The following is a 72,089-nucleotide window of genomic DNA, read 5'->3' as shown; positions in this document are numbered from 1 at the left end:
CAGATACACCAGTCGGAGGGGCTCCAGGAAGTGACAGTAGGATGGAATCAGGCATAAAGAAGATGCTTAATTAATGGAAGTTTTTATCATCTAATGAAAATTCTATCCTTTTTTTTATTTAACGAAAATTCTATCCATTTTCTAGACTTTCTAGTTTTTCACTCACCTTTGTTGTTGAACTCATAGAAATGGAATTTTACTGTGATCTTGTTTGCTTTTTCTGTCTTTTCCTCAGTGATCGCTATATAGAAACATGCATATATGTGTGTGCATATGCCCCCACACACATGTGAATACACATATATACCTGTGTGTATTTAGGGTATAAATATTTACCGTATAGGTAGGATAGTTAAAATTCTGCTTATACCACTTTCCTTTTTATGAAATGAAATAAAAGTACACATGTATTTACTTTAAGGATGTTTGGTATCAATCTACATAATTAACCTCTTGGAATACCATAAAAACACTTTTTAAAATGTAAACTCCAGAAACTCAATTACGTAAAGATGGGATAAACTTTTTTTAACTTTACTTAGCAATTTTGAAACCATCGATCTTTGAATTTTTCCAGGGTCACCACTTTTATTTCCAGTGACTAAAGATTTATGGGATCTGTGGGATGATCCCTTCTTCACAACCTGATTACAGAATGAGGCCAAAGGCAAAAAATAAAAAAATAATAATAATAATAATAAAAAAAAAACCCAGAGAAGACTGTCATTTCTCAGGAAACTAAACAGAAATCTTCAGATTCAAGGAAACATTTCAGATTGCTGGGTGGTTGGGTCAGTCTGGTAAGTCCTGCAAAGTTGATGACTTCATATTTTGCAGCATGAAAAGGGAAAGAAATCCTGGGCTCCTCACCCATGTGGCTGCACCCACCGCCCTGGGCACCACTCCTGAGGCCGGGCGACTGAGGTCCCCCGTTTGTTGTCTTCTCCTCATCTCACTTTTAAAATGTTCCCCTTGCTCTGTATTTCTTTCCTCATCCTGGTAAAATGACCCCCTCCAGGGGCTCCAATGACCAGGATTCCTACCCAAGCCCTTAGGAGGTTCCTGGGCTCCCAGAAGACTCTGCCCTTCTCAGCAGTTTCAAATGTATCATTCACTGTGGTTCTGCATTTCTTTTTAAAAATTGTTTTAGTTTTAACTTTATTTTTTGTTAGTTTGCATGCTTTTTTAAAAGTTTTTTATAGATTTATTCTGTTTTTATTTTATTTATTTTTTGAAGGGGGAGGTCACTAGTTTATTTATTTACTTATTTATTTAATGGAGGTATTGGGGACTGAGCCCTGGACCTCATGCATGCTAGGCACACAGTCTACCAGTGAGCTATACCCTCCCCACCCATTTCCTCTTTTGCTCCAATGTTTTCTCTTAGATTTCTCACCCTGTGACAGAAGGGGCAGAATAGCTTTTTTCCCCCTTAATTTCTTTGGTTTTCTTTTTTTATTGAAATATAGTTGATTTACAGGGATATATTAATTTCCAGCATACAGCATAGTGATTCATTTATACATATACATGTATTCCTTTTCATATTCTTTTTCATTATGGGTTATTACAGATATTGAATGTAGTTCCCTTTGCTATACAGTATAAACTTGTTTACCTATTTTACTTACAGTAGTGTGTATCTGCAAATCCCAAACTCCCAATTTATCCCTCCACTCACCCCGACTTCCATGCATATATTCAGAGATTTTTATCTACCTACTTATTCCAGTAAGCCTCAGTTTCCTCTCTGAAAATGTCAAGAATCAATCATGCATTTCACTTCTTAATTGTATTCATCTTAAAGAAGAAAATCATATAAATTAGGTAAGGACCAGATCCTGTGCTAGTGTGAAAAACCTCCTATTCATATGACTTTGGAAATTTAATAGAACCAAATAGAATAGTTTCAGATAGTTCAGAAACTTATCTGAAAAGCTGTGGTAATCACCCCACATATAGGCAAAACTGATGTCTGACAAGTAGGTACTTAGAGCAATTTATGTTCCCTGGTTTCAATGACAGCTGTTGATATTTTCATTTATTTAGAATTTTAAATATAAAGAAATATGAGAATTTAAAATATAAAGAAATTACCCATGAAATGTCTTTGTAATACTGTATTAGCATAAGACGCGAGCTTAGAACATAAGCTCTTGGAAGGCAGGGGCTGCATTTCTATTCTTTTTTCCTTTTTTTTTTTTTTCAGTCTCCAAGTCCCTGGCCTCTGGTATGTGACACTAAGGCAGGAACACTGACCCATTCATTCCATTGGGTTGACATGAGAACTGAAGTCCTTCAAACTACACGAGAAAGTGAGAGTTGAAGGCAATGTGCAACCTCTCCCTGCCCCCACCCTCTGCAAACTGTAGGGATATCATGACATGGACAACTTTCCAGTCCGCCTGTGGGCCTTTGGGCACCTGAGTAATTGTGGGCTACTCAGGGCTTAAGTCATCTGTGGACCTAACCCGGGAGAGACTGCACATTTCACCAGATAGCGAATATGGTCACCTCTTTAAGAGCAGCAATCCAGCAATAATATTCCTGTCATAGGCCAAGAATGCATTTTATATCTCCAAGTTATGACTAACGGGTTCCAAGCACATGTGGTGGAACGTTTCACTGGATACACTTAAAACCTGCCTAATGACTCCTCTAAAACAATGGGTCCTGCGCTCAGTGATTTAAAAGTTGATTGATGCCGCCTCCATGTTGCCAGAAGTATTTGCTCCACCACTTCACTTGGCACAATTCCACGTATCCTCCAGATTCCAGCTGAATAGGATCTTCTCAGACTGTCTGTGAGTCCCACAGGCAAAAAGGCGCAAGCTTTTCCAGCATGTCTGCACCACACCCATTACAATTTTCAGTTATATCTTTTGCATGCCTACACCCTTACTATTCAGTGCTTTATGGAGGCCAGGGCTCCATCTAATAATCTTTTTATTCCCACTATTTCCCATGGCATTTAGTTCATGCATAGTAAGGACTAAATGACTGTTGAGTGATGGATGGCTGAATGGGTGGGCGGGTGGATGGATGATGGGTGGATGGGTAAGTGGGTGGACGGATGGGTGGGTGGATGGATGGATGGATGGGTAGGTGGGTGGGTGGATAACTGGGTGAGTGAGTTTACAGATACATATATGCTAACATACATATTTCTATACAAATATATGCAGAGTAAGTAACCAAATAGTCATGATTCTACATGTGGTCTTGCAATAATCCTATATAACTAATATTTATACTCTTGAAAGTTTTTTCCTCTTCTTTCTCTGATTCTGGCTATTCACATTACTACAAGCATGACTGACTTTCTCAAAAATAACTGCGAGTGGCTTTTAAAAAATGAGGACACTGGACTTTGAATTCTTCAGAGTAATAAATTAGACACTATTTTTTTTAGAAATTCATTATGATGTGAATCATCCTTCATTTTCTCACATGCTAACCATTACCACAGTGAGCACTCTGATCTGCCGTAGACACTTGGCACACTAGCTTAATACTGGTTATGCAACTCGCTGTGTTTGAATTCTGTGGTTAAGGAATCTCACTATTTCATTTTGAAATCTGTCTCCAAGTTAGGAGACATACTTATATATCTCAGCCTCAGGAGTGGTCACTGGACTGAATAAAGGACTGTAAAGCAGTATTCGCATATTCTCCAGTAAATCTCCAGCCTTATTTTTACTATCAATCATTCTCTTTGACTAAACATTTTACCTCTCTCAAGGAAGTAACGAGCAGAACTGTAGCTAAGGCTTTCTAGCTCTCCCCACCTGCTTTGTTAAACAGGAGATTAATGAGTTATGAAGTGGTCTCTGACTAGTCCTCCCTTATCACACCCAGCCTGGCCCATAAGTTGTGAGTGCAAATACTGTTGTTCATTTCCAAAGATGTCAGTCTATTTCCTCTCTTCATACTGAAACCCCATGATTTCAGGCCCTCATTAACATAACCCAGAGGATTCCAGCCGCCACCGGGACTCCACAATCTTTCTCCGCCTCCTGCGACGCCTCACTTCTCTACACGTTGTGAGACTAGCCTTCATTTATCAGCCACTTTGTGATGACGCACTGGTCCCCACATCACATACACCACATACAAAACCGCCAATTGTTATTTATTTGCCTCTTTGTCAGATCAGAACCTTGGACAATTACATTTTTCATTTAAGTTTAACACATTTCATTCTGGTTTACAGGTTGGTATTTGGAGAGTTCTGCTCACATAATACCTGTCATCCAGAAACTGTTCACTATTCAATGTCTAATTCACACCAGATTTGGGATCATCAGCTAAAGGCCACCTTCCAGTGGTGAGTTCGTGAAGGGAAATACCAACTTTTGGCGTCTCCTGGACTTGTGACCCTCCACCAGGCAGTTCATTTCTGTTCAGACTCCTACACTTTGCAAATCTAGCCTATTCTTCACAATTCAGCAGTTAATTTCTTATTGTCTTGTTTCTTTCAAGCGCCCCTGGGTCCAGCTACCATGGATGTTCCCTGAAGGCAGGGATGATGTCGATGCTTCTGCCCTGTCCCTGAGGCCTCCTTACGCTTAGTGGCCTTCCCTCAGCTCATACTTAATCTCCGATCCAAGGAGGGGAAACGCACATCGCCCACTGCAGCACAGTAAGCCAGAGCCCAAGTAAGTAAACTAGAACCTTGCACTGACCGTAAAGACTTGATGGCAATAAATTCCTATCGTTAGCCAAAGGTTTGGGGAGGGATGATGTGTTATAAGCCAGTTACTCCCTAGTCATCAAAATCATCAGAGAGGCAGTAAATTGGTCACGTGATCATGGCCACGCTACGAGGTGTTGTTTTTATTCAGTTTTATGATGAACAGGAAAGACAGATAATGATGTTTTTCTTGCTGAGAAAATAACATAACAGCCAGTAGAGTCAGGGGTAACTCTGCTCTTATATCATGCTTCACCTCTGAGCCAAGGTAGGAGGACCATCTCTACCCTTTACCAGCTCTGTCTGTTTGGACAATTTTCACGTCCTCTTTCAGCCTGTGTCCTCTTTTGTAAAATAGGGACAATCTCTACCGAGAAGAGTGGCTGAAAGAGCTCATGTGACTGACTAACCCAGGTCAGGGCTTCCCAAACAGACACTCAGTAGGTGGTAGCAGCGGTCACATGGCTGCTACCTGCCAGGGTTCTCTGCCCTAGCCCCGTGACATGGACATTGGGAGAGGAGTGCCCTTTGCAGACAGCCCGCAGCATCCAGACCATCTTGCTCCCACCCTCTTTCTTCTCTCTTCCTTTCTCTTTTTCCTTCTTTCCTTTCTTTGCAGGCTGCATGGAAAACTCTGAATAAGTTTTCAAATCTTCTTTCTTGGCTCTTAAGGAACTCCCCCTTTTCAAGCTCTTGAGAGAAATAAACAAGCCTCCAAATTTTGCTGAGCCTAAAAGAAGAGCAGCACCACGTGGGGACTGAGGTACCACTCTTAGAGTCCTGTGTTTGGAAGTTCTTAATCTAAGTGGTGGGTAAACTGTGATTAGAGAGTTTGGGGCCAGCATTCCCTAGCATCACATACAGGCCAGGTCTCATTGCCACCGAGATTAACCCCGACACCTCAGCACAAACAGCCTACCACAATCCCATGAAACACTGTTAGAAGCAGTAAATTAGGACTGGTTCCATTTACACAAATATTTTGATATCATGAACCAGCTTGCTTATTCAAACAGACAGGCTGAGATGGGGTGCCGCAGAAAGAAAAGTCAAGAACTGCATGATGTCTTTGAGGTTAAAGCGTGGGGTTTCTCCTGAGAAAGGAGGAGGGGTAAGTCAGAGGCCATCTGGGGAACAACCTGCAGCTCTTGGCAGACTGGGAGTACAGGGTCCTTGAGCTTTGAAAATTTGCTTATTTTCCCACATGCTTGAAGGAGCTCTGAGGAATAACTCGGGAGGGGGATTGGATCTTTGAGCAATGAAGCGTCAAAGTGTCCTGTGTGTAATGGGGAAGTTCTGTACTATGACCTCTCCACAGCACATTCAACCAAAGCTGTTGGTTCAGTCACATTTAGGGATCTGTCCTGGGCTTAAGTCATACAGTTAAGGGCTTGAGAATGACAAAAGATGTAACTAAGCACCTGATAGATTCCTAAGCAGTGACATTTCTGTCCCATTAAACTTAATTTAAAGGAAGGTGATTTTTTTTTTTTGATTGAAGTACAGTCAGTTACAATGTGTCAATTTCTGGAGTACAGCACAATGTCCCGGTCTTGCAATATATATACATACATTCTTTCATATTCTTTTTCATGAAAGGTTATTACAAGATATTGAATATAGGAAGGCAGTTCTTAAAGCTCAAAAATGGGAAGGAAGGAGGCCAAGTGATGTGCGAGGTGTGGGAGGTGGGAGAGCGGACAGGACAGGAGTGGTAGTGGCATTTCCAGAAAATGTGTTTACTGACAACACTGTGAACTGACTGTACTCCAATTTAAAAAATCTTTAAAAAAAGAAATGATACACAATAAAATTATAATAACGATAAATGTTAGGATCCCAGAAACCAGGTTTATAGTCATCCAGGAAAAAAAAAAATCTTTCACCATTCTGAATACATAGAACTACTTCGTAGTTTTATAAGAAGCTAATTTTCCTATATCACTTTTTCTCTCTGCTAAACAAAACAATTAGAGAGTGAAATACAAGATTTTAAGGGGGGAGGGCATAGCTCAAGTGGTAGACTGCATGCTTAGCTTGCACAAGGTCATGGGTTCAATCCCTGGTACTCCCTCTAAACATCAACAGATAAACCTACTTACCTTCTCCTCCTAAATAAAAATAAATAAAATCTTTTAAAAAACCAAATACAAGATTTTACAGCAAAGTTATTGGGGTATATTTTTTAAATATGGTAAAATGTGAGCGAAAAAGTAAAAAAAAAAAAAAGCAGATTTAATTGACAAAAAAGAAAAAGAAACCATTTACTGATGACAATACGGAGTATATCACTACTTCTGACATTTGCCACTTAGAAGTAATGTCAAATGAAAATTCAATTTTAATACAAAGGATCATGTGTAAAATGACAGTTTAGGAAACATAAAGTGCTTTTTTCCCATAGAAACAGAAGAGTTATGATATTATCTTGTACTTTAACATTTTCAGAGAACTTTTATAAAGCACTACCTGTTTGGATAAAGGGAAAACAGACGTTACTGTGACCCTATGTGTGTGGACAGCCCGAGCAAACCAATCTTTCCGTGTTGGAAATGACTTGAATCTTCATCTGGAACCCAGTCCCCTTATTTTATTTAAAGAATACAATGATAAAACAGGCTAAGGAACTGAACCGAGGCCACAAAGCCAACTGCAAATGACACAACTGGATCTGAATTGTGGTTGGCGCTCCAAGCCAGTGTTCCTCCTCGTCAGTGAGATTCTCTCAAGCGCAGGAGTTGCCAATTCATCCCACTAAACCACCGAAGTCATCAGTGTGGGACCCACAGCAATGTGAAAATGGAATTTCTTTATTTTCCAACCGAGTAGCCCCAGTACTGTGTGTACAGAAAAATACATCCAGAAATTTACCTTGCTGCGTGAGGAAGAATCCATTCGCCTCATGGTGTCCCCTGGGGTTTTAATACCAGCGTAGGAACATACAGCTCTGTGTACCATAACCTGAATGTTTCTATTGTCAAAAATTAAAGAAGATATACATTACTCTGGGCAAGGGCATATTTCCCGATCCAAAAAGAAGCATCTTCCCACATTGCTAACCTTCGTTGAGCTCTGAATTGGAGGTCACAGAGGCAAAGTTCACTCCCTGGGGACCAGACTTCTGCCCTCCTTCCACACCACCCACCCTTGGGTGCATATCTCAGAACACACAGAGGTCTTGCCAACTGTTTTTAAGCCAAGTGGTAGCTTAGACAAGCACCCATCATGACCTATATTGAATTTCATCTCATCTGTAGGCAAGTCATGACCATCATAAACCCTTGGGTTAGAACACTGTCTTAAATTAAGGTGAGGTTCCCTTGATTTGACTCAATGAGATGTTAAAATAAGGTCTTTTCCATAGCATAATCATTAACTATTTTCATCCAATAAAAGAACTTTTTCTCTGATTTCTGAGATCCTCTGTCTAACAACAGAAAACCCCTTTTTTCTATTCTTTCTGTTAGTTTCAGTGAATGCCCATAGTTGCTTCTGCCTTCACAGAATCAGTCCACTGGGGCACACAGGGGCACTGCCTTACCTGTGGTGAACACGGGCAAGGAAAAAATACTCACGGCAGCCCTTCTGCTGAAAACAGGTGTATGGATGGCCGACACGGCCAAGGAGGCGGGAAGGCGGCCCTTAACGCCCATCTCCACCTTCACATGTGAATCAGGTGCACTGACATCATTCAAGCTTAACTTAGAGGGTCTTGTTAAATATTTCAACCTCTGTCAATTAAATGGCAAAATAATCATCTTTTTGTGAAACTTCTGTCTTCTGATTCATTCTGGCAAAAGCATTAGATGGGAAATCAAATCACAATTAGAAACAAGTCCATCAATCAGTTAGAAGTGAATCCTAAGTCAGCAGCTCCCTGTCCTATAAAAGCCAGAGGAGGTAGCCTACTTAAAGGTGAACTTCTTCAGAAGTTAGGCTGTACCCTAAAGAGAGCTGGCATCTGAACACAGCCCATGTCATGACCAGGTGAACTGAAGAGAGCTTGTCATTTGAAAGCTATATAGCAAAAACGTATTAATAGCTTAGTACTGGAGATACAGGGTTTTTTTTTTTCCAGTATTCTTTAAGGCAGGCACTGAGTGACTTTTAATATGCAAATCAATGTCAATAAGACACAAGTCAGACAAGTGCAAACATGTTTTAAACCAAAATTAATAGGAAAGCAAACAATAGACAAATTTTATTTTGTTTTGTTTTGCAACATCTGTTAGCCAGTATTGTTAGTCAAGTGGTTAATCACAGATAAAATACACTTTGCGGAATGCTTGGCATAGTCAGAAGTCATCCTCGCAATTCAAGCAGCCGTGTACTATACCACCAGGATGAGTTTACATCCAGAAATACTGAAGAGAAAGCAGGCAAAATGTTTCAAAACAAACCAACAACACAAGTACAACCACACTTGGGTGTAAGGGGGCAATGTCTTTTAAAACATAGTCAGGGAAGGGCAAAATCAGGAAAAATTACAAAACCAGTAAAAATTATACTATGTTAACACAGCATTCCAAAGAGGGCGGAAGGTGCATTTCTCCAACGCACTAGATTCAAAGTTTGAAGGAAAAGAAAGCAAATACCTGCTTTTTGCCTTTTTTTAACTGCATAAGACACTGAGTAAGTTGAGAAGCAAGAAGCCAGCGCAGAAGCATAGCCACGTGTGTAAGACGCGCGCACGCAGAGGTCCTCTGTGATGCTGACGGGCCCTGAGCTGCTCTTGGTCGGTTTTCCTTTGCGGGTAAAAAGACACAGGCAGATAGCTAGCTAGCTGCCCAGCGATACAGGTATTTCTTTGGACCTAAAAGTTGTCCATGTGTATCAGCATGCCAGTGGGAAAGTCGAACAGGAGATTCCACCATCACTCCAAGGGAAGACATGGGGGCAACTCCAAGTACAGACGTAGCACTAGGTGGTACCCAAAGATTCCCCAAATCCTCACAGACTGCAAACCATCAAACTCCTTCTGAATCACTGCGGGAAAAGTGGTACCAGGGCAATAAACAGGGAAGGCGGGGAAGGAAGGCAAAAAGAGAGGGCGGTATTGGGAGTAGGAGAGGCGGGGACAAGACCCAGGACAAAGGTAGAGAGTCCAAGAGAGACAGCGCTGGGTGAGTCAGACGTGCGTGCTGGGGGCTACACGACTCATTCTTTGTCTGCTGGAATGTTGATTTTGAATATTTCAAAACATAAAACCAAAACATCTTATTAGCCAAGGGCAGAGTCCCTTGATCTCAGACTTGGCCAGATCCCGATCCTTCGTTTTAAGCCCTCTCGGGAAATGATTTTTTTTTTTTTAAGTTACAAAAGTAATTGCTACAGAGGTCAAAGGATAACAAAACTATACATTACGCCATTGAGCTAATTGTACTCAAAAGAGGTGCTGGAAAGGGCAACATCTTCACTCTAAAGAGAACTTGATTTTGTGGCCACAGGGCTGTGCCAGCAGGAAAAACAGTAGGTGTACGTTTCAAAGCTGCACTTAACTCCTTTTGGGTCTTAACAGCAATCATGGGGATGGTTATTTTTACACCACCACCAATTCCTCCTTCTGATGGAAAAAGAAAGTTTTGCTTTCAGGAACCATTTATCCCCCAATACAGTCCTTCACTTCATTTCAGGATAGGCAGGTGACCCCAATCTTGCCAGGTACCCTAACACCTACCCCCAGCTCCCCCTGGAACTGATCCAATGATGGCTACTTGGCTCAAACCAGGCCAATCAAAACTCTTTTGAGAATTTTGGCAGGAAAAGTTCCTGGCTCCCTCAGAGATTTCATGTGCTAAAATCTGGGCACTTCTCTGGCTTTGTCTGCCATTTTACGAAGACAAAGATGGACTGATGGAGGAGAAAGTCAACCATGGGAGGAAGCAAGTCTATGGTGGCAGAAAAAGAGACAGCGTGGATGGCATCATTCAAACATGGATGAAGCCCATCCCTGAGGTGTTCTGAAACGTCCAAACATTTCCTTTTTATGTCAGTTACTGGCTAATTTTGTGTGGTTATTTGAAACTCAAAGACTCCTAAAGTGACACTTTCTTGTGTAAATCCCACTTTCAACTTATGCCGTCCCCTAGTGGGGGGATTTGATCTACTACAGCACACCTGTAGCAGAGCTGCAGTAGCAGTGTTCCTGGGAGCTACGAACATCGGTTTGTGCCATCTGCTCCTCTCAGAGTCCACGGGAACCTGCCCTAACCCTTGGAGGAATGAGAAAGGCGTCTCTTCTCTGTAACTGTGTGGTCACTTATCACACTAAATTATTCCTTGGTCTGTCTTTAATATAAATATTTTGATTGTCAACAATATTGAAGTTGGTCATTTTGTTCTTCCCAAAACTTGTGCCCTGGGACCAAGAGGATGGAGCTCTGAAATAGAACGCATCCATCCCGATGGAGAGTTTCTGCAAATGCAGGTCCCTGGGCGCCCCTCCTGCCCCCACCCTCACAGGGAGCTTTAACAAAGAAGGGGCGATGGCCAGAGAGGGGGGTGCTTTCTGTCATTAGATCAAGCGGAAAACAATCAGGGCAAGTGCAGGGCTGAGGAATGATCTACCTGTAAAGTTTGTGTCTGAGAAATAAAATTCCTTCAACTCTTCTAAGTGCCTTTAAACTCTCCTCCCATCTATTTTGCACAGCTTCTGTCAGCATTGTCGCCTAAAATAGAAACCAGAAGATGCTCTATCTGCCACTAAGCCCTTAACTTAGCTTCCAAGAGGAAAGAAGGAAATGCAAAGCCATGGCCAAGAACCCCAAGCCCTCAGACCCAGCCCCCCCAACCACGCTCCACAGCGTCACCTGCTCCTAGGAGCCAGCCTGACTCTGTCTGGAGGGCTCAGTCCTTTGTAACCCACCTATTATTTTATCTTAACTAACTTTTACTGAGGATCTAGTCGGTGCCTGTCTGCTGCTGAACTCTGACCTACTTGTCAAGGTCTACTCCCCCTTGTATCCCCATCCTTCTGGATGGTCAGGAATCTTTCTGTGCTTAAAGACGCACAACCCTTCTTACTACAACAGGCACTGCAGAAGACACAACGTTTGCCCTCACAGGTTCCTCCAAAGCACCCTCCCCTTCAGCCCTGAAAGGGCAGTGGTCTGTTTAGGTAACCCACCTGCACTTGCTGCCACTAAGACAGGCCCTTTCAGAAAGTCTTGAGAATGAATAATCAATGCTCCAAGCCAACTGGGTTCCCCTACCCCTCGCCAGGGATGCAGGGAGGCGAACCACGTGGCCATGTGGAACACCAAACAAAACTCATCAGGTCTTACAGCAAGGTTCCCATGGCACACCTTCCAAAGGCACTGCTGCTTTTGTTCCACCTGAGCTTTTCTCGCCATCAGAACAGGACTGGGCTTCCCAGGCAGAGGATAACTCATTCCAACCCAGCTGCACACTGAGAGCCCTGGCTCTGGAGACCACAGAGGTCGAGGGCTTCCTGGGACACCTTTGGACCTCTCGGGGCTGAAATGCAAGATCAGTCATGCCAAATCATGACTAGTGCTGCCCCCCCATCAATGTAAGGGGCTCGTGCAAATGTTTGGCTTGAAAAATAAACTCTTATGACGCACTGATGGGTCTGTAAGGTCATTACTGGCTAAATAATATTGTCCTCCTTTATTTCCATTGTATAGCAATGGAACTAAGATATATTTTTATTCCTTTTCATAAAATAATTGCTTCCTTAAAATGTTATCTTCTATAGCTTGCAACTGTCCTTGAGAAATTGATACAAGAAATCTATGCTATGCTCGAAAGTTCTGCCCACCAGAGGGAAACACAGAAAATGAGCATTTGAGTGCTTGAGGTCTGCGTGGGGTGGGGGTGGGGGGTTAACGTCTGCACCCAATTTCTCCATAATAAATGAGTAACAATTACTTAGAGACTGTTGCTGGTAAGCCTCAATTAGAAAATGATCAAGAAAGCAACCTAGACACCGTCAGTTACGGTAATGACTGTGCTCCATGTTACTGAACATATTCTGGGACTGGAGGCATTTATTTTAACTGCATGTTTACTTGTCTGCCTCTTTCCCCAGACTGGGAGCTACTTGAGGGCGCAGCCTCCTCCTCTTCACCGCTGCCGCCTTCACCCTCCTACCTCACTCGGTGATCAGGACACGCTCCTTGAATTCAACAGTAATGAGCACATGAACAAATGACAATGCCATGTGAATTCCATTACAAACAGCAGGAAGTGAGGAGAGGGTCCAAGAGACTTGTTTTTAATTTTAAAGAAAAACTAACAATTTTGATCATCTCAAATTCTAAATATTAAATAGGTGTTTATCTCATTTAGTGTCTTTTAGCATTTCTATTATTAAATTCTTCCCCCATGGCACTGATGATAATTTTCCTCCAAAAGAGAGCCCGTTGTTTTGGTGAAAAAGAGGCCCTATTTTAAACTGGACCAACTGATTGCAAACACTGTTTCTTACGGTATTTCTCTTTGTAAAATATAATACATAATTGAGTATAAATTATTTAAGTCAGAAGAACAAACACAAATATTTTTAGAGAAGTTTTCCACTAAAAATATCACCTCTTGAGACAACATATGTCACTTACATAAGAGCCACTCAGGCACAGACAATATTGAAAAACAAGACATATTTCAGTAATTTTTACTGATGTTTTTATACATGTGCATGCGTGCGTGCACACACACACACACACTCCTGTCTCTCTGCTCCAGCCCCACACCAACACCTCCACCATGCTGCCTGCACTGCTTCTCGGGCTATAACACGACAGAACCTAACTTGCCTCTGACTTGCTTTGCTCTTTATAATAATATCCATCTTCAGTAGCATAAAGACACCTGTATCTCTTTCTTTATAAAGTGTGATCTGAGAAGCCACCAGGGCTGTGGGGGGAAATTCAAACATCTCACTGGAGTCTGTCCTTTTACAGACATAGCTAAAACACTCATTCACATTTTCCAGACTCTCCCATGTCTCAGACTTAAAAAAAAATACTGAAAATGGGGCAGTTTACATTCATAAGATGCATTTCAGTGGCAGTACATCTGTATTTTAGTTCTCTAGCACTGTCATGGAGAAGAGTAAATTCTACCATTAAAAAAAAAAATCAGCTTTAAGTTTGAACCTGAGAGTACTGAATCCTGTTAGGAGAAACTTTATTTGCTTGAAACAGTCTTGCTTCCAGCCATGCGGTGGACAAAGTTAGGCAGAGATACTCCTGTTGGTACATCACAACAAAAATTGCTGAATAAATGATTCAAAGAAAATCGGTCTTTCATGCAATACTGAACTGTCAGGGAAATGAGCGAACTCTCAGGAGGACAAGCCAGGCACAAGACACCAAGATTACAGTGAGACAAATATGCTCTGGACCCCTGTGGGCCACTGCCCAGCCTCAATATGCAGAACAGGGGTTCACGGGCCACAGGAGGTACACAGGCACCTGCGGTGGGGCCCTAGCTCCATCCCCCCTGCGCACCCTGAATGTACCACCGAGCGGAAGGCTGCAGGGCTGTTGTCAGCAGTAATCTGACCTAGCTTCTCGACAGCCTTAAGACAATGGAGAGGCATCTTCATGTTACGGAGAAAAACACCAACATACAACTGAAAATTCCATGTCCAGTCTGGCCAAATTTGAAGAGTGAGGGTAAACCTAAAATTCCATGTGCAGTCTGACTAACTTCCAAGAATAAAGGTGAAACAAAGGACTTTTCAAATAAATAAGAACTGAGTATTTACTTCCAACGAGCTTTCACTTAAATTAGACTGTACTTAAAGAAATCAAATAATATCCACCCCCTAAATTCTGAAACGCAAGAAGAAATCATTCACGCCAAAAGTAAACACAGAGGTGTAGCTACAGAAACATTGATTATACGTGATAATAACAACACATGCTTAACTTGTGAAGTTAAAACATACAAAACAAAAATCCTCAGTAACTAATATGTACCATCAGGCGTGGGGGTAAAGGTAGTGATTGGACAATAAGGATGAAACCACTGAGTTAACTGCTAACAGTGACACAGCATTCCTATGCTAGTGTCTTCATCATTGCCCAGGCAAATAACTTTTCTGTTCATTACAGGAACTTCTGCCAGAGAACCATTAACTCCTTCAACTCAAAGCATAATTTCCTACCTAACACCATGGAACCCCATACCTGAAAACCCTTGCCTTGTTTCCAGCAACTCTACACCATTACATCCTAATTCTTACCTGACTCTTCAATTCATCAAGTCTCCATTTGAAACCCAACTTCAAATCCTCAAGAAAATCTGGCTCTGCTCCCCCGCCCCAGATGACAGCAAGGCTGCCCAGTCATCTCTGTCACCACGGTGAGCAGTAAACTCAGCTTTGTCTTGTCGGCAGGACAGCAGGATGTACTGAGCTAGGGGTCAGCACTCATCCCACAGCATTTCAGATGGCCTCAGGTGATTTTATATCTGGGGAAGGAAGGTAGACATGAACTTACCTTAGATGTTAAGTTCAATGTGCATTTCCAAGCTACTTAAAAGCAGAAACTGGTGTACACTTTCTAAATTAGCAGAACAGAAAATGAGATAAGAAGAGAAACTAGATGAATGCAAGAAAAGAAACAGAGAACCAGAAAAATGAGTGGAAAGGGAATGGACAAAATAAATACCAGCGTTCAACCTAAAATATGCATGCTGATTTCTACAGTGGAGTACTACTCAGCCATAAAAAAATAATGAAATAATGCCACTTGCAACAACATGGATGGACCTGGAGATTGTCATTCTAAGTGAAATAAGCCAAAAAGAGAAAGAAAATACCATATGATATCACTTATAAGTGAAATCTAAAGACAAATGAACTTATTTGCAAAACAGAAACAGACTCTCAGACATAGAGAACAAACCTGTGGTTACCCAGGACGGGGAGAGGATAAACTGGGAGTTTGGGATTAGCAGATACTACTATATATAAAATAGATAAACAACAAGGTGCTACTGTATACCACAGGGAACTATATTCAATATCTTGTAGTAATGTATAATGAAAAAGAATATGAAAACAAATATATGTATGTTGATGTATGAGTGAAACATGCTGTACACCAGAAACTGACACATTGTAACTGACACATTGTAACTGACTATACTTCAATAAAAAGTAACAATAAAATAAAATATGCATACTAAGAATCAGTGGTCTAAAGTAAGTTCCTATAAAGATTTTTTTAATTGAATTTTTAATGTTACTCATGTTCTTTTCACAAGAGATGTCAAAGACACATAGGGACCCACGGAGTAACTTGAATACACGAGCTCGTACACACGTGCGCACAAGGACACAAGAAGGTTGAAAGTAACCAGGGAAAGATTTCTGGGCAAATAACCACAATCACATCCTGCAGCTACATGAGTTCTCAGGCACTATATACTTTGAAGTAAGAGCAAAACATTAATAAAGAGTAAACAAGGTCAGATCTCTGAGCTTACACGCACCAATCGGCACAACTTAAAAACCAAAACTGACAGCCCTGCAAGGTGAAACTGACAAATACATGTATCTCCTATTAGGAAGCTTTAACACAGTGCTCTCAGTAATTGCTATGTCAAGAAGAAAACGGAATCAGGAAAGAGACGGGTGTTGCCATTAGCACAGTTGCAAAAATGGACGCATTTGCACATACAGGCGGTGGTGCACCCCACAGTGGAAGGCCAGCACATTTGAAGCATTAAAAAATCTGAAGCAAACGAAGCCAAGTTTCAAATTTCAAATAATCACAAAGGGGCCGTATTCTCTATCCCAAATACAATTAATTTAGGAATCTATATGTAAAAAATGCATTTTAAAAACCTTATATATCTAATGTAGAAAACAAGCAACATGCTGCTTCTAGATGATCTATGGTTTAAAAGAGGAAAACGATGGATATTGTTAAAATCCTCAAATGACAGGAGGCGGGCTCTGCGCAGCCCGCGCAGCGGGCGCTCGGGCACCACGAGCGAGGCGGCCCGGCTGCGGCAGCACCGGCCCCTGCGGACGGCGGCTGGTCCGGAGGCCAAGGGCGGCAGGTGGGCAGAGGCGAACCGGGGTCAGTTTAGTCTCTGGCAGCCTCACTTCACCGGGAGGGAGCGGGCTCCCGCCGCGCGGGGCACCTGCCGCACCCCCCAACGCGGTCGTACATCACTGCCCCGCTCCCCGGCCCCTCCTGCCCCCGGGCCGCCGCCTGCACCTCGCCGGGCGCCCGCACTTCCCCGCGCGGCCTCCGCACTGGTCTTCTCGGCGCGGTTTTCAGGAAGAGAGGGGGACTGAAGGGACGGGGTTGGGCAGTTTCTGTGAGAACCCAGCCTTGCACATTCTCCTGACAGGGCTGGAGATGCGGAGGACGCTGTGGTCACTGGTGCCTGTAAAATCTCAGGGCTTTGTCTTTGGATGCATCTCCCAAGCTTCCCAAAATTTAACTATGCTTCTAGGTAAAGAATGAAGCATAAGCGTTTAAAATTCTCAAGGTTCTTATTTTAAGTTTGTGCCGAGTGTCATAACTTTGAATTGTTAGAAACAAGAGATCCCACAGAGTCCAAGCTCAGTGTGCGGAACTGACTTACCTGTTCACAGGAACACTGGGAGCACTTATTGCAATGACCGCGTGTGCGGTGCATCCTGGACGAGGGACGGTCTTTGGCAAGAAGGACTGAGTTGATTCGCTGATGCTAGTAAGAGGAACCCCTCTGAAGGAGAGTTCTAGCAGTGAGGGGGGTCTGGGCTCTAGAAAGGCAAGTCACAGAGGAGGTTCTCAGTCATGAGAGTCAGGGGCCAGTGGAAAGCACTCCTCTCATTTTTGGGGAACATAGTTGTCTGGGAAGAGAGACAACTATGTTTAATGTCTGTACATCACTGTTAATGAGTGAAGATTTGAAAATTTAGCAGGTGTTCTTCGAGTCAACTTCTCAAGGGTTTTAGACTAATTAAAAATCTCTACTAGGTCATTTTCCTTTTTAAGTATGAAGCATCAGGGAGGCAGTGTGGAGAAGCAGCTGGGCTGTCATAATAAATGAAGTTGTCAGGAGCCAGGAATACTGAGTTTTCTTCTCCGCTCCTCCCAGGGTATGTGTTTTCACATTGCTCTTTGACCTTGTTTTAAATTTGTTTTCAGTGCTGAAACAGGGATGCCCACAGTCTAGGAGCCCAGTTTAAAGAAGTGTGACAGGTGAGCCAATGCAGGGTGCAGTCCCTTGGGAAGCCTGGGCCATGGTGTGTGACTCTCAGGTTCTAGGGATCCCCTTGGCACCTGGGGTTCTGGTCTCCCGTGGATTTGGGCCTAAAAGACTTTGTAATAGAGGAGGACAAATCTGACTCCGTATTAGATCTGTTCCTTTAGCTTTAACCACTGCGCCCTGTTTTCTAGGCTTAGTCTTGCTCGCTCTGCACCTTTTGTAAACAATGTTGCCTTTAGGCTGTCTGGTAAACAGGAGAGCCTTTTCTCAAGGCTCCGACCTTTAAGGATATGAACACTTCTGCACTTGCATAAAGATAACAAGTTGCAGAATAGAAAATAACCTTTGTTTTGTTGGCAGTTAACAGGGACACCATGACCTGACCCACATAGATGGCTGTAAGAAGGAAGAATTCCTACAGCAAGAAGTTTGCAACAACCAACCACACCCCCTCCCCTGTGTTTTTGTATCAAAGGAGCCTGTATTCTGACTAGAGCAGGATGGTTCTCCAAGACATTAGTATGCCGTTCTCTTGCTCTGCTGGCTTTCCAAATACACTCGCCATTCCTTGCCCCAACACCTCGTCTCCCAATTTATTGGCCTGTCATGCGGCAAGCAGAGTGAGTTTGGACTCGGTAACACTCCTGTGTTTGTTGCAGCATCAACAAAGCTGATGACAGTGGAGCCCCTTCTGCCCTGAAAGGGGCAGCAGTTAATTCTGATGGGATTAGACACATTTTCCAGATACGAATTTGCCCACAGGACCTCAGCCAGCATCTCTAAACAATGTTGAAACCACCAATACAGGGTCACACATGATATCACCTCAGACCAAGGGACCCACTTTATGGCAAAAAGAGGAGCAGGAGTGGGCAACATGGCCAGGGGACCCACTGGGTCTGATCACATGATCTGGCACCAAGCAAGTGTGAGGCCCACACTGCCACAAAGTGTCAGCCCGGGACAAGATGCCCTCACCCAGGAAGCTATCTGAATTCACATCAGTCACGTCACATGTATGTAGCTCTCCATCACCGACAAAACTCAGGGCAGAGGAGCAAAAAGGTGAAAGGAGGCCCTACTCTGTCCAAGCGACCCACGTGGGGAACTGGTGCTCCCCGTCCCTGCAACCAGGGCCTCTCACCCTGGTTCACAAAGGTGAGAGAACACTTCTACCAGGGGACATGGCGAGTCTGTGACACTAAAAGCTCCAGCTGCTGCCCGAGCCCTCTGGGATCAGCAGGTCAGCACCTGGACAGGGACGACTGACCGCGAGGGCCAGGAGGAGGGAGACTCGGTGTCAGCAGTGAGGGCAGGGAAGGGTGCGGTCCCGGGTTCTGCTTGGCCTTCTCTTGCTGCCCCCTGGGCCTCTGTTGGTGGCGTGGAAAAGTACAGCAGGCAAGACCCAAGAAGGGGATGCTGACCTCTCCGGGATGAAGGTCAGGCTCATACCTCCAGGCAAGCCACTGAGACCAGCGGAGGCGCCAAATGGGAGTGAGGGGAACCTACAAAGGACAGAACAGGAGGGGATGATGAGTCCTTAAAGACCCTTCTAAGTTTATCCCAGGAAGTGAGGCCCCCCGAGCGCTGGAGTTGTTGCTCCCAGCACATACCTGAGCAGCAGATCTGAAGTGGCATCTCCCAGACCCACCCCAGGGTCCTGGGGCGCATCCCTCAGCTGCAGGTAGCACAGGTACCAGGAAGCAGCTCTCAGAGGCCAGTCAGAAGGATCGCCTTGTCTGAGGATAGCTGCTCCACCCAGGGTCCTGCTTCCTTCTGGACCAACCCCACCTCCAGCTATGGATGGATGTAGGGGGTCCTGAGGCTCTGCTCTCCTGCCCCAACTTAGGACCATTCTGGAGCGCCCTTCCCGCACTGCTGCAGATCAGATGCCGATCCTGGGACCCACTGCAACACATGGGAGGCAAGACGGCCCAAGCCTCCCAACAGCCACTCCCAGCTCAGTTCCGCCAGAGATGACTCGTTCCTACAGTCCAGTTGCCTAATTCCATTCAGAAAAGGGGGGCGGGGGGATCTAAACTTGACATTGCTTGGCTTTTTCACTCCTTATTTCATGGCAGGAAGTTATATAGCCAAAGGTTTGTAAGAACCATCTTCCCAATATCCCAGCTCCTTCCAGAGGGTATTAGAGACCAGAGCCCGAGGTCAGATCAATGTAACAACATTGATGGGGAACACACAGCTGCTGCCTTGGAGCCCCCTTTTGTGAGAGAGAAGAAACATCGGTGTGAGTTCACTCTAGTTCTGAGAATGAGATGTCACATAGGTCCTGTTGTGGAAAATTCATCAGGAAACTAGTTAGTTTTCTTGTTTATTTGGTGGGGGTGGGAGTGAAGGTAATTAGGTTTGTCCATTTATTTTTAATGGTGGGACTGCGGATTGAATCCAGCACCTCATGCATACTAAGTACATGCTCTGCCACTGAGCTATACCTTCCCCCTTTGGAAACTAGTAAGAAATACAAAGGGCCAAGAATAGCCAAGACAATGTTTACAGAAGAAAAGTAAGAAACAGCTTTTTCTACTACATAGCAACCTCTTTTTAAAGGTGCAGTAGTAATTAAGGCAGCGCAGTTCCGATGTGAGAAGAAACAAACGGGACAATGAATGGAAGAACCGTAGACTCATATATACATGGAGACAATTTACAGCAGAGGGGATGCTTCAGAGAAGTGGGGAAAGGATGGCCCTGTAAATAAATGATGCCAGGGCCACTGAATACAGATCACTTAAAAAAGAAATGAAAACAAATGTGACCTCATACTATACACAAAAATCAACTGGTGGGAGGGAAGCAGTTGTGGTTATAAAGAAGACAACATCAAGGATCTGACTGTGATGGTGGACGCACAGATCTACATAGGTGAGAAAATTGTGTAGACCTTAATTCACACACACACACACACACACACACACACACACACAAATAAGTGCAAATAAAACTAGGGGAGAAATCCCATATCTATGTCCAGGTTGTGATGGTTTACTACAGTTCCTCAAAATGGCACCAGGTTGTGAAACTAGGAAAAGTGTACAAAGAATCTTTCTGGATTATTTCTTTTTATTATTTTTTAAAATTTATTACTTTACTTGGGGGCGAGGTACTTGGATTTTTCTTTCTTTCCTTATTTTTAATGGAGTTACTGGGGATTGAATCCAGGACCTCATGCTTGCTAGACACATGCTCTTCCACGGAGCTATCCCCTCCCTCTCTGGACTATTTCTTAAAACTGCATGGGAATCTGCAATTAACACAATAAAATCATTTATTAAATTCCAGGTACAGTAAGACCTCGGAAATACTGCGAGTTCAGTTCCAGACCAGGCGATAAAGCAAATATTGCAACAAAGTGAGTCACACAAAGCTTTGGTTTCCCAGTGCGTGTAAAAGTGTTGCTGATACTTCATCGTAGTCGCTAGACGTGCAAGAGCACTGTCTAAAAAAACAACATACACTCTTCAATTTAACAATATTTACTGGTGGGAGGAAGGTATAGCTCAGTGGTAGAGCACGTGCTTAGCATGCACCGGTCCTGGGTTCCATCCCCAGTCCCTCCAGAAATAAATAAACAAACAAACAAACAAACCTAATCCTGTAATAGAGGAGAACAGATCTGACTATACTGGATCTCTTCCTTTAGTTATAACCCTGTGCCCTGTTTTCCAGGCTCAGTGTTGCCAGCTCTGCACCTTTTGTTAAACAATGTTGCCTTTAGCCTGAAATAGACAGGAGAGTCTGTTTTAGGGGCTCTGAAGTTTCAGGATGTTAGCTCTTCTGCACTTAGGTAGCGATGGTGAGTTGCAAGATAGAGAATAACCTTTGTTTTGTTGGAGGTTTACCGGGACACCATGGCCTGGCCCACATGGATGCTGCAAGAACAAAGACTTTCTACAGCAAGAAGTTTGCAACAATGAACCACACCCCCTCCCCTGGTTTTTTTTTTTTTTTTTGGATAAAAGAAGCCTGTATTCTGACTGGAGCAGGATGGCTCTCCAAGACAGTAGTCTGCCATCCCCTCAGTCTGCTGGCTTTCTGAATAATTTTGCTATTCCTTGCCCCAACACCTTGTCTCCCAATTTATTGGCCTGTTGTGTGGCCAGCAGAATGAGTTTGGACTCGGTAACATTGCTTCTTTAAGTATTCCCTGACCAGCCATCTGAACACTGGCACACCTCATTTGTGCTCCTGCAGCACCTGAATACACCCTGTGCAGTTTAATTCTTGATTTACTTATATCTTTCTATCCCCAAATTCCTTGACAGCAAAATAATCATGCACGATTGTACCTGGGTTTCCTCAGGAAATAACATAACGCCTGACACGTAGCATGTGCTTACAAAACGACTAGCTGATTAATAAATTGCATCTACCTTGCTGCTTAGACAAGTCTTCATTAAATTTATATCTCATTGATAACCTAGAGCATAGATAACTAATATTTTATGTTTTTAATACATGAGAAAATAAGTGACCTGCCAAGGCAATACAGCTTGGGCCGTGGTGCATCTGAGAGTAAAGCTGAGGACTGTTTGGAATTGAAAGTCCATTATAATTTTTGAATATTTTATGATACAGCCTCTGTGAAGCATGTCAATTTTGAATGACATAAATATATCAATAAATATTAGTTACTGTTTTATTGTCAAATTCATCTTGTATTACTCTCCAGTTGGTTTATTTATGTAAAATTTTGGTCTTAATTCCATGAGACAGAGCACATAATTTCTCTCATAACCTTAACGTGTCCAAGTTAGAAGTGATCCCTTACTACTTACCAAATATACATGGAATAGAACTGGCTTGAAAACACAACAAAAGCAGTGACACCAGCCCAGGTGAAAAAAGAGATGGAGGCTATATAGCATTGAATGTTAATTATTTATTATATTATTTTAACATTATTATGAGCCTTGAATATCTAATTAGTAAAAACATTAAATACAAGTTTAGACTGCAATTCTTTTCTTTTTTTTTCACATTTTTTATTGATTTATAAACATTTTACAATGTTGTGTCAAATTCCACTGTTCAGCACAATTTTTCAGTCATTCATGGACATATACACACACATTGTCACATTTTTTTCTCTGTGAGTAATCATAACATTTTGTGATATTTCCCTGTGCTATAGAGTGTAATCTTGTTTATCTATTCTACAATTTTGAAATCCCAGTCGATCCCTTCCCACCCTCCACCCCCCTTAGACTGCATTTCTAAGATGATCCCCAAGCCCGCATCATCTCCCGAAGCCCAATCATCTCACCAAGCCCACATCACCTCCCCAAGCCCACATCACCTCCCCAAGCCGGCATCATGTTTCCAGGCCCACATGTACCTAACCCGACCTCACCACACTAAGCCTGCATCATGTCCCCAAGAACAAATCATCTCCCCAAGCCCGCATGATCTCCCAAGCGAACGTCATCTCCCAAAGCCTGCATCATCTCCCTGACCCCACAGCATATCTGCAAGACCACTTCCTCACCCCAAGCCCGAGTCATCTCCCACAGTCCAATCATCTCCCCAAGTCCGCATCATCTCCCCAAGCCCACGTCATCTCCCCAAGCCCACATCTCCCAAAAGGCACATCAATTCCCCAAGCCTGCATCATATCCCAAGCCCGATCATTTAGCCGAGCCCGCATCATGTTCCCAAGTCGGCTTAGTATCTGCGAGCCTGCATCATTTACGCACGCCTTTGTCATCTCCCAGAGCCACATCATCTCCCCAAGCCAGCATCATCTCCACAAGCCCGACTCATCTCCCCAAGCCCAATCATCTCCCCAAGCCCGAATCATCTCCCGAAACCCGCATCGACTCCCCGAGCCCAATCATCTTCCCAAGCCCGCATCATCTCCCCAACCCCGCATCATCTCCCCAAGGCCAATAATTTCCCCAAGCCAGGATCATCTCCCTGAGCCCAATCATCTCCCCAAGCCAAAACCTCCCAAAAGGCACATTGTCACCCCAAGCCCACATAACTTCCCAAGCTCCCATCATCCTGCCGAGCCTGTATCATGTCCCCAAGCCGGCGTAATATTTGCAAGCCTGCATCATTTACACAGGCCCGCATCATCTCCCCAGGCCAACATGATCTCCCCAAACTCACATCATCTCCCCAAGCCCGCATCGAATCCCCGAGCCCGCATCATGTTTCCAGGCCCACATGTCCCCAAGCCGACCTCACCACCCTAAGGCCACATCATGTCCCCAAGCACAAATCATCTCCCCAAGCCCGCATGATCCCCCAAGCCCACATCGTCTACCACAGCCTGCATCATCTCCCTGAGCCCACAGCATATCTGCAAGACCACTTCCTCACCCCAAGCCCGAGTCATCTCCCACAGTCCAATCATCTCCCCAAGTCCACATCATGTCTCCAACCCACATCTCCCCAAGCCCGCATCATCTCCCCAAGCCAGCATCATCTCCCCAAGACCAATCATCTCCCCAAGCCTGCATCATCTCCCCAAGCCCTCATCATTTCCCTAAGCCAAAATCTCCCAAAAGGCACATTGTCACCCCAAGCCCGCATAATTTCCCAAGCCCCCATCATCTATTCTATAATGTAGTTCTCTGTGATAATTTTAAAAATTGAACTTTGTGTCTAAAAGTTTGGAGTCTGATAACTATTTGGGGCTTGAAATCCACTACATTTCTTGCCTAAAACTTCGAAGCGACATGTTCTAGAAGTTATTAATGAATCCATCCCATTTATAAAATAAGGGAAATCATGTATTTCTTCATTGAAAGTGAGAATATGGCAAGTGCATATGTGGTCATTTCAGGTTAGATCTATGTTTTCATCATTTTGCCAGGACATGGACGTCTAAGCATTCTCCTAGTCACACTATAGAAAATGAAATCTTCTTTTTTCTTTTATGACATGGCTTTTAAATGTTATCTGGTTCAACTTCACCATCAGATTTAATCAAAAACTTAGAAAAAATAAATATTTCTAGTGTGTGTAAATTAAAGTTTAAGGGTCAAAAATTAAAACTACGAACATGAAGAGAAGCATGGAAGTTCACCAAATTTCTGGGTCTATAGGCTCTCTTTCATTCTGGTGTCAAAATCGAAGCTATTAGCAATGACGGTGTACCAGGCCATCCATTAAACTATATGCTTCTCACCTAGCAGCATGTTGTGCAAATACCATTGCAGCAAATCACAGGAATGACGTGTTCTTCTGTGGGCCAGTCACACGGGGAACCTATCATTTCATACTCTATAGAGCAGAACAGAGAATGATTATGAAAAGTAGTGCTTCTATTTTGGAAACTTCTTTAACTTGAAATTTGAAATTTTCTTTGGGTATTGTTTCAGCTTCTTTTTAAAGTTTAAAATGTGTAACACTTAAAAATTGAAATCAAAAAGCACTAAGAATTGGGTGATTGTAGGCAAGCATTAAACTTACAAAAGAAACTATTTACCCCAAGTTTACTTCTAGGTAGCTATTTCTGTTTAACTCTAATAATCAAATAACATATGTTCCAGAGTCTACTCTATGTTTCCGAAAAAGAGGCTTTTTTGAACCACATACAAGAAAAGAGCAACAAATGTAGTAAGAAAAAGTCATTTAAGTCCAAGTTGGCCACTTGTTAATTATGAAAAAGGTAAAACATTTTAGGATATTACTGTGTGAGTTCAAAAATGAAAGAAGTTCCACAACAAACACAATTTGAAGATCACATCTCAACTAAATATTTCATGGAACATTTGCAGACACTGTAATGATTAAATATAAACATTGCAGTCCTAAAACAGTAATAAGTGTCACCAGTTTAAAGAATTGTATGTCATTAAACCACATTTTGAGATTCGTTATTCCTTCACCTGTAAGGAAATTGTGCTCACGTTTCAGACACCGTTCACTTTGTTCCTACGCCTTACACTTAGTTTTTCTCTCTTTATGCACAGAAAGTATAAGGGGAAAAAGACTTTTCCTCTACCCTCTTGGGTTCTACAGGGGAGGACAAATAATTTTCTTTCTACCCTTCTGAGTTTTGGGCTGAGACCACTGTAATAAAGACAGGTTTCCAAGAGAAAGACAAGCAGAAGTTTATTAACATGTACACCTCATGTATATGGGAGATACCCAAGGGAAAATGAGTAATTCAAAGAGAGTAAATTTGTGGAGAAATGACAGGACAGCAGAAAGAAGGTTCAGGCCTCCAGGGGTTGAAATAAAGGCTGTTAAGTAAAGTTTGTTATGCAGATTGCTCTGGTCCCAAAACTCAGAAGGGTAGAAAGAAAATTATTTGTCCTTCCCTGTAGAGCCCAGAGGGATAGAAGAAGTCTTTTTCCCCTTATGGGAAAATGGGGTGTCTAATGGTGTGATTAACTTCTGTCCTTTTTGGTAGAAATGGGAGAAGGAATGGCTGTGAAAATGTATGTCCTGCTTTCAAGCAAATAGGGGAAAGTGGGAGCTTTTCTTGTATCCTCAGCTCAAAAGAATTCTTATGCCCAAATCATACATCTGGGGGTGGCACACTCTCTGCTACACTTCAGTTCAAAAGCTGACTCTATGAAATAAGCAACAAAGCAAATTAACAGGAGACTAGATTCACAAATTTACTGTTTTAAATACTCATACATACACATACACATACACAAGGAGTTTCACAGGAAAAAAAGAAAAGTACTCCCCCAAAAGGGGCGAGATTTGAGAGCTTATATACCACCTTAATAGGGGAAGGGAATAGGGGGATGTGGGAAATCTAGGGGAGAATAAAAAGGTTTTTTTGAAAGACAAACGGACCCTTTCTAAAGCCTTTTTATTTGTTTATTTTGCTTTATTTAACTTTGCTGCAGAAGCTTTATTGTTTCCACTTGGGCCGTGGCTTGGGCGGGGCTCCAGGATGGTTCAAGCTGCCTGGTGGCTGCAGGCAGAAAGGCTCAAGCAAGAAGCCCTGACACCAGGGGAACGCAGAGGCGCCCCTCAAAGGCCCCGGAGCTCCCGAGGCTCCAGTGCAGCTCCAGGATGAGCCTTTGGAAGAGATACTCGCCCTGCCCACCCTGGGGTCAGCTGACTGAGAAATTACTCAGATGGTTGCCCACCTTGAGGATGCCCTCCACCGGCTCGCCTAGGCGGCCGCTCCGGGAAGCCGTGGGAAGGGGCGGGGCCAGGCACCTGCCCCGGGAAGCCGCGGGAGGGGACGCGGCTAGGCACCCGCCCAGGGAAAGTGTGGGGCCGGGAGGCTCCCGCAGGGCGGCGAGGAGGGGGCGGGGCCGGGTGGCTCCGGAAGGGCCGAGGGGGCTTTCGCGGCTTCCAGGGTTGTCGTCCGCTTGTCTTGGGGCTGCTTCCGTACCGTACTTTCTGGAACAAGGCAGGCCGCCTCGCTGCGCTGGCGTTTTCACCCTGAGACTCAGCCAGCTCCCCGGGGTGGGGTCGCGGTGGAGACAGAGCTGGGCGAGGTGAGTGCGGGGGACCCACGGGCGCCCGTGACCCGCCGGGTGGGCGGCCTCCGCGCGCGGGCGGCCTCCGCGCGCGGGGTCGTCCCGCCGAGGCCGGGAGCTCAGGGCCGCTTGGCACGAAAGAGCGGGCTGTCTGGTGCCGGAGACAGAGAAGGGCCCAGAAGGCTGTCCTCGAGGTGGTGACTGGAAAGTAGGTAGGAGGCTGGAAAGAGGGGCGTCCCCGGTGAGACACGCCCCAACACAGCGGGACCCTCAGGCGCTCTCAGGTGCTCATTCCCTGAGATAAATTTATCAAATTGAGGGTGAAGACATAGCACAACGTTACAATATATTTACCATTATTTCCTCACTGAAACGTAGCACATTCTTTATAAGCGCTATTGATGATGGAACACGTCTCTTTTCATTAAATATATGTATATATAATTTCAACAAATAATTACAAAACCCGAAAATGTTGCTAGCTGCCACACAAGACAGCAAAAGGATGGCACAGTCCATAAAAACTAACTACGAAAAAAATTTAAAATACAACTGGAAATTTTAAATTTATATTCAGTATCTCAGTATTTGAGGACATTTATGAGAGTAGAAGACAGTGATTGGTTATTGGAACTATAATTTGTAGCCTTGATAGAACTGACAGAGTATTTAAAAATATCAACTCTTTGGGGAATCTTTTATTTTCTATTATTTTTGAAGCTCTTTCTCCGGCACTGATACCGAAGGATAAAGAAACAGTTCAAATGACAGCCACTTCGCAAGGCTTTGTAAAACTCGTGAAAAATATATTTGAAAAGAAAGAAAAACTCAAGTTATCCCAGAAGTAAATGCTAGTGGGTTCTGTTAATTATTTTTGTTTCCTCATCTGAGAAGTTTGGGAAGGGAGCATGAATTGAAATGGGTTGCTAGTTTTGGTTATAATTCAAGGGGCTTTATAATAAAAATTAAATGGGGTTAGGATTTTTAAGTATAACCGGAAAGGCTCTAAAGCAAATGTTTGTGTTACTAAAATAGAAACTTAAAAATGATTACTTGTAACTACTTTTGATATTCAGAATTCAAATGATTTTTTCCTTTGTATCCTCCCATCTTTCTAACATGAAATGAATAAAGTATTTTGAGATTTTATGCATGTATGATAAATATATTCATATACAACTTTGGTATTTGATCAGTAAAATTTTTAGAATGTCACCATATGTATCACATAGAAACATACAAATTTTTGATTAAATGTATTTTCTTCTAGAAGTTAATGAAAGCTTTAAGATTCTCATTCCCAGGGCTGTAATAAAGCAGGAAATTTAGTCCCACGGTATTAAAAAAGGACATCAACTTGATTAATTCATTTTATAAAATGAAAGTATATGAGATTACATATCTTTTGAGTTGAATTTTTATTTCAGCTCCTATTCTGTATTTTTATTTATTAAATAGCCTTAACTCTCAGGCTCTTTGGTTTGTAATCTTGTTTAATGATCTTACAACTGTGTCTTTATTAGTTACTGTTTGAAAGTCTAAAATGAGTGAAAAAGGAACCAATTATTCTATTTTCAATTCTAACCTATTATGTGTGTGTGTGTGTGTGTGTGTGTGTGTGTATAGCAAATGCCTAGTAGATTAGAATTTAAACTCATCCTAACTATTGATGAAAGTTGTGTTCCATTCCTTGTAATGTTGGCTTTGTTTGGTGTCAAAAGTACTAAGACAGCAGATTCTCAAGCTGTAACATACCAGCAAGAGAGAACAACCTTTGAAATAGTTTTCAGAAGCCAGAAAGAACACCTACATAACCTTGCACCGTGTACCTGGCTTGCATATCAAGCACTGAGTGAAGATTTGATTCCTGCTGTTTCAGTTGTCCTACAGTAACAGCCCCTGCCTGCAGTAATAGCCCTTGCCACTGTTAATATAAAAAAGACTTCCAAAATGCATCTCTCTGAGCTATATAGTCTCGCAGCAGAAATAACAGAGTAGATGTCCTTTCTCATGGTGGTTTTCTAAGACCAGATTATATACCTTTGTGTTTTAAATTAATGAGTTTCAGAGTACTTTGTATTTTGGGAAGTGACAATATTTTACAAGTGCCCACCATGTGGAACAAGGTGATCAAAATGAATTAAGGTGGTTGGGTGTTAGAAAAATCATGGTAGTATTTTCTCACTTTTTTCTAGTTTTATCCAGATATAATTGGTATATAACACTGTATAAATTTAAGGTGCATAGCAGAATGATTTGATATATGTATATATTGCTGGATGATTACCACAGTTCGTTTTGTACCATCCATCACCTCACATAGTTACAGATTTTTTTCTTGTGATGAGAAATTTTAAGATATGCTCTCCTAGCAAATTTCAAATATACAACACAGTATTAACAGCATCCTCCAAACATTTCAACTTGTTTTAATGTGAAATATAACTCATATGTAACCATGAGATATGTAGATAAATATGGATACAGATGTAGTTCTAGATACAAATACAGATATAGAATCAAGGTTTCTTTTAGAATTCAGAAGCCTCTCCATATATTCTAAGAATACCAAAAGTCAGAGTAGCCAGCAGAATGAAGACATATGTTCTTGACAAATCTGTAGAAAGTTGCTGCAATTTATAAGAATATGTAGGCAGTCCTCACAAACTTCCTTGTTTGGGCCACAAAAGTGAGCAGTTTTCTAGGTAGCCAGCTCTGCAATTCATATCTGTAACTGCCTCAGGAACCCCTTCTTCCCTCCTGAGAGACACGTTTTGTGATGCCACTTCTCACTGACAAAATTTAGAAGAGAATAAAGTGATGGTGAACTGCCCAGAGACTATCCAGGACAGACACACATACACAGAGTACTGCAAAATAGAAACTGCTGAGCAATAAATTAAAAAGCAATCAGCAGTGTATCACTCAGATAAAAAATAAGTAGCAGTTGCATTTCCAGCATCCATGAAGATCCTCTCGTGATCCCTCGTAACTATTCTCTTTCCACCCAAGAGGTAATCATAAGGAAGAGTTATATAGTAATCATGTGCTTTTCTCAAGTCTGAAGTATGTTTATTAAATGAGTTAAGCAACTAGATTTAAATTTAGAGGGGATAATCTCAGTGTAATTTTTACCAAATGATTTTAACCTCCAAGGAAACCAGTTTCTTCATCTATACGACAAAGAACTTGGTACTGATTTCTTAGAGGAGATCTGAGAATTTAAATGAGAGAATAAGTATCAAAACAAACAAACAAACAAAAACCCCGCTATCATTTTTCCTGCTAAATAATATGTGCCTAACAAGTATATATTTTCAGGAAATACATACTTTTTTTGTCTTTGAGTCATTGTAGAGATTATCAACTCCCTGTATCAGCAGTGCACAGGAAGACATTTCTAGTTCTGGTACGCTATGTCAAAATGTACCCATCTGATTCAGTTTTACCTTTTGTCATATTTTATAAAACATTCTGTTTCTACAGGCTTACATAAAACCAGATTATATTTTACTTAAGGAATATAAATTCATATATTACCCAATAGTCGATTAATAGAAGAGAAAATGTTTCTACAGCCAATAAAACAATTTGTACTTAAATGATTTAAAAATTCAATTTACAGTATAATTCTAAGCTCCCAATATTAAAATATTTGCCTATTAGCATTATCGTTAAATGACCTCTGGTTGGTTTCTTTGGATGATGTGTTTAGAGCTTATATTATAGGTTCTGATTAAGCAAACAATCGTTAAGAATACTTACTTATTTTGTTTAATAACCTACCTTGGGTAGTAGCTTGAATAGATTAAGAACATAACTTCTAGATCCAGACTTCCTGGTTTGAATATTGGCCTGGGCAATGACTAGTTTGATGTCCCTGAGTAGTTACTTAAAATTCACGTTTCTTGATTTTATGTCATAAATTTTTTTGAAGATTAAATGAGTTAAAATATCCAAAAGTGGAACATAAGACTTTTTGTGAAAACTTCAGCTCCTGTCACGTAATTTTTTTCCGATCATTCCTACTCCTCATTTAAGAAAAATTTTATATCTTAAAATGAGCTATTACTTACAAAATATATAAACCACATGGCAAAGCTCTTTGTCAAAAGCTACCCAAGGGCATATTATGGAGTTTTCCTTGAAACATTGATAAAGGAATTTTTTTTTAGTATATTCATATCAATTTTCTTTCTTCTTATTGAAGTATAGTCAGTTTATGATGTATCAATTTCTGGTGTACTGCATAGCAATTCAGTCATACATGAACATACACATATTCATTTTTATATTCTTTTTCATTATAGGCTACTAGTAAGCAATTTTTGATTCAATGAAGACAAGTTAAAAGCTTTGGAATTTTGTTCATTAAAACTCCTCTCTGGCCACCAGTTGTATCTTTTAATGGATTCAGATCAAATGGTGCAAGGCTGTCGACTTCTATCTTGGATAGAAAAGCTGGAAAAAAAGTGTCACATGAATTTTAACAATAAGAACAAGTCACATAATATGCTACATCATGATTACAGGGAGCAAAAGTCATAGAACAACCAATTAGATTAGAACTGAAGGAAAGAAAACAGTTTCAAAGGAGGTACGGGATGTGAGCATTAGCCAGTCTGTGGCAATAAGAAAAAGACGAGGTCTCCAGACAAGTAGATGGAAAGAATTCAGCCATGGTTTTGAATGAATTACTAAAGGCCGCGTGTGAAATAGCATGAGGATACAGAATCCCAAAATGTTGAGGGCAGAGCGGGAGTTTGCCCACACTCAGGCTCATTTCTGTAGAACATGCTAGATCTTCACAAAGACCGGGACAAGGCGGCATGTGAGACAATGCTTTCCTTGGTGATGCAAGGCTGAATGAGTGGCAGGACCACTGTTACTCTATCTGGTACCTCCTCCACTAAAGAACAAAATGCTAAAGTATTAGTAAAGGGGAAGGCAGCAGATGTTTTTTCCCAAGAGCATAGGTAAAGACCAATTGCATCTTGAAGAAAGAAAAGAAAAAAAAAGGAAAAGAAAAGGAAAGAAAAATACCCTCTCCTCTTGGAGAAAGAGCAGGAAACCCTCCTATGCCCAGACCACTGGGGGTCTCCTGCTGTTCTAATGTGTTTATGTGGGACCAATCCAAAAATACCCATCACCTTGTGTGCACTGTTTGTGCGCAAAAGGGATCCAGAAATACTCAGCCTCTGACAAATTTCCTTTTCCAGCGTTAGGCCATTGAGGAATTGTAGAGAGAGGTTATGCCTTGTTTTCCTTCTACTGATCTCTTTATCCCATGAGGTATCCAGCAGTTGAAGAGCCTAGATGTCAGTCAGCAATATGCATTATGATCATTCCCACTGAGGTTAAAGAGACAACTAGAAATAAGATCAAATGTAAATAAGGCAAAACATTAGAATGATACCTGAGTGCTATCTGCAAGTATTCAGACATTTCCGTGCTTCTCCTATACATTCACCATGCTACTTTCCTTAAAAAGTATCATGGTCTTAAAACTAAAAAAAAAATCTGAGGAGTTCGATTTTAGGAACATTATTACCATTATGGCCACTAGCCATATAAATGTATTAACTTTATAGCAAACTCACTAGGATATAGTGTTCAAAAATGTCAAATAACTTGAAAGACTTTGAATATAATTCTGAAGAGATTTCATGGAAAATAATCGAATAATTATTTAAAATTAAGTTTTGTGAAGTTTTAGGGGAATAAAAAGATGCCAAAATTGATTCACAGTAAACTAATAATACTAAACTTCTTTCTTTCACTATTCACCACTCCCTTGATATGTTCTCTTCTTTGCCTACAAATATTAGATCCCATGTGGGTGCACTCCCTTACGAACATCATTAATACTTCTGACTTAATACTTTAATTAATTAATTAATTAATAGTTGCTCACTAATCATATCAACTTGACAAAGTCCTAACTTTAGTTAAGCTCAGCAATCTGCTTTCAAGAAGCTATATTACCCAAAAACATCTCAAAACTACGTTACGTGGTCTCTTTAAACTCGTGACCGTCAGCCTTATATTGGCACTCAGCACTAATAAATTACCACTAGATTTCTCTAGTGAATTCGTTTTCACATTTGCCATACCCAGAATCACTTCTCAATATGATCTCACTTCTGTTTTCTGATGGTATATCATCTTTGTTGATAGACAGATCCGGATCATGTGGAAGATTAGTTCCTTCCCCTCTTGGGAGTTCAATGCAGAGCTCTGTGCTGGGCAGCAGAGGGCCTTGGCTGACGTCACCCCCCCCCCCCACGAGGACCCGGCTCTCACCGCGGCCCTCATTGCGCAGAACTTGGGGCCGAGTGTGCACACTGTCTGGTGTTCTTTAGGCTACCCCGAGATATTTTTTGTTTGTTTGTTACTTAGGGAAATTAGAAGTTCTGTGGCCCAGCTTAGGCTGACCTGTAAGTGTGTAACACAGTGCAGGGCAGAGCGCCCTGTGGCCGGGCCCACCTGCAGCCCACCCGTGATCCTCGCTGCTGGGCCCTTGGCCTGTCTGGGTGTGGGGCCGCTCTGCGCCACCTGGGCTGTGGGATGACCAAAGGTGTGGGGTTGGGTGCACGCTAACATGTTTCTGCTATAAGGTTTCCTTCCAAAAACCTTAGGTAGCGTCTGCTCTTTAAGGCAGTGTGTTCGAGATGCTCTTGGTTGACAACTTATTTTTTTTCTTTTTTTTAATTGAGAAAATAGAAACAGTCTGTTGGGAACTCACTTACTTTTCTTAAGTTAAAACTGCCAAGAGAAGCAGTTTAGCCGAGGGCTTAGCGGCATGCTTTCTGGAGACCACCTGATGGGCTTTGAATCCCGCCGCCCAGCCATCAGCTGTGCAGCCTTAAGCAAAATGCTTTTCTTTTGTGTGTCTCAGTTTCCTTATCCATGTATAGTACAGAGATAACACTTTGCAGGGTTGTAATGAGGATTCAGTTAACAGACGTATACTGCTTAAAACAGTCTTACATATAATAAACCAGTATTAGTTTTTGTTAAATAAATAATGCCTATCTACAACTAAAGCGGAAGCCTGTGTGTTTCTAACCATTACAGTGAGGAATGGATGGGCTCGCCCTCTCAAAGGCCGCCTCCACGGTTGGTTCTGGATCAGAGCCTACTGAGAACTTCATTCTTGCATGCCATGAATTTTTCTAACTCTGGGTCTTTCTGACTGGCATAAAATTGTTCTTATTGTCTCCCAAATTAATTACCTCTTATCCTCTCCGCCTACCTTAATTCTCCTCTTTGACAATAAGATCATAAAAATAGATTACTTGTGGCAAATTGCATTTTGCAAAATTGTCCTTAGCAATATTTCTGGATTATCTCCAGAATGTTACTGGTCTCATCAAGGGGTAGATTCCTCCCCACCTTTCCTTGGACTCAGTGGGGTTTCGTTTCTGCATCTATACATGGAATGTTGGAGGGGATATTGTGTGACTTCTGAGCATAGAGGATAAAAGATAATATGCTTTCACCTGATGCTCTCTCTTGGGATATTTACCCTGTGGTCCAACCATCCTGTAGTGAAGAAGCCCAGGCAATACGGCATTGCCAAGTTTAGGAGATCTTGTTCAACAGCCCCAACTAGCATTAGCCTCCAGAGAGCTTCATCCTCCAAACATGTGAACAGGGAAAGCTTCAGATAATTCCTTCCCTCAGCCTTTGAATCTTCTAGTTTGAGGTCCCACGTATTACGGAGCAGAGACAAACTATCTCTGTCATGACCTGTTCAAAATCCTGACCCACAAAATCCATGGGCATAATAAATCATTGCTTTATGGCGCTGACTTGTGAGGCAATCTGTTATACAGCCACAATAACTGGAGCATTTGATTATAATAATTAGAGTGACTCTACATCAGGGCGTGGAAATTTCCATTAGGAAATGTCAAGTTGATGGAGATATGGAAATTGTAAAAGACAAGTTAAAATAAATGAAGAAATCACCCAGAGGTTCTGAAATCCCTCTGATAGAATTTCTAGGAAAAGATTATGAAAAAAGCAATTAGAAATAAATAAAAGAAGGATTCCCTAAAGGTGAAGAAAGACTCTTCGTTTTATGCGGGATGTACAGGTTTGGCCATTATTATATCTTAAATTATTCAACCTACATGATTAGAAAATCCATTAATGGTAATTTTATTCTTTCTACTTTTAGGTTTTAAAAAGTTATTTTAAACTTTCTCATACTCAGGCTGTGTTTAGCGTGTAATATAAATTAAAATAAAAATTCAAAACAAGTGTAGTAAAGTTTCAAAGAGTCTGTAGTAGAGCACTGTATCAAGTTTATTTTACTTGAAACACTGTCATTTTAGAATGTCTATCTGATTGCTGTGATTCTAAAAAAATGTAAGCATCCTTCTTTGTATGATTCTTGACATTTGATATATTGATTATTGACTTTGACAAGAAAATTAGTTTTAGCTTTCAAAAAGGACATTGTTTATTCATAATTCATAAACACTAATTTAAGTTTTTAAAAATTCTCTGTCTTAAAGCCAATGATGATGGATTTATATAATTTTCTATTTTCTTTGAATAATCTCTTTATAGCAATTTTTCCCTTAATATTTTGGATGGAATACTAGAAACTACATACTTGTTTTGCTAGTGACAGATATGTAATTAGTCATTACTTTTACCTACATAATTTGGTGTATCTCCAAAATTCTCAATTAAATAATTTTATAATTAAGTGTAAATGGAAACATCCTCGTATCATGATATATGGACCATTTCAAGATTTTGGTATCACTCTAATACTTACCATTATTAATAACAGCACTACCTGTACATTGGTGATTTTTAGTAGCCCTGCTTGTAGAAAACTACTTCTGTTTTCCAGTTTGCCTTTTGTTTGTAACTGCGTAACAACAACTCTTTGATCTGCTCAGGACCTTGGGTGTGCTGACCTTAGTCACATTTCCTCTCCCCCTCCCCGCCCTTCATGCCCTCTCTTCTCTCTCACACAATTGTTTTCACGTCCCAAGGCTAGGGTCACTTTCATGCATACTTTCCTCTCTCTGGCTTCTTTGTTCTTCCGTTACAGACGCAAGGTCAATACCTCATGCTGGTTAAACTTGAAATGGATGCCAACTTCATGTCTACACATGAAGGGTGAGCAGGTCAATACGACTGGGAAAAAACAAACACCCAAACATGGTGACTCATCTCATTTTAGATTTTAACCACATCCTTCTCGTGGTCCTCAGAAACCTCAAGTGGCCATGTTCCATTTCTCGAGACAGCTCATCATCAAATAATATCAGATAACTTCACATGTTTTCATCTTTTCTCAAATTCCAGTGTCCTCTCTCTCATTTTTATTTCAGCTATGATCTTGCTTCTTATTGCAATAAAAAACAAAAGCAGAGAAGGCTGTCATCGTCACACTACCAGAAATAACAACTGCTTGTATCTCTTTTCATAGTCTCTGTCTTCCCTCATATTAGAATAAATAAATTGTTCCTTTTCCTTTCAGAATCAAGCCTTCAGTTGGGTTTGTAATCTCTTCTCCTTCCCTGTGCCTGAGATACTGTTCTATAATTATTTCTTCTCTCTTTTGTTGGCCTTCTCTACTTGATCGTACTCATATAAACAAACAAAAAAAAAATACAAAATATTCCTTCTTTAATAAAACACCTTTTTTCACCTTTTAACAAACCCCAGCTATTGGAATGGTCCTCAGCTCCTTTTTAGATCATAACCATCAAATACTTGTCTACGTTTATAGCCTCCACCTCTTTACCTCTGATTCTACCTTGAACACACCACCACGTCCACAAAATGACCCTTGTGAAGATTACCACTAATGACTACGCTTCCTAAATGTTGAGTTCTCAGAACTCAAAACAAGATGAGCAGAAGCTCTTCAAGAATTATTATACCTTCCTTCTAGACACACTTCTTTCAATTAATTGCCAGGATGCTACCCTCTCCAAATGTTCTTTTTAAATTTGTATGATATCTATGTGTATAAATAAAAGATATCTTCTTAAAACTTAAAAGAACTACTTACTAGATTATAAATTTAACTAAACTTCTGCACAACACTATGCAAGAATACAAAATTTAACTCTGCTCATGTATGAATATTTACAGTTTGGTAATTGATAAATTTTCCAAGATTTATTTTAACTTTTGCAGTAAATGATAATAACACATCAAATAGTTCATTTTGTTATCAACATCATTCTTTCTTATTTTTGAAAGAAAATTGCATGTTTAATAGAGAAAGTGTCAGAATAAGAGAATTGTTCAAAGCTCCAAATAAGATCTCTAGTCAAATCCCTACTGAATTCAAAAGATTTAAAATTTATTTTGCTCTCATCTTTAACATGAATGAGATTTTTTTCCCCTATAATGCAAACAAGTTTGGGGAAGCAGGGATAAGAATCACATCTTTAGACTGCTCTCTACCTTTCCTTTTATTTTCTGCAAGGATACAGGTAGCAATAATGTAATTTAAGGATATCAAAAATCAATTGTTTTAAATGGTCTATTCAGTTGATTCTGCCAAATATTCTGGCAGATTCACTCTACTTCCTTTGTGCACAACTTTTCTTTCTCTTTTATGTGGTACTCAAAAGGCAGATGTAATTCTGTCTCTATGTTTATTTTTTTCCTAGAATTGATACCACTTTGTGGATATACATCCTTCTCTCGTGTTGGATCAGGTGCATTAAAAGAATAAGAAGAACTATGAATGGGTGCTAAAAATGTGACTATGAGATTAAACAAATAAAGAGGCATTCCCCATTAAGCATACTTTCTCATCACTTAAAAAAACAAAAACTTTTAAAAAATAACATTTTTTATTTTAAAATTTCATTTCTTTTTTCTGTTTTTTTCCACATTGAACTCTATATATATTCCATCCGGAAACCTCTAGAAAATAATAGATGCATAAAAGTGGTTGACAGCAAAAGATCAATAAAACATTGAACAAAACTGTTTTTCATAAGATTTTATTTTGTTCTTTGACCAACAGAGGAATTGAGAGTGGAGGAACGAAGCAGATGAGCTACTTGAATTAGAGAGTACTTAAATTAAAAACTAGAAGTTTGAGTCCGTTAAAAAAAAAAGTTGAGTCTGTAGATCATATGGCTATTTGGAAAAGTAGGATCCACAGAGGGAAGAGCAAGTGCAAAGGACCTGAGGTAGAATCATGCCTCCTGTGTGAGAGGAGGGGCAAGGAAGCCAAGAGGGACGCAGCCTGCTGAGCTGGAGCTGTGCAGGGTGTGATCCGTGAGGCAGAGAGGGGAGGGCAGATCATTGTCCGGGCTGTGACTTTTCTCATGCTGAACGTTACTCATTGTGTCTCCTCATGGTCATAGGACATTAGAAAACGTGAATTCCCCTTGAACACAAAATACAATGAAGCTTTTCTAGACCATAATTCCTGATCACAATCCTAAAAGTTCAGAGTTAGAAACTATATTAAAGACACTTAATCGTCCATAAATAAAGAACTATTTCCTAACTACGGATCAAAGAGGAAATTAACTATTGAATTTAACTATCTAGATAGTAATAAAAAAGAATAGTAAAAATAACATGCATGGGTCACAACTAAACTATATTAAGAAAACAAATGTGTAAATAATTCACTATTTACAACCAGTATGCTTTATGTTTTACTGACTTACTATTTTAAAATAAAAATCTGAAAATGAGTGGGTTAATGATTCAATTTACGAAAAATATGAAATAAAAAATAGAAGTCAGAAGTTAATTTTAAAAATCTAAAATAGTGAACTAAAAAATAAAAATCAGAGCAAAAAGAGCAAAGGGTTTTAAAAATTTTGTTTCTTTATAACACTGAAACATACAAAAACCTGGAAAATATAAATAAAAAGAAAATAAAAACATGATATTCACTATTGTAAAGATTTCCCCACATTTAAAATTATGCAAGTACAATTTAGAAACGTATGTAGAACCAAAAATCGTGTAAGTTTTAAACTATAGGTTTTTACGAACCGGAGGCGGTGGCGGCGGGACCCCCCAGGCCTGCTCCGGGGACATGAAAGTCGGCAGCGCGTTCCTGGGCGGCGGCGGCAGCGGGCGGAGATGGAGCCCAGCTTCCCGCCGGGGATGCTCAAGTTCAACCACCGGCTGGCCCCGGTGGCCAGCTTCGCCCCGCCCGCGGGCACGGCCGCCGAGACTCCCCCCATCCTGGCGCCCACCTCAGACGGGACTTTCAAGAAGGAGCCGGCGGCGCCCCGCGCGGCCTTCCCGGCGCAGAGGACCCCCGGGGGCTTCCTGCAGTCGCCGGTCAGCATCAAGCAGGACAAGCCGGCCGAGCCCGAGGAGCCGCCGGGCGCCCCCCTGCACCAGGGCTCCGGGGGCCTGTTCGCCGGGGCGGACGAGCGGGCGGCGGGGACCGGGGAGGCCACGGCGTCATCCAGGACCTGAGCGTCCTGTACCCGCCGGACCCGCACTCCCGCAACGTGCTGCTGGGCGGCGGCCGGACCGAGGACCCCCGTGGCCCCGAGGAGCCAAAGCCAGACGCGAGCGTCAAGAATGTGAAGAGGCCAAAGCCAGAAGAATCTCAGGGAATCAAAGCCAAGAGGAAGCTGAGCGCATCTTCCAAACCGCCGCTGGTGGGAGACGGGGAAGGCGCCCTGCTCTCCCCCCGTCAGAAACCGCACATCTGCCATCACTGTAGCGCCGCTTTCCGGAGCTGCTACCACCTGCGGAGGCACGTCCTCATCCACACCGGGGAGCGGCCCTTCCAGCGCAGCCAGTGCAGCACGGGCTTCATCCACAAGTACCTGCTGCAGAGACACGAGAAGATCCAGTCCAGAGAAGACGTTCGGGTGCGCCGAGTGCAGCATGAAGTTCATCCAGAAGTACCACATGGAGAGACCCAAGAGGACGCACTGTGGAGAAAAGCCACACACGTGTGACACTTGCCAGCAGTATCTCTCAAGGACCGATCGCGTCTTGAAGACAGGCGCACCATAGAGAAGCCATAGAGGAAGGGCCCGCGGTGCAGAACCCGGGGCATCCGGCCACAACAGCGTGGGGAATCTGGCTGTGTTGTCGCAGGGAAATCCCAGCTCTTCGAGGAGAAAGGCGAAGTCAAAAAGCATCGCAGTTGAAAACAAGGAACACAAGACTGGTAAAACGAGCGACTGGCAGGCTTCGAGCAGTATGACCCTGCAAAGTTACTTGGTAGAGATGCCAGCCGCGTCTTCCAGTGGAGGCATGATCGGCCCTCGTATAGATGAGCTACAGAAAAGGGTGCCCAAATTGATCTTTAAGAAAGGAAGTAGAAAGAGAACGGAGAAGAACTACCTGAACTTCGTGTCACCAGTACCAGACATGGTGGGACAGAAGTCCTTGTCTGGGAAACCAGGTGGCTCGCTTGGCCTAGAGTCAGACAACAGCGTGGAGACCGTTAGTCTTCTCCAGAGCGCTAGTGGCAAACACGGTCAAATGAGCAGTAATTAGGCCGATGCCATGCAGCTCTCGAAGAAAAGAAGATCCTTACCAACTGCCAGCAGCAACAGTGCCTTTTCCGTGAGCGTGGGACACACGGTCTCCCAGCAGTCTTGTCATTCAGTCTGCGGGCGTCGGAGTTTTAGACAGCGAGGCCCCCTTGCCCCTTACTGACTCCGCGGGCCTGCATGCGGAAATTGTCTTGTCACGACAAGTCTGGAATTCCTGATGAGGTTTTACAGAGTATTTTGGATCAGTACTCCAAGTCCGAGAGCCAGAAGGGGGATCCCTTCAGCATAACGGATTTCCACACCTCGGGAGGACATTCAGAGTTGGTGCAAGAAGAAGACTTGAGCCCAGGCACCCAGATCAGTGATAAGGCCAGCATGGTGCAAGAATACTCCAAACACCTCCAGCAGGCTTTTGAAAAATTCACGAATGCAGGTTTTGCTCTTGGACACGGTTTCCAGTTTGTCAGCCTGTCGTCACCTCTCCACAAGCACACTTTATTTCCAGAAAAAGATAAACACAACATCTCCTTCGGAGTGTGGTTTCGGCCAGTCTGTTACCTCAGTGTTGCCATCTTCGTTGCCAAAGCCTCCTTTTGGGATGTTGTTTCGATCGCAGCCAGGTCTTTATTTATCTGCTTTGGATGCCACACATCCGCAGGTGACCCCTTCTCAGGAGCTGGATGATCTGATAGATTCTCAGAAGAATTTAGAGACTTCTTCAGCCGTCCAGTCCTCATCTCAGAAACTGACTAGCCAGAAGGAACAGCAGAAAAAGCTTTCAGATCCCATCTCAGGAGTTAGCCAGCCAGGTAGCTCCTCAGAAAGATGTAGAGACTAGAACATCGTACCAGATTAAGAACTTGGCACAGGCATTTGGTTCTCAGTTCAAGTCGGGCGTCAGGGCGCCAATGACCCCATTCACTAAGTCTAATGGAGAAGTGGACCACAGAGCAAGGACTTCAGTGTCAGATTTCTCAGGGTATGCAAATATGATGTCCGATGCTAGTGAGGCATGTAGTTGGAGGGTAAAGACACCCCCTAGCCAGAGTTACAGGTAAGGCCCAGGAGTCACCAGGCTGGGGGGCTTCTAATGTTATTTCATTTTATTTTGAGAACGCTGCCATTGGAATGTTTCTACGTGAGCCTATTAAGAATAATGTAATGCCCTTTCAGTGCAACTTTTCATCTTTAGTTTATTTTGTTGGCGTGATTTTAGCTCTGTTTGTATTATGATTTTTAGTCAAAATCAATAGATTAAAATAGTTTGACATTGAAAATGACAATGTTTAGCAATCAAATTTACATGTATACGCTGTCAGGGAATAGCCCAAAAGTTTTAAATGCAAAAAAAAAAAAAAAAAAAAACCCCCAAAAAAAGTACAAAAAAACAAAACCAAAGCAAACAAACAAAACTTTGTTATTAGGATTAAGGGTATTCTAATTGCTTTACTCTCAGGCAAGTGTCATAATGCATGGGAATTCTGTACGTTATCGCTGTAATGGAATATCCAATTTACGGGGAGTATGATATACATTTCATTATTTAAGTCAGGGATCGAAAACATTTGAAATTACTGTCTCCATCTGGGCCGATCCAAAATTCTGAATTGTTGGCTACCTATATTTTTTTGCAGCTTTTGAATGTACTCTGAGCTTCCAAACCACATTCATTCCAGCCTGGAAGAACAAATATTCCTGAGTCTTTGATCAAAGTCTGAAATGATAGCTTTAATAAAAGAAGGAGGAAAAAAAAGCACCCTCTCTTCACCCCAACTGTGACAAGTCCTGTCAGGAGTTGACGGGCACAGTGTTGACGCCAAGGTGGTTGGTTGGTTCCAGTATTAGAACCCAAGTTGGAATTACATCATTCTTTGAAAATTTGGATATGTGTTATTTATTATACATGGCCTAAAAACACTGTTCCCTGTCTCTGTTATTACATGTCACCCACACTTCTGGGGTTTTTATCGTGGTTATTTTTGTTCTTAACATATCCTTTCACTCAGAGTTCTGGGCCTGCTTATTCTTTCTTCTCCCTGTCTTGACAGTTTCAACTTCAGAAGGCGTCCCATTCCAATAGGTAACTGGCTGTGCATTTCAATATGCCTTCTGGCATCCAAATACTAAAACAGTAGGGTTAGCATCCTCCCTCCCCCTTTTTAAGAACAGAATCCTTACAGATATCCATGTATAATAAAGCCGCCCTACTCAGAGATATAGATAGTGAGTAAGAAGGTTGTAATTCCAGCTGGTGACAAAGCCAATGAGAGGGGTGAGAGCGTCTCACTTGGTGGTAACATCGGAATCTTTCTGTGAAGTTGCAGCCTGTTTAACGTACATTTTGAAAGGGTGCGTCAGTCAGTATTGCACGGGTTCGTGTAAAGTCATCAAACCTTGCTATGAACACTAATTGCCATTTGAAGCTACTGGTGGACAGTGGCTCTGCTCTAAACCACTTTTTAGCAATTGTACTTTTTTCCTGATTATATTTCTTAATGTACTTTATGCTGGTGAGTTTTTTATGTAGTTTTGGTGATGTTTCAGTCTTAGGTACTCTTCTGATGTCAGAGAAGTACCACTGGTTGTTTGCAGTCTTATTGTGTAATCGGCTTCCATGTATAACAAAATAATTAATACTATGCAAGTGTGAAACACTTGTTATGAAGGTAGTGTTTTAACAAAATACTAGTTAATTTCCTCCCCCACTTTCCTCCCTTAAGTCTGCTTTACCAGCTAAAGGGTCATTGCAAGGTTCTTAGAAAATGTGTTTAATCTTCTTAAATACACGCAATACTAAAAAGTCTGTATTTCAGTAAGCGCAGTAAGTTCTGTTAGGGACAGAGCATGAGGTGTAATCAGAGGATGGAGAGGCCCTTTACCGCTGTTACCTCTGAGCTGTGTGGTCTTCCTCCGGTGTTTTGCTTTATGCAGGTTTGGAATTTCTTTAACTTTTATTGTGTGTACTGAATACTGCATATGTACTATTCTGATTGTTTGCTCTAGTTTACTACCAATAAAAGACCTCTTAAATGCACGCACACACACACACACACACACACACACAGAAGAGGTAGTAAACTATAAATCTAATTAAATAGCTCCAGAAAATGATAATATCTTCAATGAAGGAATATAAAGGAAAACCTAGACATTGGTTAAAAAATCAATTAACTTATTAAAATATAAATCGATTACAGAGACATGATTTCAATGCAATTTTTTGATAAAAGCATTTCAAATTTCACTTAGAAAAATGATTGTCTATGGTAACTAAGAATTCATGGTTGGATTCTGAGAATTATACAGAGTGAACTGCACCAAATCATTCCTATGTGCAGGGACAGCCATTCAGAGCCAGACTAGTCTTAGTTTTCTTGACAAATCACATAGCCATATCCTGCTGCAACACAGCATAGGGGTAGTGGCTTCCAAACACAAATGTGGGTGCTAATTGCAAGAGGAAGAAAAGAAAATTGGTGGTTGATAAACGTTCTCCAATGCCCAGTTCACCATGTAAAATAAAACATTTCTATGGATTAAAAATTCTCATGCAATATGTAAAACAATAAGCAATGAATGTAGGAGAGTGTTTGAATAAACTTGTAGTGCTAGAGACTTCCTAGTGTTTCTTTGCAACCATGTCTTTTTTCTAGTTATATGTAAATGATTTTTCTACCTGCTTATTATAAATTTCACATTTAAATGTTTCAGTTATTTCATTATGCTTTTCACAAAAATAATGTAAATGACAATGAGTCTGCTACAGACTAACTTTGTTAATATTATTCATTGTGGGTATTTGATATCTGGTGAGATGTTTTGGTTACTGACAAACAATATTTAATTTCTTCTGAATTTAAAACAATTAAAAAAAAAAACCCAAAAAGATGGTCCCTAAAAATGGTCATAAGTATGTTATATTTTATGAATTGTAAGACACTTTTGTTTCCAAAATTTTTAACATTTTTGAAATCAGGATGAATTTTTAATCAATCATGTATCATATTTGAATTAGGAGAATTGTTTTCTTTCACTATAGCACCTGAAATGATGTGTTTTACAAATGATGAATATATATCTTTAATTTCTAGGTAAGAAGATACCACAGTGATATCTGAAATTTGGATATTTAATAAAACATCAAGACCATCAGAAGGTATGTAGAATGATACTGATTTGTAGAAATTAATATTTATATAAAAGACATTAATTTAAGGTAGATATAGAATAAGCTACTATGGTTATAAATTGCTCTTTAAGCACTACTTTCACTATATCCTCCCACTTTTATATGTGGTGTTTTCAATGTCATGCAATTATGTTTTCTTTATTTCCATTAATTCTTTCTTAACCATAAATTAAGTATGTAATACAATTTCTAAATAAATGGAAGTTTTAATATACCTTTTTTGCTATTAAGTTCTAATTTGTTTTTGTTGTAAAGAGACTGGGTTATCTGTGATAATTCTCTAAGATTATTTAGATTTACTATAAGGTCAATCACATAATTAGTTTTTGTGCATGTTATTCCATGTACTGTTTAGAAAACAATATTTTCAACTGTTAGATGTAGAATTGTATACTTGTACATTAGCTAAAGTTTATTGATTTTGTTATTAATTTTTCAATGTATTTTTAATTGTTATCTGCTTGACCTATAAATAGCTGAAGAAGTATATTGAAATCTCACACAAGTATGTTAGTCCTTTGAGTATTGTAATGTCCTCTATTTTTGTTTGAACTATTTTGGTTTAATTTTTAGATTCTATACTTTAAAATTATTGGAGCACTTAGACAATTTCAACTTGTTCTCAAAATATTTGTACCATGGTCTCAATGATGCTTTTTTAATCTGAAGTTAATTATTTTGAAAGTAAAACAGCTTTATCTGTATTTCTTCAGCATATATTACAATACTGAGCTAATCATAAAAACTCAAGATATTTTTGTTGAACGAATGAAGTTTATTCATTGCTTGTATTTAAAAGACTGATTTTTAAGTGATTGTAATCTCTTAATATAAGAGAATCATCTTTCAAGACAACATAAGAATATTGCATAGCATCGAAACACTTGCCCACTGATGAAGAGTCAGGATACCTTATTTCAATCTGATTTTGGACAATGTCAGGCACTATTACTGTCAGACATGGATTTTGACTCCTTGCTTTATTATCAGCTTCTCCCCTAGCCCCTGTAACTAATCTCTTGAATGCTAACTTAGTACCTTTTAAGATACTCTGTTTATGGACCCTGGATTGACATTTTTAAGATTGCCCTCCATGAACTAATTTTGTCCTCTCAGTCCAACTCTACACCGTTGCACTATTTCTTGTCTATTCTACATATACCTGTTTTGCTGGAACTTTAAGCAACATTGACATAGCTCACTATGCCACTTTCATAATCTAGGAACACACCTACTTAGCCCCGGGGACTTATTTAATACACTCTTGAGGTTTTGACATACATTTGAGCTAAAGTCAGATTTTTCAAAATAAGCCCTAATTTTTTAGAAAGAATTACTTCTTCTTCAAGACTGCAGTGTCAGCTCCTGGCCAAGAGTCTCAAGTCTGCTCTACAGATTTTGGACTTGCCAATGACTAACCCTCAACCCCCACAATCATACAAATATATGTATTCAATCTATCTATCTATCTATCTATCTATCTATCTATCTATCTATCTATCTATCTATCTTCCCCTCTGGCTCTGTTTCTCTGGAGAACCCTAACTAATACCCACTTGGAGGGATAAAAAAGAATAAAAAGACTAATAATGTGTTAGCTGGGTCTTATGGCAAAAATAGAGGAAAAAGTGGTATGTTTCCAATTCCTCTTTCTTCCTACTCCTGTCTCTGGCAGGATATAATCATGTTTCAGATATGTATGTATTTCCCTATGTTGGACCACGGCATGGCTATACCCATGTTTAGTTTATTGATAGGTTATTTCAAAGAAAGCCCCTGGGTACAGTTTGGTTTCAAAAGGTGTCATCTAAATAAGTGAAGTATTGTCTGCAGCTACCCCTCCTCAGATTAGGTCTGAGATCTGTGTGTATGTGTACGTGTGTGTGTGTGCGCGCGCGTGTGTGTGTGTTTGTGTGTCTCCTCCCCCCCTGTGCATCAGAATTGGACTATTTCTGACTGAGGCATCTCCAATAAGGCTGTAAATGGCAGACCTGTATCTTACTTTTCAGGGGCTCACTTACTTTCAGGTTGGAGACCAAAACAATTAATTATGTCCCTTAGAAGAATATCTTCCTTTTGAGAAATACTCAACAAACAATAGAACGGTAGGTCAATGACTATACCGTTTCATACTGTAACTGACTAACCAGCCTCTTTTTTTCTTAGGGAGATAATCATACCAATAATCTCAAGAAACTTTTTAAATCACAGGCTAATACTTAGCTTCTTGTACTCGTGCACCTTCCAGTAAACCAAAAATTGTCAACTTCAAGTTATAATTCTGTTTTCTTACTTTAAAGGTTGTAATAATACTTCTCAAATTTACTGCTATCAATAGTCATAATATTGTTTTTATAGTGCTTTAAAAGTGTCTTCCTTACATGAGACATTATGGATTAATCTATATCAATAAAGTGAAATTATATAAACAAGCATAATAATATAGTTGATTACACAAAATAATATTTAACTGAATAATGTTGATGAAGCATGATACAGTTGAGCTGTATTCAGCAAAGGTTAAAAGCAAATAGTCATAATAACAATAAAAAGACAAATTTTAAGACACTCCAAAAATATTTTATAAATAGGGCTTCTACATTAGTAGTAAGTTAATTATTTAAAGCTATGCAAGTGCATTAATTAGGACAGAGAGTGTCAGAACATAAGTTGGTGTCAGAGAGAGTGACTGAAGGCGTGTGCGTTGAGTCGCCAAAAGACAACTGGCTAAGACTCAAAGGACTAATTAAAATTTCAGCCCCATATAAAAATGGTACCACAGCAGAACATTAGTCAACCAGAGCAAGACCCTCCACAGACAAACATAAAAGTAAACAAAAAAAATAGAGTGCCCTTGGTCTCGTTGTTCTCATTTAACAAAGAACAAAATGTCCCTTAGAGAAATGTACTGACTAAACATGCCCCAACCCTTGCATAACTCAATCCTCTTAGTGTTTTAATCTACCAGAACAAGATAAAATAAATACATACATGTGTTTGTGAATGAATATTAATGCTAATGAATATAGTGAAAATTGTAATTCCGTGTGCTTTGCCTAAGCTTTCCTCTCAAAGGTATTGTGCTTGTGGAAATAATTATTCACCAATCTGATTTGAAACGAACATGGCAGATGGTCAACACATGGTTAACATGATAGTGACAGGTTATTTAACTGAGGAAAATGCTGTATTTTCAAATGCTGTGAGACAAATATTTTTGAGAAGAGAACTTGAGAACAAAATGTGTGTGTTTAATACACAGAATCATATAAAAACAGGCACAAATGATACCCGCATCTTTGCATTTTACATAGCTTTCATAGTGCACATCATTCAAATGATGAGTACAATTCTTAAAAATAAGCAATCACAAAGTTTTTAAGGAAGATTTTGCAAAAGGGCTGAACTATGATATAATTTGGTACTAACAATCCACAAAGGAATTGAACATACTGACACTTAATCAAGTTTAGTAATATTAAAATTAAAAAGGTGACTGGGGGTTTGGAACTAAACAAAAAAAGATATGATTAATGCATTTAGAGGTTTTGATTATAATCAGTAATCATATGCTTGGTTGATTGAAGGTTATTTTCAATCAAAATGTTATGGGATGCACAAACTTGCGTGCAGATTTCTAATTTCATGTTCTCTGCTGAACAAATATGACTTCTCTAAGAGTACTACATGTTGTTAAAACAAACTGGGCAAAGACAGAATACAGGTTTGACCTGGTTAAATAGGAGTTATACGTAACGATGATTCAGGTTTAACTTATACTGCAAAAGGAAACACATTGTCATATATCATAGGATCTACAATGTTATCTAGTTTAAGACATATTATTTTAATCATCATTAATAAAGGGAAAAAAGCTTGCAATTAGAATTATAAATTATCACTGATTTTTAATATCCATTATGACTTAATAAAGTTTAAAATGTAAAAAAGTATATATTAGAATTGACAAAATACAGTGTTTGTACCAGAAATAAATTAGTTACAAAGAAACATGAGTGTCACTGGGGCACATGAGCCTCAATTATCTAACTGGGATTTTTTCTTTCCTTTTTTACTTTCTCCAAGTTAACACAACTGTACTTGTGTTAATGATGCCAAAGTTCCTAAGTGTTATGGGTTGAATTATGTTGCCCCCAAAGATGGTGAAGTTCTAACTTCGCAGTACCTGTAAGTGTAAAATTTTCTTGAAATAGCATCTTTGTAGATGATCAAGTTAAGACGAGGTGATTAAAGTAGGCGCTAATCCAGTATGACCGTGTCCTTATAAAAAGGGGAAATTTGGACACTTGAAATAGATGCACACAGGGAGAACTCCACATAAAGATGAAGGCAAAGATTGTAGTGCTGCATCTACATGTCAAAGAATGAAAAAGACTGTCAGCAAACCACGAACGCTAGAAAGACATGGATAAATTCTCTCACATAGTTCTTAGTAGTAACCAGCACTGCTGACACTTTGATTTCAGACTTCTATCCTCCAGAACTGTTAGACAATAAATTGTTTAGCCACCCAGTTTGTGGTGCTTTGCTATGACTGTGTTAGAAAATCAATACATTAGGATAACTTTAGCAAAATGTTTGTGGTGCTATTGTTTGAATAACAAAAAATAATTACAATTTATTTCTTATTATTCTTCAGTCAGGCAAGTAACTTAATCAGAACCCCAATATCTCCAGCATTTTTATATATTGCCTACTATTACTCTCCTCCTGCAAAATGATTATATATTTTAAAAGTTATGAATAAAGGATCTGAGAAATTAATAAAATATTTACTACTACTACTACTAAGCAGGCAAATAAAAAATAAAAATCTAAAATCCTATGTTTCCTAATTGGCTAATATTTATCAGAGTGAAAGTTTCCAGAAATGCCTTATGCTATATACTGAAACAACTTTACTTATTTTAACATGTATATGTCTCTGTGTATGCACACGTGCCTGCATGTGTGTTTGTGTCTGTAGGCGTTTGTGTGTTGAGGAACGTGGAAAGATCTACATTTTCAGATTTCCTTTTTCCACTGTATCATTTTCTTTTGTGTTGCTTTGGTTTGGGTTTTGTTTTCCTTCATGGAGCCTATTCTCCAGATCTTCATTAATTAGCTTTTTCTTAAATCACATGTTGATTCCATTAGAGTTAGATGATTTGTGCATCTTAAAAGAACAGCTGTGCCTTACACTTAGTTTTTCTCTCTTTATACACAGAAAGTATAAGGGGAAAAAGACTTTTCCTCTACCCTCTTGGGTTCTACAGGGGAGGACAAATAATTTTCTTTCTACCCTTCTGAGTTTTGGGCTGAGACCACTGTAATAAAGACAGGTTTCCAAGAGAAAAACAAGCAGAAGTTTATTAACATGTACACCTCATGTATATATGGGAGATACCCAAGGGAAAATGAGTAATTCAAAGAGACAGTTTAGAATTCCAGCTTATATAGCATCTTCAACAAAGAATAAATTTGTGGAGAAATGACAGGACAGCAGAAAGAAGGTTCAGGCCTCCAGGGGTTGAAATAAAGGCTGTTTAGTAAAGTTTGTTATGCAGATTGCTCTGGTCCCAAAACTCAGAAGGGTAGAAAGAAAATTATTTGTCCTTCCCTGTAGAGCCCAGAGGGATAGAAGAAGTCTTTTTCCCCTTATGGGAAAATGGGGTGTCTACTGGTGTGATTAACTTCTGTCCTTTTTGGTAGAAATGGGAGAAGGAATGGCTGTGAAAATGTATGTCCTGCTTTTAAGCAAACAGGGGAAGGTGGGAGCTTTTCTTGTATCCTCAGATCAAAAGAATTCTTATGCCCAAATCATACATCTGGGGGTGGCACACTCTCTGCTACACTTCACTTCAAAAGCTGACTCTATGAAATAAGCAACAAAGCAAATTAACAGGAGACTAGATTCACAAATTTATTGTTTTAAATACTCATACATACACATACACATACACAAGGAGTTTCACAGGAAAAAAAGAAAAGTACTCCCCCAAAAGGGGCGAGATTTGAGAGCTTATATACCACCTTAATAGGGGAAGGGAATAGGGGGATGTGGGAAATCTAGGGGAGAATAAAAAGGTTTTTTTGAAAGACAAACGGACCCTTTCTAAAGCCTTTTTATTTGTTTATTTTGCTTTATTTAACTTTGCTGCAGAAGCTTTATTGTTTCCACTTGGGCCGTGGCTTGGGCGGGGCTCCAGGATGGTTCAAGCTGCCTGGTGGCTGCAGGCAGAAAGGCTCAAGCAAGAAGCCCTGACACCAGGGGAACGCAGAGGCGCCCCTCAAAGGCCCCGGAGCTCCCGAGGCTCCAGTGCAGCTCCAGGATGAGGCTTTGGAAGAGATACTCGCCCTGCCCACCCTGGGGTCAGCTGACTGAGAAATTACTCAGATGGTTGCCCACCTTGAGGATGCCCTCCACCGGCTCGCCTAGGCGGCCGCTCTAGGAAGCCGCGGGAGGGGGCGGGGCCGGGCACCCGCCCCGGGAAGCCGCGGGAGGGGGCGGGGCCGGGCACCCGCCCCGGGAAGCCGCGGGAGGGGGCGGGGCCGGGGCCGGGCGGCTCACGCATGGCTGTTGGGGAGGAGGAGGGGGCGGGGCCGGAGCCGGGCGGCTCCGAAAGGGCCGTGGGGGCTTCCTTGGCGTCCACGGTTGTCGTCCGTTTGTCGTGGGACGGCTTCCGTACCGTACTTTCTGGAAGAAGGTAGGCCGCCTCGCTGCGCTGGCGTTTTCACCCTGAGACTCAGCCAGCTTCCCGGGGTCGGGTCACGGTGGAGACAGAGCCGGGCGAGGTGAGTGCGGGGGACCCACGGGCGCCCGTGACCAGCCGGGTGGGCGGCCTCCGCGCGCGGGCGGCCTCCGCGCGCGAGGTCGTCCCGCCGAGGCCGGGAGCTCAGGGCCGCTTGGCACGAAAGAGCTGGCTGTCTTGTGCCGGAGACAGAGAAGGGCCCAGAAGGCTGTCCTCGAGGTGGTGACTGGAAAGGAGGTAGGAGGCTGGAAAGAGGGGCGTCCCCGGTGAGACACGCCCCAACACAGCGGGACCCTCAGGCGCTCTCAGGTGCTCATTCCCTGAGATAAATTTATCAAATTGAGGGTGAAGACATAGCACAACGTTACAATATATTTACCATTGTTTCCTCACTGAAACGTAGCACGTTCTTTATAAGCGCTATTGATGATGGAACATGTCTCTTTTCATGAAATATATGTATATATGATTTCAACAAATAATTACAAAATCCTAAAATGTTGCTAGCTGCCACACAAGACAGCAAAAGGATGGCACAGTCCATAAAAACTAAAGACGAAAAAAATTTAAAATACAACTGGAAATTTTAAACTTATATTCAGTATCTCAATATTTGAGGACATTTATGAGAGTAGAAGACAGTGATTGGTTATTGGAACTATAATTTGTAGCCTTGATAGAACTGACAGAGTATTTAAAAATATCAAATCTTTGCTGAATCTTTTATTTTCTATTATTTTTGAAGCTCTCTCTCCGGGCACTGATACCGAAGGATAAAGAAACAGTTCAAATGACAGCCACTTCACAAGGCTTTGTAAAACTCGTGAAAAATACATTTCAAAAGAAAAAAAAACTCAAGTTATCCCGGAAGTAAATGCTAGTGGGTTCTGTTAATTATTTTTGTTTCCTCATCTGAGAAGTTTGGGAAGGGAGCGTGAATTGAAATGGGTTGCTAGTTTTGGTTATAATTCAAGGGGCTTTATAATAAAAATTAAATGGGATTAGAATTTTTAAGTATAAGCGAAAAGGCTCTAAAGCAAATGTTTGTGTTACTAAAATAGAAACTTAAAAATGATTACTAGTAACTACTTCTGATATTCAGAATTCAAATACTTTTTTCCCTTGTATCCTCCCATCTTTCTAACCTGAAATGAATAAAGTATTTTGAGATTTTATGCATGTATGTTAAATATATTCATATACAACTTTGGTATTTGATCAGTAAAATTTTTAGAATGTCACCATATGTATCACATAGAAACATACAAATTTTTGATTGAATGTATTTTCTACTAGAAGTTAATGAAAGCTTTAAGATTCTCATTCCCAGGGCTGTAATAAAGCAGGAAATTTAGTCCCACTGTATTAAAAAAGGACATCAACTTGATTAATTCGTTTTATAAAATGAAAGTATCTGAGATTAAATATCTTTTGAGTTGAATTTTTATTTCAACTCCTGTTGTGTATTTTTATTTATTAAATAGCCTTAACTCTCAGGCTCTTTGGTTTGTAATCTTGTTTAATGATCTTACAACTATGTCTTTATTAGTTACTGTTTGAAAGTCTAAAATGAGTGAAAAAGGAACCAATTATTCTATTTTCAATGGTAACCTATTATATGTATGTGTTTGTGTGTGTGTGTATAGCAAATGCCTAGTAGATTAGAATTTAAACTCATCCTAACTATTGATGAAAGTTGTGTTCCATTCCTTGTAATGTTGGCTTTGTTTGGTGTCAAAAGTACTAAGACAGCAGATTCTCAAGCTGTAACATACCAGCAAGAGAGAACAACCTTTGAAATAGTTTTCAGAAGCCAGAAAGAACACCTACATAACCTTGCACCGTGTACCTGGCTTGCATATCAAGCACTGAGTGAAGATTTGATTCCTGCTGTTTCAGTTGTCCTACAGTAACAGCCCCTGCCTGCAGTAATAGCCCTTGCCACTGTTAATATAAAAAAGACTTCCAAAATGCATCTCTCTGAGCTATATAGTCTCACAACAGAAATAACTTTTTAAAAGTTAGAGTAGATGTTCTTTCTCATGGTGGTTTTCTAAGACCAGATTATATACCTTTGTGTTTTAAATTAATGAGTTTCAGAGTACTTTGTATTTTGGGAAGTGACAATATTTTACAAGTGCCCACCATGTGGAACAAGGTGATCAAAATGAATTAAGATGGTTGGGTGTTAGAAAAATCATGGTAGTATTTTCTCACTTTTTTCTAGTTTTATCCAGATATAATTGGTATATAACACTATAAATTTAAGGTGCATAGCAGAATGATTTGATATATGTATCTATTGCTGGATGATTACCACAGTTCGTTTTGTTACCATCCATCACCTCACATAGTTACAGATTTGTTTCTTGTGATGAGAACTTTAAGATACGCTCTCCTAGCAAATTTCAAATATACAACACAGTATTAACAGCATCCTCCAAACATTTCAACTTGTTTTAATGTGAAATATAACTCATATGTAACCATGAGATATGTAGATAAATATGGATACAGACGTAGTTCTAGATACAAATACAGATATAGAATCAAGGTTTCTTTTAGAATTCAGAAGCCTCTCCATATATTCTAAGAATAGCAAAGGTCAGAGTAGCCAGCAGAACGAAGACAGATGTTCTCGACAAATCTGTAGAAAGTTGCTGCAATTTATAAGAATATGTAGGCAGTCCTCACAAACTTCCTTGTTTTGGCCACAAAAGTGAGCAGTTTTCTAGGTAGCCAGCTCTGCCATTCATATCTGTAACTGCCTCAGGAACCCCTTCTTCCCTCCCGAGAGACACGTTTTGTGATGCCACTTCTCACTGACAAAATTTAGAAGAGAATAATGTGATGGTGAACTGCCCAGAGACTATCCAGGACAGACACACATACACAAAATACTGCAAAATAGAAACTGCTGAGCAGTAAATTAAAAAGCAGTCAGCAGTGTATCACTCAGATAAAAAATAAGTTGCAGTTGCATTTCCAGCATCCATGAAGATCCTCTCATGATCCCTCGTAACTATTCTCTTCCCACCCAAGAGGTAATCATAAGGAAGAGTTATATAGTAATCGCTTCCTTAACATTCCTTTATTGTTTTGCCGATAGAAGAATTCTTAAATACGATAGTTTAAATTATCAAATTTGATCATTATATAAATGGAGTCTTAAAGTATATGTTAATATCTTGCTTTCATGTACTTTTTTTATTTAAACATTTTTTATTGAGTTACAGTCATTTTACAATGTTGTGTCAAATTCCAGTGTAGAATTTGAATATACATGAACATACATACATTCATTGTCACATTCTCTTTCACTGTGAGCCACCACATGATTCTGTATATATTTCCCTGTGCTACACAGTACAATCTTATTTATCAGTTCTACATTTTGAAATCTCAGTCTGTCCCTTCCCACCCCCCGCCCCCCTGGCAACCACAAGTTTGTATTCTATGTCTATGAGTCTGTTTCTGTTTTGTATTTATGTTTGTTTGTTTTATTTTTAGATTTCACGTATGAGTGATCTCATATGGTATTTTTCTTTGTCTTTCTGGCTTACTTCACTCAGAATGACATTCTCCAGGAACATCCATGTTGCTGCAAATGGCGTTAAGTTGTTGTTGTTGTTTTTTTTTTTTTTTTTTTTATGGCTGAATACCATTCCATTGTATAAATATACCACATCTTCTTTATCGAGTCATCTGTTGATGGACATTTAGGCTGTTTCCATGTCTTGGCTATGCTTTCATTTACTAAATAATGCTTTTGTGAAATTCATTCATGTTGCTTTATATAACAGGTATCTGTTCATTTTTTTCCTAATTTCATTGTGTGATAAAACACATTTACCAACTTGACCACTTTTAACTGTTCAATTCTTCAGATAAGCTCTCTGCTCCTTTTTCTCTCTTCGTCTTCCCTTTTTGGGTTTCCCATACTATGTATATTGTTCCATTTGATAGTGTCCCATAAATCCCTTAGGCTCTTTTCATTTTTCTTTATTATTATTTTTTGCTCCTCTGAGTTGATAATTTCAAACGATCTATCTCCAAATCCACTATTTTCTCTTCTATTTGATGAAGTCTGCTGTTGAGCACCTTTAATACATTTTTCAATTCGTTTATTGTATTTTACAGCTCCAGAGTTTTTCTCTTATTATTTGCATCTCTTTATGATATTCTCATTTTCTTCATAAATCATTTCCTAATTTTGCTTATTTGTCTACATTTTTCTTTTGGTTTTTGAGTAAACTTAAGGCGGTGTTTTCAAGTCTTTGTCTAGTTGGTTAGAAGTCTGAATTGCTCTAGGGTTAGTTTCTGGATATTTATTTTGTTCCTTTGAATGGGCTCTTTCCCTGTTTCTTTATGTACCTGTGATTTTTACTGAGATTTGGGAATTTGGAAAAGCAGCCATTTCTCCAGTTTTTATGGAATAGCTCTGTGTAGAGGAAGACCTTCACTAATCAGCTCAGTTCAAAGGCTCCAGGTCCTTTCATATCTTTTCCAGGAATGATGCATCTTCTCTGGGCCTTTGCTTTTTTTTTTTTTTTTTAAGTTCCCCATCTATACAGCTGCTTTTAAGGGTCTCATCCCTGATTTCTCCCGGTCATCTTAGATTTCTATTTTATTTCTCTGCCCATAAGCTCATGCCCCAAGGTTCCAGTGGGACTGCAGACTACATGTATCTCCAGCATGTCACAGTACCCTCCACTGCTTTCAGCAGCCTCCAGTCTGATATCTAAACTCTGCCACCACTCTCATCACTGTTCTTGGTCAAGCAAGACAGAAATAACCCCCTCAACCAACCCCTAGAATGTGGCAAGAAGGTTTCATCCTTGTCTTTCTGTCCAAGGTAGGAGCTGAGAATTGAGCTGTTTCCTCCAGATCACACAGAGATGTAACATGAAGGAGGTGGGGCAAGGGTGAGCAGAATGCCACAAATTTCCTGCCGGTTTGAATGCAGCTGCTTCTTTGTGGGGTGTTCCTAACCATTTTCTAGAGCTCTCAGAAAGCTGTTTTGGGCCATAAATTGTTATTTGTTCAGTGCCATTTGGCTGACCTTGGATCTGTACTGTTTTTGTTCAAATATATTTAAAATATGTTTTTACAATTGTTCTTATATATCTGATAATTTTATATCTTGTCTTAAATGGAACTTTTCAAAGATTCTTTTATCCTGCTTATTCCTTCATTTAGAAATGCAGCTTTTATCCTAATTTTCACTTTAATTTTGCTAAACTTATTAATTAGAATAATTTTTGTACAGAGTTTTTGAAGGGGTATTTCTACCTTCAACTGAGAACATCTCTAAGTAGTAAAGTTTTTTTCTCCCTTTTTATTCCTTACACATTCTTTCTTGTATCTTTTATGCTATACAGATTGTGACTACTTTTAAATTTTTAATGAGAAATAGTTATATGGATCCTTGAATGGTATATCATCTCAAAGATAAAGCTTTCAACATTTTACCATAAAGTATGATGCTTGCTCTAAGTTTTTTATATTTAACACTAATTATATAAGCAAAATCCTCTATATTTCCCTTTTTGGTATAACATGAAAGGTGTTCAATTTTAAAAATAACTTACATGTATCTCTGAGGAATGTGTTTCTTCTTTATCCTAATACTATAGTAAATTACCTTTCATTTCTTGAATATGTCAACTTGTTTTGAGGTATTATACCTTTAGTACATTTGAAATTTTATTTTACACTTAAAACTAGCTTATTACTTTCCTTTCTTACAAAGTTAATGTCAGGATTTTGTATCAAGATTCTGTTTGACCTCATAAAACAAGTAGTTTCTCACTTATGTACTGTACCCTGTAAGTCTGATGCATTTTATGCCTTAGTTCAGAATGTGTTATTGGAATAACTTCCTTAAACTTTGCAGTTTTGGTCAAGAATTCTCTGTGCCTTTTTCTCTGAGCCAAAGCAGGGTCATATTCAAGGCATCCCACGACATCCACGATACACTCGTCAGAGAACATTACCGCAAACAGAGTTGCTTTACTTAGGAGTAGGATTCCTCTAGTAATTTAATACAAATGGTGTAAGCCTTCAGTGTTTTCTAGGTTCTCACAAGCTTGGAACAGTAGTTGTTTAATATAGCCTTCATTTTCCAAGGCCAGATCCAGCTTTTCCCTATGGATATGTGAGGAGAGAACTGAGGTCACTAAGTCAGCAATCTCTTCAAGTTTATTTGAGTTCACATGTGGGCAGGTCAATCAGATGACTTGTTTCAGGCATTTCTTCAAATCATTCTTCTGGTTCATCAGTGAGGTCCTGTGTGGCTTCACTGGTTGATTCTTACCTTGAACCTGACAAATTTTTTTCCGAGATCTCATCACAGCCCGCTTTTTCCTGAAAACTTATTGCCAGATCATAGTTTTCAGCTTCTGACCAAACAGTTAATGGATCCTGTTGTCTCTGATGTGCAGTGTTTGGATTTATCTTTGATTCCAAAAGCAGTGATCCATTGGACTCTGCCGGGTCCAGCAGCGACATCCCCTTGAGCTCCTCCACGGAAGTGGAGGAGACGTGCCCGGGGCCTGGGTCTTCGCACTGCCGATCGTCGTCAGGGTGTGGACCTCCGCTCTCCGCGCGTGTGCGACGTGGCGGCTGCTGTGCCCGCGGCTGCAGCCGCCGCCTCCCCGCTCAGCCTGGAGAGACGGTAGCGGCGGCCGCTCCGGAGACGCCCGAGATCACCGTGGCTCCCAAGGCTCAGCCGCGGGAAGGGGCAACGGGAACCAACCGAGACCTTTCAGCCCGACGTCCCGGTCACCACTCGCTTCGCCCCTGCACACGCCCACCCTTCCCGCCCTTTGCCCCCGGAGCTCGCTCTGTTGCTGCCGCCGCCGCCGCCGCCGCCGCCGCCAGTCCGTCGTCTTGTGACCCGACCCCTGTCTCCTCCTTTCTCCTTTCCTCTCGTGTTCCCGTTGAATAAAAAGATACCGCAGCTTCATTAAACATACTACCTTTCAATACGGGTATGCACTATAATTATTTTCACATATATTCTGATTCCTTTTACCCCACCTTCTAAATCAGAGAATGTTTTAAAAGTGAAAAAATAATAGAATACATGTCTTTTAAATTCTACCCTTAACCATTTCATGTGGTAACTACAGTTTTAAAAACAGATGTTTTGATATGAGTCATACTCATTTTGGCTTTCTTTCCAAATAATCACATTAAAATTTTTTTTCACAGATATATTCGTAAGTGAATAATGTATGCTTTGTAGGAAATATAGTAAGTTTGAATCCACTTATCTCACTATGCTGAAGAATTTATTATTCAGTATCAATTTAATTAAAACTCACAATGTTGATTTAAGTCACAAAGTAGGGATTTAAATTAGATGCTGTCATAAATTGCAAGATAATTTCCCTTCAGTCAACATTTGCTGTTTTTAAATCACTTTTTCATTTCATAAGTGGAGATATTTATCACAAATACCTTTTAATAAGTAATTCTCTGCAAATAGAATACACACATATATATATCTGTATTTGTATCTGTATCTATATGTATCTGTAGTTAGATATTACTCCTGCAAAGTGACATCCCACTACCAAGAAAAAAGACCTCAAAAATATTTTTTATAGTCAAAAAGAATATACTCTCTCATATCTGTTAAACTCAATATGTGTCTTGCCATTTTAATAGGAAAATAAGATAATTAAAATAATCTCATTTTGTGAGTTCCTTTTCTATTCCCTTGGCAATGAGACCAAAATAGTTAAAATGTGTTTTTTGGAGGAAAGACTATAAATATTATTTTAAATGAAATCTCAATATTTTAAGTACATCCAGGACTGTTCTAGTTGAGGAGATTAGTTCATCATAGTTGTACATGTTCATTTTCCTACACAATTTTTTAAAGACATCTGATTAGAATTTACTCAGCCTAAATTACTTGTTCTCATTACTTGCTACTTTTGGTGGCTGACGTATCTCAGTAAATCAACAGTTATGTAGCTTTAAAAATTCTAATGTTCTGATTGCATGTAAATGATTAATATATTCTGATTTATCTACAATATTTAGATTAAAATATCTTGATTAGATACTTCTTATTAAAATAATACCAGGACTGTTAATAAGAATGCTTAAGTAAATGCATTTGGAGAGCATGCTCACTGATGTTTAAAAAGGATGTTTCCTAATATAAATGCAAATAGCAGACAGTTTTAAATGCCTTTGTGAAAAGCAATATTAATAATTTGAGATTTAATTTTTTACTTGTTATCTTTTATGATCATACTTTTGAGAATACAGAATTAATTTGAGAAAGCAAGAGGCAATACAAGTGTAAAGTGTGAGTTGTTTTACTGTTTTTAGTTTTATCTAAAAAATATATTGTTTTAGTCTTTACATTTTATTACGTATTAACCAAACATCTTGGAAAATCAGGAGAGGATAAAAATCCTTATATAATATTTTTGTGGTAGTATGAAATATTACCTGACCAAATGTGAATTATGTATTAGAATTTATTTTTAATAATTCTAGCTTTTAAACCTTTGTTTAGCTTACAAACAATTCATTTTAACCGCCCAGTCAAGACTTTTCCCTAGAAGTAATGCTGGAAATAATCAAGACATACAAGCTTAGGTTTGTTTTCAGAGATGTCCTTCAGAGTGTTATTTATGAGAATGAAGATTCTAGAGGAAAAAAACTAATAGTCAATAACATAGAAATGTTTTACTTAAGTGTTGCATATATGAATCACATACCAAGTAAGAATCAAATTTTGGTTAATAGTGGTAAGTGAAATGTTAATGACACAAGTCAGATGAAGTTCAGAAGTACAGGCCTATATATAAGCCTGCTTATTCTTAGTTACATGAGTATAAATCTCTGTCCATAAGCATAAGCAAACGTACACATACACATGTATGTATACATACACACACGTACACGTTGATGAAAATAAATCTTGGAAAGAATTATGCAAATTATTAATAGAATTAAGGTTGTTTTTCAAATTAAATATAACGTCCAAACATAGTAAATACTCATAGCCATTGAGTTCTACAGTGCTCATAAAGTTATCCCATCCTCCCTACACTTGCAGCTCAGCTTACCGATACTGGCAAAGTATACATCAAAAATGTTCACCGTTTTAAATTCAGGTAATACACAGTAATAGTATTAACCTATAAATTGAGGTTAAAGAAACATTGTTAAATATTAAAATATAGTAAGACTTATGTGGTAGAATGTTTTAATTTGAATGTATTTATTGCTTGGATTCAGTGGGAAAAAATTATAGGGCTAACCCATCAGAAATTAATTGATGAATAAATTCACAGAAGAGTACTTATAAAGAATAGATGAACTGAGGTACAAATGAAAGTTTTGGCCTTGGTGGGGAGAAATGATTCTAAGAATAGACTTTGTGACTTTTGTGCTTGAAGGTATACATTGGACTAGAGGATAGAATGCATAGCTTCTCTTCAACGTATAATGAAGCGCTGTGGAAAAGTGTGGACTTCCTGAATTATGCAGACTGTGTCACATAAGGTAAATAAAAAAAAATACATGCTTATACTTAAGTATTTGTAATAGATAAAGATTTCATATATCTACATATTATACATTTTATACTTTTCCAGTTTGCATCTTATTTTCAGTTCGTATCTTATTTTGTTATTTGCTTGATCCAAACTAAGGTATCTGAAACTGTGGATATATATAAATTAGTATCATATTTGAACATAACATTATTAGCAAAAGAGTAGAGGAAGTCATAGGAACAGTTTTGTGAAGAAGATTGAAGATTACAGGAGATTATTTTCTATTTCCACTAATTCTTTCTTTTAAAGGTACACACACACACAAGACTGAATACATAAAATGTGCTGAGAAAATTCCTAAACTGGTATCAAAAAGAAAGTTTTCCACAAACACACTACTCCTGTATCTCAATCCTTCACTTTGATGACTTTACGCTCATTTAGTCATCTCTTTTTTTAACAGTCACTTTTAGTAAACATTTGCTTGTTTTTGAGAAACTGTCTTGAGGGAGCTCAGCTGTTGGATTTAGAAGAAAATCAAAGCTTCTGTTATAAATATGTTCTCAGAATACAAGTACTATAATACTAGTATATTACAAAGTATTCTATTCAAAGAAAACTGTGTTTAAGATTTAAAGGAAAGTATGATGACAGTGATTCAAAAAATTAATGATAACAGCAAGAGGTAAAAATTACATTAAGAGAAAACAAATGAAGATTTTAAAATTGAAACATTCAATAACTAAAATTAAAAACTCACTGTTGGGACTCAACAACACATTAGAGGTGGCAGAAGGAACAATTAGTAAAGTTGAAAACAGGTCAAAAGAGATTATCCAGTCTGACAGACAGCAAAAAATTAAGATAGTTTCTCGTAGAACTGTGGTACACCAGTAAGCATGGCAACACACACAAACCTGGCAGACCAGAAGAGAGAGAGAAATACAAAAAAAAAAAAATTAGAAGACATAATGCCTGAAAACTTTTTAAATTCAAAGAAAACATTAATCTGCACACCTAAGTTCAACAAACATTACAGAGAACAAACATAAGAGATTCACAACTAGACAGCACAGACAGTTGAAAGACAAGGAGAAAATCTTAAAAGCAACGAGCAAAAGAATTCATTCTGTGCAGCAAACCATGAGATTAGCAACTGACTCCTTATCAGACACGTTACAGAACTCCTTTAAGGCCTCGTATTAGTAAATAGTAAAGCAAGTGTACGTATTTTGTGGCCTTCATTTAGGATAGATAAATACCACTTTTCTGGTGTTCAGTCAACACCAAAAATGCCTTACTTTATTGGTCTTTGGAACCAAGTGTATGTAAGAAGTCTGGCTTGCCTGGATCTGGATGTGAGCCAAAGCTTGAAGAAATACAGACAAGGGTTAAGTGAGAATACCAAGGTTGGTAACCTGAAGAAAATCATACACACAATTTGGCTGAAAATGTAGCTGGTGAGCCAGAGTACCAGAGCATGGAAGAAATAGGCAGGCAGAAACCTAGTTCAGTGATCAGATGAATGCAGATCACCTGGAAAGACTTGGGAGTAGCATAAATGGCCCATGAATAGATATTTTTTTCACTAAAGCATGATGCACAGCACAGCATGTACATAAGCTGACTCGTTTCAGTTATCAGAGCTGTAGTGACAACACAAGGACCTACTCCTTTAACAGTAAATAAAGGGGAATCTACCTACAAGACTGGAGTATCAGCACAATGTACAGAAGAATAGGAGGGCAAAATACATATAATTTTCAAAAGACTGGGATGTGCTACAGTGTTATTAAATATCATGGAAAAGCTAAGAAGTGTGAACTATCTTTACAGGGTCACTATCAAGAAAGCGGTCAAAGTACTAGGAAAATAATCCATAATTTAAAGAGAAAGTTTTGAGAATGTTGAGAGTAGTGAGCAAATGTATACCAAGAGTAGGGCAGGAACATGAGAGGGCAGGCCCAGGAGAGGGCAGGTACAGGAGAAGTCCTATTAGACTTCCAAGAGATGACGTTGAGGGGCAGTGGGTATTTGAGTCTGGAATACAGGAGGGAGGTCTGGATTGGAAATGGCAGTTTGGAAGTTAGCAACTTGTAGAGAATACATAAAGCCCTAAGGCTGTTGGGGCGGCAGCAGAAAGTAGTAGACGCCAGAAGACTGAGCCTCAGGGGTGCTGTGTGCCAGCACTCAGGGGCTGGGACTGAGAAGACCGGCCAGGGCCGTGGGAGGAAACCAGAGCAGCCTGAGACCCGGGAAGCCCCGTGAGGAAAGGGCTTGAGGAAGTTGGGGAGAGCAGCGGTGGGGAGAGCAGCGGTGGGAAGTGTGGCTGCCGGGCCGTGCGAGGAGAGGACAGAGCTCCCCGTGCAGTCAGCCCCTGGTGGGTGGTGGGTGACCCTGTCGTGAGCAGTTGCAGTGAGTGGACACGCTTGCTTGGTTGGAAAATGAGAGAAATCAGAGGAAGCGAATGGGAACAGCTCCTTTGCAGGGGCAGGAGGCGTGTGTGCCTGAGAGCAGAGAGATGGGGCCGCAGCTGGAGGGTGAACGCATCATTGTTTCTGAAGATGAGGGAAATAACAGTGTATGCTAATAGAAAAGATAGGTTAAAAGGGTAAATTAGTAACACCACATTCACTTAGGTCAGGGGAGTTGCAGGTGAGGGCAGGTGTGGGCACAGAAATGCCCCTGAGAGAGTCAGCTTCAAAACACTTGCCAGGTCCAGTCCACTCAAAACCAGCTCCCAGGAGTGTCAGCCACTTAGGAACTCTACCGCCCCCTGCAGTTTTGATCCTGGCAGGGCCAGAAGCCATAATTAGCCAGCTGAGGGAGGAAGGATGGAGTTAGGCAGGAAGAGGAGGCCTGCCCTGCCTTCCACCCCTCCTGCAAGTGGTCAGCCAGCAGCATGGCCTCACTGAGTAACTGACGTGGTGTTTCCATAGTTACTTGATTAAAAAGTTCTCAAATGTTATACCATGCTCCCAAATAAACCTTGGATTGATTCAAGATTTAATTGGTGGAAATAAAAGCAAAAAATAAAATAAAGTGAAGAAAGCGTGTAAACATAAGGCTGAGCCACAGAGCAGGGTCAGCAGGCATGCGGAAACACGTTTTCATTTCGTCTGGAGAGGTGTATTGGTTTCTGAAGTTTGTACTTAATGATACATATTGCCACAGTGTCTGAAACCATGAAAACAGCTTTCTGCTGTTTGCATCTGCTAAATTCCCTGGAGACTGGCTGGGGCCCAGAGGGATGGGGAAAGGAATAAACTGAGGGATAAGGAGATTTAGAGATTTTTGGTGGGGAGCTCTCTGGGGGACTAGGCCTTCAGCATCCTGTGGTTCCACCCCACTCTAACCACAGTTGCATACAAACATGCCTTTCTCAGGGGCAAGCCTCACTTCTGGAAATGTCCCAAAACACTCAGCCACCTAGCACCAACATTTGAAGGGAATCCAAAGTGGCCCACAGGCAATTGCAGAGATTTGAAATGCGTTAGGCTCCCACATGCACACTGGGCACACTGGGCACACTGGGCCTCCGGGCCTCTGTGCGCACTCACGGGGACACTGGCTCTGGAGGGACAGTTGAGGGACAGTTGAGGGTCAGTGCTGTTGCTAGGCTACGACTGTTCCGGACTAAACATTCCAAGCCGTTGAGCTTTGCAGCCAAGGTGTGGCAGCGAGACCTCTGTGGCTTTTCTGTAGCGCCAGCGCTGAGATCGGGAGGCGGCAAGAGGCCAGGAGGGAAGTGAGCGGTGTTGGAAGGCGATAAGCCAGATGAAGAAGAGACTCGCTAACTTAGTGAGCTGGGTGGGCTTCAGCACCCATCAGAGAGCACGCAGGGATCGTGAGAAGCCCGTGCCTGGGTATCATGTCGATGTGAGAGAGCTGAAGAAGTTCCACAGAGCCGCATATTTAGGTGACAGGTGTACAGTGGAGGAGCTGCTGACATATAAGAGAAATGTCGTAGACAGCAGAGACAGGAAGAACAGGTAACAGCGGTGAGGCGGGGCGGGGCGGGCCTGGGAGGAGCTGCCAACTATGGTTGTAAGACATGAATTTTAAATTGCCTTCCCATGTCAGAGATGTTGAAGTGTGAGACAATGAGCATGTTAGAATCATTGAAGTACAGTGTTCTTTCTCATCCTTGCAGCAGTAAAGTAGATATACGATCATTTTACTTAATTGAAATGTTGTCTTTGTAAAATAGTAACGGTAACAGTTATAATATTACCTAACAATTATTGAGCTATTATTTTGTGCAAGGAACTGCCAGACATTTTGTATAGCTTTTCATTTAAGCATCACAGTGGGGTCCTGTAAGATAGCTACTACTTCATGCCCATTTTGTTGATGAGGAAATTGAGGCACAGACAGGCTAAGTGAGAGCTAATAAGTGACAGTGTTAAAGTAGAAGTGAGACCCAAGTTGAGCTGAATCTCAACGGCATGCCCTTTCTATTCAAACAGGTAGTTCTTCCATTAATGTGGTGAGTAGTAAGAGCTAATAAATATTGTTCTTTCCCCATAGAAAGAACTAAGATAAGACTAAATGTTAGTTTTAAAGGGGTATGAATAGCATGCTGTTGAATGTTTACAATTACATGAGTAACTGTATCTTCGAAGTAGTACGCTCTAATTTCCTAAAAAGTCCTCTCATGTTCGCAGGACTGCCCTACACTTAGCCTGCGCCAGCGGCCAGTCACCAGTGGTGGATCTCCTTACACAGTGGTGGTGTGATCTGAATGCTCGTGACAAGGAAGGCAAGACAGCTCTCATCAAGGTGTGTAGCAGCCAACCGTGTCCACGTGAGATGGATTTGATTTAATTACTTAGAATAAAAATGAATTTATCTGTTTTAAATATAACGAATTGCTGGGACTTGAGGAATGTTAACTTGGAATGCCTAGCACTTACAGTCTGTTTCTTGGTGTGATACCAACAGGCTGTACAATGCCGGAAAGAAGTGTGTGTCACTATCCTGCTGAAACGGGGTGCTGACCCAAATCTTGCGGACGACTGTCAGAACACTGCTCTGCATTACGCCGTCTTGGCTGGAAATACATCAATTGCAGCAGAGCTGCTCCGCTATGATGCAAATATTGAGGCGATAAACAAGGTATAGCTCAACTGACTTTATTTACAAGATATTTGAAATACAGGGTCTTTTCTAGCTACAGGTGTTTTATTTATAGTAATATGTATACTGAATACAATACATCAGGCCCTGTTATCATGGAGCCAACTCCAAAGCCAAGGCCAGAGGCTAGAGGTAGTGCCCGCAGAAAGGGCAGAGCTCTGTCTCCCAGCCACACTTGTACCCCAGAAGGAACAGCTTCCCATTAGGAAGTGCCTGGGAGTGGGTGGTAGGCTCAGAGCCTACAGAAGATGAAGGCTTGCGGGGAGTGAAGTGATGGCAAGGGCGGGCTGCCTGCCTGGGGATGGGTGGGAGGAGGAAGGAACCCAGTACCCAGCAGGGGGAGCTGGGTGACTGCACCTGGGCAGGGGAGGCAGCAAGCCACAGGCCCTGAGCACCCCAGGATCCCAGGTTCTAGAACCTGGGCAAGTGAGGTCAGGTCATGTTTGACAGCCAGCAGGGGCATTCATTTGTGCTGGTGGCCACATGGCCCTCCGTGTACACCTTCACCTTGGGGTCTTCCATGCTCAGCCTGGTGTAGCTCCCCTGTGGGGCTGTGGCTGTAGGTGGGGAGCAAGTGATGGCGAGACTGGTCCTCCTGCTTTTTCTCCTGGCTCTCCCCTGAAGATTTTGATTGAATAAATGTACTCAGGTCTAGACGCAGGTATTTCAAAATACTTCCCCGAGATTCTGATACAACCCTTGGTTAAGAACTATTGAATGGATACGTGTAATGCATGTAAATTCACAGATCTCAAAAATAAGACATCTCTGGAAGAGCGGGGGTTTGATAGATGCTGCTTCTTTCAGTGCTCTCCTTTGCAGCCATGTTAGCCTGACTTTTACCCGTCTCTTCCTTTGTGACTGAGGAGTTTATTGGCAATATTACTGGCAGTATCTATTGCCTTGAAGAATAGCTCCTTTTCCTTTCTAACCACTGATCATTCAGTGGCACTCAGACAGTCTTAGAAACTTGCTTGTGGTGAGTGATTCAATAAGTAGAGTCGGATCCTTTAAAGATTTTGCACCTTTTGTTCCCATCCAGGTCATTAGGTCAGCAGGGTTTTTCTGATTGCAGTAATAGGAAATCATGAGCCTTCTTTTGGTTAAAGCTGTGTGACGGACTCTTGCAACCTATCTGTTAGATTCACTGAGCCCTAGCATAATCAAGATGACAGTTTTTTTTAAATTAAAGTCTAATTGATTTACAGTGTTGTGATAGTTGCTGGTGTACAGCAAAGTGATTCAGTTATACATATATATATATTCTTATTCAGTTATATATATATATTCTTATTCAGTTATATATATTCTTATTCAGTTATATATACATTCTTAGATAGATATGTATGTACACACACACACACACATTCTTTTCCATTATGGTTTATTACAGGATATTGAGTATAGTTCCCTGTGGTATATACAGTAGGACCTTGTTGTTGATTTATTTTATATGTAGTAATTTGTATCTGCTAGTCCAAAACTGCTAATTTATTCCTCTCCCACCCCCTTTCCCCTTTGGTAACCATCAGTTTGTTTTCTATGTCTGTGAGTCTATTTCTGTTTTGTAAATAAGTTCATTTGTATCGTATTTTAGAATCCACATATTAAGTGATATCCTATGGGATTTCTCTTTCACTTTCTGACTTACCTCACTCAGTATGATAATGTCTAGGTCCTTCCATGTTGCTGCAAATGGCATTCTTTCATTCTTTTTTATGGCTGAGTTGTATTGCATTATATATAAGTATACCGTGCAAGATGGCAGTTTTAAACATCAAGACCCATGACATTAGTAACAAATTGGAATTGTTCTAATAATTTAGTTTCAGCCATCTCATGAATTAATTATCCATTTGATTAACAATTGGGGAGAATTAGATACAGGTAGGTTGTAGTTGTAGTAGGCATTGGAAAAATTCTTGAAGCAGGTGTTATGAGCCTTTCTAAAAATGTATTTATCTTACAATATTTTTTTTAATTGAGGTATAGTTGATGTACTATATTATATGTTACAGGTATATAGCTGAGTGTTTCACAAATTTTTAAGGGCTATGCTCCACTTATGGTTATTATAAACTATTGGCTCTTCTCCCCAGGTTGTGCAATACATCCTTGTACCTTATTTTATGCCTGATTGTTTATACCTCTTAATCCTTAATCCTAATTATCCATTTGATTAACAATCAGGAAGAATTCGATACAGATAGATTGTAGTTTTAGTAGGCATTGGAAAAATTCTTGAAGTGGGTATTATGAGTCTTAATCACAATTTTTATTACATGTTAGGGCCCAGTGTTTTTGTGTGTAAGACATATGATTCTAAAGAAAGGCAAGGTTTTATATACAAATACTTGATTTATACCCAACTGTTTGGAAACACAGCAAACATAAAAACACAAGTGGGCTATAGACTAAACATGCCTGGGTATGTTCAGTTTGTCTCCACACATTGAGTCAACATTTAAAATTTAGGAGACTTGTGCAGAAATCTACACTTCAGAACTTCTCCTAAAGAATCAAATCTGGTCCCCCTTGAGCCCAGGCCTATGTGGTCTGCTGTACAGAGGTGGTCCCTTCTCGGTGGGGCGTGTGTTCTCCAGTTTGCTGTCCTCACTTGTGACCTTCCCTTACTCAGGCCACCTGTGTTGCCTCTGTAAGCATTTGAATTTCCAATTCCTGTTGTATATTTTGATAAATATTTCAAGATTTTAAAGACAGTCTATATTAATTTATAGTCTACTTCATATTTTATAATAATCCCTTAAGAGTGGGATGGAATTTTTCTAATTAGAATTTTTAAGTTGGTTTCAGAAAAACTTTTTCTTTACATGCAAATAATCATATTCCCACTGGAATGTCTGCAAGCTTTATGAGATTAGTCATAGTTGTAATTGGATAGGTTATGCATGTTGCAGACAGTATGGTATCTTTCTCCTCAGCGTGGCTCCTTAGAAATGTAGTTGATTCAGTAGCTAAATGGTTCTCTCTGGAGCAGTGTTTAGAGTGTCGGGAGTAGTAGTTGAGCAGTAAGGTAACTAGAGAATGCCTGACACACGCTGCAATAGAAGCGAAGGTTCTTGGAACCAGCAAATGTCTGAAGTGAGTTTCAGAGAATGAAACTTTGGAAGAGGTCCAGGAGGAACCTTTTAAAGAGAAGGAGCACAGAGGGGTGAGGAGGAAGGGGCTACTTTTTATTTACTTTATAGTGTATGTTTAAGTTCAGAGACTTAAGTTTTTAAATTCAGTTTTGAAATTTATATGTAATTTTGTACATTGTCAACTGTTTTTACTATTTTACAGTATAACTTGACACCATTTTTACTCGCCGTCAGGAAGAACAAAGAAGAAATGGTCAAATTTTTGATAGCGAACGGGGCAAATGTACATGCAGTCGACAAGCTGCAAAGGTACAATAGTTTGTTCTCTCTCTCTCTCTCTTTTTCTAATCTTAATGTTGTTCTAGAGTAGTAACAGCCAATCAGAAAGGTTAACCTAATAAGAAGAGGATTAACTTAGAATCAACACATCATCAGTTAGGTAGAAAAGCAATTATTCTGCCTGGTGTGACAAAGAACAGTATGCAGCAGGATTCATCTTCCTTTATGATAGCGACTGATGTCATTTGCATCCTGATTGTTTTGGTCATACGATCTTACAATAGTTCAGGGGTTTCATTTTAGTTTTATTAGTATGGACTCTAATTTTAATTTACCTTATGAGACAGTGTTGAGTTTCTTCATTCTTTTATAATTTGTTTTAACCTCTTCTTGGTACATATTTTTTTCTTAAAAGACGCATATTAAACAAAGAGGAGTTTGTTTTGTCTTTTGGATGACTCTGCTTTAAATTACTTTCTTTGAAGGATACTGATGTTATTAGGTTATCACTGAGTGAGTATCACTACGAGAGTAACTATTACCAGATACTGTGGGCTCATCAGTTTTTATCCTTTTTCATTTCTAGTACATTTTGATGTTTTTATTTTTAATTGATGATGGTAGGAGGAAGAGAAATAGCTTTAATTATTGAATAAACATTCCCTTTAAAGAAGACAAGTCATTGGTGGATGATAAAGAGGAAAGAGCTGGGCTTTAGAGTCAGACGAGGTTGAATTCCCAGCTCTCCTGCTGGTCAGGTGTGTCATGTCCCTGGGGGACATGACTTATTACCAACCAATATGTTTCCTGACACGTAAAGGAGGGTCGTAGTACATCCTTCAAGGGTGGTTGTGCCTAAGAAAGACCATACGTAGACTATTCAGGTTAGTGCTGGGCACATGCTTCTCAGCGTGATTAACTGCAGCCATGACTCTTTTTATTGACATTTTTATTCATATTACTGTTTTCAGCCTGCAAAGAGCTTCTCCTTACCTGACCTCTAGCTGATTTTAAAGTATTGTATTTCAGACGGGGGAAGAAATGGGGAATCCTTTATTTAAATCTTTACCTACTTCAGATAATGACCTCAGCATCCTTTCTTGTCCTTCAGAGGACTTTAAATTAGCAACTTCTACTATGTGCTACCCAAGTAGGACAGGAGGCTTCTTTTTTGTCCCTCCGTTTTGGCCTTGGAGGTAATTTGCAAAGATGAGCACTCGAGCATGTACATGGTCAGTTCTCCAGGGGTGGGCAGGATATTAACTTGGTAAAATAGATCAAACTAACTGTTTAAGTTAAGCTAACTAAGTTCCTAAGAGTGAAGTTGTCTCTTTTATTTTAGATCAGCACTGATGCTTGCTGTACGTCATGACTCACCGGACGTAGTCAAGCTGCTTCTTCAGAGACGTGTTAATGCCGATCTGCTAGATGTACACGGACAGTCTGCTGAACGATATGCGTGTTCTAATGGTTTTAAACAGTAAGTGTTTACATTAAAGTACCAGTTATCTCTAAACTGAGGTTGGAAATGATCTAACTGTGACTTGTTATGTGACAGGTGAGAATTCCTAGTTGGGAGCAGGCACTTTGGGGATGGCAGTGAGACCCTCCACATCATCAGCTGGAAACCAGCAAAAAGCCAGACTAGTGAGATGGAGCAGTGGGCACAGGGTTCTTTATCTCAGAGTTTGTAAGATGTTTATCCTTAGGGTCCTGCTGTTCTCCATTTCATTCCAGTGTAGCCCCAATGCATGGGGTACAAATAATGTCACATATCTGATTTTTCTAACTAGTTGTTTGGGTCTTGAAATGTTTAGTAGAGCAGAAAATCCTGCATTTTCCTTTGGGGACTTTCTTGTATAATCTTCCTCTTGAATTTTCCAAGAACCTGAGGAATTCCCTAAGGCCACAGTGACAATCCTCTCCCACAAGGCATCGGGGCAGGGCGAGGGCATTCTAATCGTTCTCTTGTTTCCCTTGATTCTGTTGCTGCAGCGTTGGTACTAAAACTGGTTTTAACAGGATCTCCTCGGCAGCTGGGTCTGGGGTCTGGATGTTGCTCTCTAAAGACCTTTAACAAAATTTTAAAAGAAGAAAAGGAAAAAGAAACTGGTCCTGCAGTCGGGTCATGATTGACCTCTGCTCCCGGGATGCCTGTGCTGATCCAGTTTCCGCGGTCTTCGTGGCGATGGACACGTAAACTTCAGAGTGACAGCTTGTTTAGTTCTCATACATATGCTTGTATGAGGTCATATATTTATAAATAAGTTTAACTACAAGTTAGATAGTAGCTGAGGTGCCCTGAAGTATAAACCACGAAGAAC

At 40.3% G+C, this 72,089-nt stretch overlaps 2 protein-coding genes and 1 long non-coding RNA gene across 3 annotated transcripts in view; all 3 read left to right on the top strand.

The window, feature by feature from the left end:
- The first annotated feature begins 27,143 nt into the window (after positions 1 to 27,143).
- On the top strand, positions 27,144 to 58,534 carry LOC116151748 (uncharacterized). The gene is made up of 3 exons (XR_010377660.1): positions 27,144 to 27,312; positions 44,870 to 44,934; positions 58,194 to 58,534. It is a non-coding gene; the product is annotated as an uncharacterized LOC116151748 (long non-coding RNA).
- LOC105090832 (zinc finger protein 281) lies at positions 33,485 to 41,836 on the top strand. Its single transcript, XM_064478757.1, is given in 8 exon segments — positions 33,485 to 33,676; positions 39,292 to 39,691; positions 39,694 to 40,126; positions 40,128 to 40,881; positions 40,883 to 40,965; positions 40,967 to 41,287; positions 41,289 to 41,549; positions 41,551 to 41,836. Coding segments are annotated over 8 exon segments (2,730 nt in total).
- A 6,414-nt stretch (positions 58,535 to 64,948) lies between the features above and the next one.
- The window catches only part of LOC135319202 (putative ankyrin repeat domain-containing protein 19), an 11,200-nt gene continuing 4,059 nt past the window's right edge, over positions 64,949 to 72,089 (top strand). The window contains exons 1-6 of the mRNA XM_064478459.1: positions 64,949 to 65,238; positions 65,914 to 66,028; positions 66,191 to 66,364; positions 69,689 to 69,795; positions 71,108 to 71,245; positions 71,761 to 72,089. The exon at positions 71,761 to 72,089 is cut by the window's right edge and continues 689 nt beyond it. Coding sequence (XP_064334529.1) covers positions 65,024 to 65,238; positions 65,914 to 66,028; positions 66,191 to 66,364; positions 69,689 to 69,795; positions 71,108 to 71,245; positions 71,761 to 71,842 — 831 coding nt within the window. The 5' untranslated portion in view covers positions 64,949 to 65,023 and the 3' untranslated portion in view covers positions 71,843 to 72,089. The remainder of the gene's footprint in view (positions 65,239 to 65,913; positions 66,029 to 66,190; positions 66,365 to 69,688; positions 69,796 to 71,107; positions 71,246 to 71,760) is intronic.

The sequence above is a fragment of the Camelus dromedarius genome, chromosome 24 (assembly GCF_036321535.1).
Source record: "Camelus dromedarius isolate mCamDro1 chromosome 24, mCamDro1.pat, whole genome shotgun sequence".
NCBI lineage: Eukaryota > Metazoa > Chordata > Mammalia > Artiodactyla > Camelidae > Camelus > Camelus dromedarius.
The sequence above is the reverse complement of the archived record's forward strand: the minus strand, read 5'-3'. Positions and strand labels throughout refer to the sequence as shown.